This window comes from Alosa pseudoharengus, unplaced genomic scaffold (assembly GCF_046254945.1).
Source record: "Alosa pseudoharengus isolate Yale_2024_CS ecotype anadromous, Long Island Sound unplaced genomic scaffold, YU_APseudo_1.1 YU_APseudo_1.1_scf_22, whole genome shotgun sequence".
NCBI lineage: Eukaryota > Metazoa > Chordata > Actinopteri > Clupeiformes > Clupeidae > Alosa > Alosa pseudoharengus.
The window spans coordinates 29,592,555-29,664,418 of record NW_027468680.1 but is presented as its reverse complement, the minus strand read 5'-3'; the positions used below and the strand labels follow the sequence as shown (position 1 = coordinate 29,664,418).

The 71,864-nt window shown below is 42.5% G+C and overlaps 4 protein-coding genes across 9 annotated transcripts in view; 2 read left to right on the top strand and 2 right to left on the bottom strand.

Annotated features, from left to right (window-relative positions):
- pxdn (peroxidasin) overlaps nt 1-19,699 on the top strand; it is a 57,356-nt gene extending 37,657 nt beyond the window's left edge. For all 5 annotated transcript variants that reach the window (XM_076299651.1, XM_076299647.1, XM_076299649.1 and 2 more), the window contains 12 exons: nt 360-518; nt 1,661-1,773; nt 2,193-2,349; nt 2,627-2,735; nt 4,958-5,115; nt 6,287-7,790; nt 7,977-8,111; nt 8,331-8,539; nt 11,498-11,624; nt 11,943-12,075; nt 14,051-14,164; nt 16,513-19,699. In XM_076299651.1, the coding sequence (XP_076155766.1) occupies nt 360-518; nt 1,661-1,773; nt 2,193-2,349; nt 2,627-2,735; nt 4,958-5,115; nt 6,287-7,790; nt 7,977-8,111; nt 8,331-8,539; nt 11,498-11,624; nt 11,943-12,075; nt 14,051-14,164; nt 16,513-16,644 (3,050 nt within the window). In that variant the 3' untranslated portion in view covers nt 16,645-19,699. The remainder of the gene's footprint in view (nt 1-359; nt 519-1,660; nt 1,774-2,192; nt 2,350-2,626; nt 2,736-4,957; nt 5,116-6,286; nt 7,791-7,976; nt 8,112-8,330; nt 8,540-11,497; nt 11,625-11,942; nt 12,076-14,050; nt 14,165-16,512) is intronic.
- A 13,678-nt stretch (nt 19,700-33,377) lies between these two features.
- On the bottom strand, nt 33,378-35,718 carry ccr6b (chemokine (C-C motif) receptor 6b). The gene is made up of 2 exons (XM_076300031.1): nt 35,579-35,718; nt 33,378-35,156 (listed from the first exon to the last, which is right to left on the bottom strand). The coding sequence occupies exon 2, from the start codon at nt 35,154-35,156 to the stop codon at nt 34,038-34,040; it is 1,119 nt and encodes a 372-aa protein (XP_076156146.1). The 5' UTR covers nt 35,579-35,718; the 3' UTR covers nt 33,378-34,037.
- A 3,687-nt stretch (nt 35,719-39,405) lies between these two features.
- On the top strand, nt 39,406-46,712 carry LOC143139087 (protein disulfide-isomerase A6-like). Its single transcript, XM_076299646.1, has 13 exons — nt 39,406-39,505; nt 40,094-40,244; nt 40,455-40,512; nt 40,723-40,849; nt 40,963-41,069; nt 41,204-41,331; nt 41,852-41,966; nt 42,149-42,289; nt 42,972-43,056; nt 43,602-43,674; nt 44,736-44,894; nt 45,475-45,571; nt 45,925-46,712. The coding sequence occupies exons 1-13, from the start codon at nt 39,490-39,492 to the stop codon at nt 45,991-45,993; spliced, it is 1,326 nt and encodes a 441-aa protein (XP_076155761.1). The 5' UTR covers nt 39,406-39,489; the 3' UTR covers nt 45,994-46,712.
- Nucleotides 46,713-49,532: 2,820 nt separating this feature from the next.
- atp6v1c2 (ATPase H+ transporting V1 subunit C2) lies at nt 49,533-59,510 on the bottom strand. 2 transcript variants are annotated; one of them, XM_076300029.1, is made up of 13 exons: nt 59,376-59,510; nt 58,621-58,786; nt 57,720-57,787; nt 56,710-56,792; nt 54,441-54,535; nt 54,181-54,272; nt 53,925-54,023; nt 53,757-53,825; nt 52,293-52,385; nt 51,239-51,326; nt 50,932-51,029; nt 50,528-50,657; nt 49,533-50,406 (listed from the first exon to the last, which is right to left on the bottom strand). In XM_076300029.1, the coding sequence occupies exons 2-13, from the start codon at nt 58,747-58,749 to the stop codon at nt 50,311-50,313; spliced, it is 1,140 nt and encodes a 379-aa protein (XP_076156144.1). In that variant the 5' UTR covers nt 58,750-58,786; nt 59,376-59,510; the 3' UTR covers nt 49,533-50,310. The 2 variants fall into 2 exon arrangements, with proteins under 2 accessions (XP_076156144.1, XP_076156145.1); XM_076300030.1 differs by lacking the exons at nt 53,757-53,825; nt 59,376-59,510 and having other exon boundaries at nt 58,621-59,330.
- Nucleotides 59,511-71,864: the final 12,354 nt, after the last annotated feature.

Below are 71,864 nucleotides of genomic sequence, written 5' to 3'. Positions count from 1 at the left end.
CGTAGTATTGTAGTGTCACAGTAGTTCATTGTCCAAATGTAGTTAATGGTTTTAAGACTTAAGTTACATGTTGTTACTGTCTGTGCAATTAAGTTGCATGTTGTTAATCTCTGTGCTTGCTTCAATCCACTCATTTTTTACAAAGTGACAGTTCATTTAAACTTAACAAAAAACTTGTTACTTGTTGGTGAACTGGAACTACTTTATAGGTGTGCAAATAGAAAAGTGTAACTGCTGTTCCAAAGACCATGTCTGTATAATTCATTTATAATGTATCCATGGAATGATGGACTGGAGAACTTGGCTGACACATACTGTACATCTTGAAGAAAAACAACTCTGTTCCTTTCACCTGACAGGAAGTCCGCTGCCAAATGATAGACGGCATGTGGTACTCTCTACGGGCACCTTGCGTATTGCCCGCGTGGCACCTCATGACCAGGGTCAGTATGAGTGCCAGGCCATCAGTCCCGTGGGCACCGTCACCACAGGCGTCCAGCTCAACATCCAGCAGAGAGGTAACCCTCCTCCTCCTCCTCCTCCTCCTCCTCCTCCTCCTCCCCTGCCTCTGTCTCTCTCTTCCTGTGGCTGTGCACAGACAATGCAATCAGATCTCCACAGCCACAAATATCCTCTGGAACAACTTGCATACGTAGTACTGCATACATAACTATATGAAGACCTTTTGCACTTAAAACCATATGAAACATATATGAAGCATGTAAATGTCTCATGAAGAATATCCATGCCATTTATGGATGTCTCTGCATAGTACTGCATGCTGTATTATCCCACATCATGGGTGCTTTTATCTGCCATTTGTATATGTCCCACTCAAGTCATGTGGTAACATGTGTTAAATGAACTTGAATTTCTGATAAAACTGCCTTGTAAATGCTGCCTGTGTTGAATGGAAATGTTGTGGTATAGAGTGGGGTTGTGTCTGGTGTAGTGGGGTGTGGGGTTGTAAGTGGTAGGGAGGGGCTCAGCCAAACCTCCTGCAGCTAATTTGTCATTTACACACTCTGGCAAGCTGTCAATTACGACAACAATGCCCCCCGAAAGGCACCCGGTCACAGGCATGAAACGGAGCCCCCTCCCCCACCTAAACGTGGCCTCCGAAAAATTATAGGCTTGCACTGCAACCCAGGAAACAAGGAAGTCTGTAATTCTAAGATGACAAGATGTTTTCCATGTTGTAATGGCTGTTAACACAAACACTGCATGCCAAAAGTGCATGCCCTATAATGGACACCTTCACGAGAACTAGATTCTATATTGAGTTGCAGGAAAAGATGGATGACTAAGTGTTGCATGAGAGTGGGACAAAGAGAGAAAGATATAAAACATCAGAAAAGGAAGAGTCAGGATTGTTTACGGTGTGAAGACAAACATCAAACAACTACTCTTGGATGTTTAAAATCGTTATGAATTTGTGGCCTTGGTCTAGTATTTATCCAACTGGGCTGACAACTGGGCTGACAACCACTTTTACTTAAGTGGAAAATGTTCAAATAAATGTTTTGTGAGAGATCCACTTTAGCTGAGGATTATTGCCCTACAATGTACAATACAAATCACTATGTACAATACAATGTACAATACAAAGCACTTCTCCAAGCTCTTGCGTAATCATTAACACATGTTTTTAAATCATCAGTAACGCCTGTTTTCACAAATGCTCCAAGGGATGTGACATTGGAGTCTGGCACGGATGTCCAGATTCCATGCAGTGCTCAGGGAGAGCCCACGCCTGTCATCACCTGGAACAAGGTAAGAGCGTCCTGGCAGATGGTCGCCACAGCCATCATCACCCAGCCCTCGGACTTTATCAGTTATGGAATGGCTGTGTTGCCATGCAGAGGTGGAGGAGGGAGAGATGGTTGGAGGAAGAAAGTGAAAGGGAGTGAACGGAGTTGTTTACACATGGTGTTAACTGTAGCTTTTCTCTAGTAGTGCTAGTCTCTTATTTTAAAGACTGACAGACAAATTGGCCCTGCTCTTATCTTCTGATATATTGCTGTGGAAATTAACACGGTGTAGTGCCAGTTCTTAGGACTCAAATGGAATGACTAATGAGTAATGTGTTTAGGGTGATGCGGAAATAGTATCTTAAGTGTGTTTATGGGATTAGCCTGTATTTATGTTCTAAAAATGAGCCCCACCCTGTTGTCCTCTTTTTGACCCCTCAGGATGGCGTTCAGATAACAGAGAGTGGAAAATTCCACATTAACCCTGATGGATACCTGCAGGTCAATGATGTTGGGCCTGCAGATGGGGGGCGCTATGAGTGTGTCGCCCGAAACTCCATCGGCTACTCCTCTGCCAGCATGGTGCTAACTGTGGAGGGTGAGCCGACTCTAGCCATATGCTTGGAAGTCAAAGGGAACAGTACAAATAAAAAGAATGACATGACACCTTACTGTATCATAGTCATACTACTACACACATGGAGATGTTGTAGATACTCATCTCACTGATGTGGCATCGGTCGTAACCTACCAGTCGCCACAAAGTGGCAGAAAAAAAATGATATTGAACAGAAGACTGTCCCTGTGTGTTATTACACATGTATGGTACTTTGGTTCAAGTTCATCTCTATTCCTTTCTGTCCCTCCTCTTGAAGTGCCCCAAGTCAGCCGAGAGGGGGATCCATTTGTGGACAGGTCCATTGAGGAGGCCATCCGTAGCGTCAACAGTGCCATTGACTCGACCAGGAGACATCTGTTTGATGGGTGAGCAGCCAAGTCCCCCTTCTCCTCCCCAGAACCTCTTAAAGCCAGTCTCCCGTGGCGGCCCGGCTCCTGGCCAGGCTAGAATACCCCTGCTGTGAGTCACCGAAGAGATGTGCAGTGGTGTGGTGTGGTCGAGTCAATAGTTACACGTGTCCCGTAGATCAAGACACTAAGGCATGAAAGTGCAGTGTGGTATTTGTCAGTGTGGAGTGCTGTGTGAAGGTCACAATAAACCAGTGCTGGTCGACAAAGTGTTTATGTCTGGATGGAGGTGATTGTGGAGGGTTTTGCCTGTGTGATATGCTGTGATATGTTCATCCTCCAAAGTAATGAACAGCCGGTTAAAAGACATTTGCAGTCAAGCCTCTTTCCCTCTCTGCAGCACCTGTAGAAGTCGTGCTGCAGTACGAGTCGTAATCATGTGTCATTAAGCATGGTCTTGTCCACTAGCCATCCACAGGCTGGACTCAACTTACCAGGTTCCCAGGAAACCCCCATCTACACACACCATAATATTTTGTTCTCGCTCCTTGGACTGAAATGATTCGTTGAAAGAATAACTGACAAGAACGTATCCCACGCCACTTCATTTTGAAACTCACCAGCCTTGCAGAGTTTAGTAACAAACCTCTGGTGCACCTGTCAACATCTCCCATGTTCAAGCCTTTTTTTCGAAACAACGTTAAATGTGCTCCTATGATGGATGTTCCCCAGATGAGATCCTTGCCCCCAGAACAATCTCAGAAAGTGTAGACAAGCGTGTAGAGATGAAGCACGTCAGGTCGTGAGCGCTGGAGAACGCAGATGGGTTATCCAGGGGAATGTTTCCGGAGTGCTTAACACAGCCCACCGAGGCTCCGCGGCCCAGCTAATGACAATCACAGAGAACCTGTCTCATCGTGCAGATTGCTAATTCAGAAGCTTTGGCCTGTTTACACAGCATGAGAAGAGATTAAGGCCAGCAGAACGCCCCTCTCTTTTCCCCCTTTCTCCTCTCTGACCCCCTCCTCCAGCTCTGCCTGTCTCTCCTTGTCATCATCTTTGCCAGACATACATGTATCTGTCCACCAGTGTACAACATGCAGCAGTTTAATTTGCAAGTTGCCTAGTGAAGCTCTAGTGTTGTGTAAAAGAGGACAAATGTATCTCAGTATTGCCTCCCTGCCCACAACCTTGACACTAATGGCCTTACCACAGATATAATAGCCTGGAGATGGCCATTGGTGTTGTTTTGAGGCCAGAGTTTCCCTCTATATCCTAGACCACAATTCTAGGCAAAACATTTAAGACCACAGGGGATTCATAACGTCTTGGTATCATCTTGATAAATGAAACTAGCTTCATCTACTTTTTGATTGAGTGTCAAGGAGTTTGCAGTGGTATCATTTTGTTGGCGGTGTTTGTCTCACGGAAATTGAACACTTACTTTTGGGAAGACATGATGCTTATCAGGATGGAAAGTTGGCATGTGATCCTCACTGAAATGCGGAATGATGCCAAGTGAAAAGGAGCTGTTTCTTTTTCATTGTGGTCAAATAAGAATCCAAACAATCCCAAATTAGTTAGGATGTTGGAACATAATATTGTATATTTCTGAAGAATGCTCATTGTCTTATTTTGCAAACAGCTGTTGTTGACATCAGCTGCACGCTTGAATGCCTTAGCAGCTTTTGTTGTTTCTGGCTCCTATTGTTTTGTCCTATATTTTATATTTTATTAAATTAATAACATTGAAGCTTATCACTCTTGGCATTACAGGATAACCTTATTTGGTCAACAAAGACGGACCTGCTGGTAGCAAACATTTGGCTACTGGTCCAGCTTTGAGTGCATCTGTCCAAGATGGTGAAAATATTTTACCCATAAAAAGATATCTCTTCATACAGTAACTCTGTTGGGACAGATGATTTCAGTTGTCGGAAATGTATTCCTCCTCTATAACTTTATATGAGGGACTCGTATATGACTCATGGCTCCCATTGAGCCCATGCATTCCATTGCCACTCAGCCAGGGAAATGATATGGAATGTTTAATGTCAGAGGCTTTTTTACCCAAAAATATTATTTTGCTTGTGACTTCATATTTATATTTGAGACCACAGGCCAGTATATGGTGGAAATCAAATTGCATTGAGCTTAATGGACAATAAAGCCATGCTTCTCTGCAATTGGCAATTCTTATGACACTTCTGTCTGTGGTAAACATGCTTTGCTGTCCTTAGTTCGCCCCGGACCCCAGGTGAGCTGCTGGCCCTCTTCCGCTACCCAAGGGACCCCTACACGGTGGAGCAGGCGAGGGCAGGCGAGATCTTTGAGCAGACTCTACTCCTCATCCAGCGACATGTCAATCAAGGGCTGACGGTCGACACAAACGGAACAGGTGAGCGTCCTGCGGTGTGAGCCTAGGGATGCCCAAAGCATTGCACATTCCAAGCGAAGTTTACAGAAACACCTGGGAGTTGTAATGATGTCATGACTGCGTAGTGAATATTTCGCTGTGCCTGGCTGGCCAAGTTAGAATGTAAACCTCAGTAATGACATTTTAAATGGTCTTTGTGCAGGTGTGCTCCATTATTTTTTGTAGTTTTCTGTGGGCGTAATTCGTGACAAGCTAGACCTTCATCTGGAAAGAATTGGGAAAAATTAAGCTGGAAGCTGGAACACTTACAGTACCACAAATGCTGCTAGTCTGATTAGAGCTTTAATTAATAACCAGACAGCAAGTTAGCCGGTCAGCTGTTTTCGTGGGTTATCATTAAAACTTCATAGCTAATGAGTCATACGGATTAATCTTGGTAATGATGTCAGCTTGGTCTTGTGAAGGCACTTGTGATTTTGGCAGGATACTATGCTTTTCATCGACTATAACCAGGTGACTTGTCCTGAGTTGTCCATTCATACAGCACATATTTAACGGCCGCAAAAAGGATATTGGGTAGCCTTGAATACAAGGCCCAGTGGACACTGTGGCGCTTTCAGACACAGATGAGAGGGGCTGGCTGTTTGCACTGGCTGTGACAACAGCCAAACGCTCATTGTCACCCCAAGGCCTTGACAGCTCACCCTGGGGGTTTAGCCCGCCAGCATAAAACAACGTAGCCTGTTTGGATTATCATCCGACCACTTGGACCCTTTCCCCCGCTAGGTTATGTCAGGCTACATCCACATAAGCAGCACTGCCTGGAGCTGAGGCGGGGTGAGGTGGGGTGGGCTCAGGTTTCTGGACAGTGTCTGTTTCCTTAGCACAGATGACCCTTCACAGGAAGTTATACGTGCATGGGCCTGCACAGCTGTATTCCTCAAAGCTTGACGAGGTCTTTTGCTCCTTCTGAAAAGCTTTTCTGTCATCGCGGCTATTTAAGGGGGCTTTATAGTATCTCAGCTTTCCCTTTTTTTGGGTTAGGCTGGTAATGGTTGAGCTACTTGATATAAACGTGGGTAATGCTTAAAAGTAAGCTCTCTCCATGATATATAATTGCATGATTCATCCAAAGCACTAATAATTAAATGCATTACAACAGGCCAATAAATGTTTTCCTTTATCTTTCTAGCCTTCCGTTATAATGACCTGGTGTCTCCACGCTTCTTGGAAATGATTGCCAACCTTTCCGGCTGCACAGCACACCGGCGATTCAACAACTGCTCCGATATCTGCTTCCACCAGAAGTACCGCAGCCACGATGGCACGTGCAACAACCTACAGCATCCCATGTGGGGCGCCTCTCTGACTGCCTTCGAGCGTCTCCTCAAGCCTGCCTATGACAACGGCTTCAACCTCCCACGTGGCATCACCGAGAGGCGGCACAACAACTACCCGCTGCCCTTGCCACGCCTGGTCTCCACCACCATGATCGGCACCGAGACCATCACGCCAGATGACCGCTACACGCACATGCTGATGCAGTGGGGCCAGTTCCTGGACCACGACCTGGACTCGACGGTGGCGGCGCTCAGCCAGTCGCGCTTCTCCGACGGCCAGCTGTGCGCGCAGGCGTGCACCAACGACGCGCCCTGCTTCCCCATCATGTTCCCGCCCAACGACCCGCGCCAGCTGCGCAGCGGCGCGCGCTGCATGTTCTTCGTGCGCTCCAGCCCCGTGTGCGGCAGCGGCATGACCTCGCTGCTCATGAACTCCGTGTACCCGCGCGAGCAGATCAACCAGCTCACCTCCTACATCGACGCCTCCAACGTCTACGGCAGCTCGGACCACGAGGCCGAGGAGATCCGCGACTTGGCGAGCCACCGGGGACTACTGCGGCAGGGCATCGTGCAGCGCTCGGGCAAGCCACTGCTGCCCTTCGCCACGGGGCCGCCCACCGAGTGCATGCGCGACGAGAACGAGAGCCCCATCCCCTGCTTTCTGGCCGGCGACCACCGGGCCAACGAGCAGCTGGGGCTGACCGCCATGCACACGGTCTGGTTCCGCGAGCACAACCGCGTCGCCACGGAGCTCCTGCGCCTAAACCCGCACTGGGACGGCGACACCATCTACCACGAGGCGCGCAAGATCGTGGGCGCCCAGATGCAGCACATCACCTACAACCACTGGCTGCCCAAGATCCTGGGCGAAGTGGGCATGAAGATGATGGGCGACTACCGTGCCTACAACCCCAACATTAACTCGGGGATCCTCAACGCCTTCGCCACGGCGGCCTTCCGCTTCGGCCACACGCTCATCAACCCCATCCTGTACCGTCTGGACGAGCACTTTCAGCCAATCCCCCAGGGCCACATCTCCCTGCACAAAGCCTTCTTCTCACCTTTCCGCATAGTCAACGAGGGGGGCATCGATCCCCTGCTCCGGGGCCTGTTTGGAGTCGCAGGCAAGATGCGTGTGACCACCCAGCTGCTGAACACAGAGCTGACCGAGAGGCTTTTCTCCATGGCTCACGCGGTGGCACTGGATCTGGCCGCCATGAACATTCAGAGAGGTCGCGATCACGGAATCCCACCCTATAACGACTACCGGGTCTTCTGCAACCTCACCTCTGCACAAACTTTCGAGGACCTCAGGAACGAGATCAGAAACCCAAACGTGCGGGAGAAACTGCAAAGGTAAGAGCCTTTAACTTCTTTGTTTGTTTTTGTTTTCTGTGCAAGCCCACAATTGCCAGCTTGGCCTTGGAATCTCATATCTGTATGCTCCAGATTCTCACTCAAGTGCTTTATTGTGCTCGTATCATGCCTGCCAGTTTATTCGCGTTGCTGATTACTTCCGCTCTGGGGTGATTTCTGTCCTAGACTCTACGGCACTCCCCTCAACATTGACCTGTTTCCTGCTCTGATGGCCGAGGACCTGGTCCCTGGAAGCAGACTGGGCCCCACCCTCATGTGTTTGCTAGCCGCCCAGTTTAAACGCCTTAGAGATGGAGACCGGTGAGCCTCTCTGCTATTTCATGCATCACGTTCAAGTCAAGGACATTCTTGACAAGAGTAACCTTGTTCCCATAGATAATATTTGAAAGGGGTGCCAATGATCGCTTCTCATTCACAGTTAGTAAGACCGCCAAGCCATACACAATGTGATGATTTTTTTTCATTGCACTAAAGACAGCACATGAGATAAAAAAAAGTCCTGCTATCATGTCCAACTAGGTTCTGGTATGAGAACCCAGGAGTCTTCACGCCAGCACAGCTCACACAGCTGCGGCAAGCCTCCCTCACCCGGGTGCTGTGTGACAACGCCGATAACATCACACACATCCAGCCAGACGTCTTCACTGTGGCCGAGTTCCCCCACGGCTACGGCAGCTGTGATGACGTGCCCAAGATGGACCTGCGTATGTGGCAGGACTGCTGTGAAGGTGGGGCCTGTCTGTTTGTGTTTGTCTGACTGTCTGATTACCTGAAGACACTCCATTATTTCAAAGTGTCAAAGACTGAGACAAAGCTCCCTTTTAAGTTTGTGTGGTGCAAACACAAATGAATACAGACAGACACCGAATATCTCAGTCAGCCATTTTGTGTCTCATTGGAAAAACATTATTTATATGGTGAAATTCACAGTCACTAGATCTGACATGATGCAACTGGTTGTAATTATAGTAAATACTCACATATAATGATGATGTACCCACAAAATAAGCAGGATTTGCCCTCTTCATAAGTCTCTGTTACATGCATCATTCAACACGTTTAATCTCTGACCACATTTTAGTCTGATCTGCAAGGATCAAATGTCATTGTTTTCAGGTCAGGGCCTGATGTTATACATTCCGAGCCCTTCTTTCCCAAACCTAGAATCAGCCTGAATGACGCATTAGACCCCCCCCCCTTCTCCCCTCCCCTGTCTGGACCACAGATGTCTAACAGAGATGACGTTTATTTACTTACTGTGCATACCATATGCCACGCAACAGCAACTAATCAGCTATCAGTGAAGTATGAAACAAGTGACATTGACACCTAATTTGGTTGTCTCTGGCACTATAGTCAGATTTAGAATTTACTCTAATTTATGACATTTGTTTGTGTTTTACTTTCCAGTGCAGTATTACTGAGTGAGCATCATACTAAAACATCTCTCTGCCTCTATCAGATATGGAGAATTGGCCCAGGTTCTGCATTAGACTTGTTTGCGTGAAAAGGCTGTCCGCATGTCTTCTGCCTGAATAACCAGGGTAGTGGCGTGAGTGTGTCAGACCGATAAAGGGAGTCAATCACACATAATTAGCCTCTGACTCCCCCTCTCCCAGCCCCCCCACGCCCAATGAGCCACGCTAGGTCTGCCTCAGCGGCCCACTGCTCCCTCTCCGACGGCTTACCTGGCCGTGTTGGATGACACCACTTGGTGTCGCAGCAGGATGCGGGTGAGCTGGGATCCAAAGTTTGACCTCAGAGGCTTTTGATGTGGACTTTCTGCCTCTTTAAGCTTCACACCTCATGTACTTTTCACAGGGATTTTCATCCCAGTTAGAAACGAGGAAAATCCTGTCAGAATGGTAAATCCCTCTGTAATTGACTGTGCTTCCTGATAACTAAGGTGAACCCAAGCCAGAGATGATCTCACAAACCGACACAATTCCACAAAACAATAAACTTTCATCCCAATAGTGTGCCGTAGAGTCACAGAATAAACTGTGTCTTCCTCAAGGCCTTAGATACTCTAGCAGTCAGCAGGAGGCTTCATCCCAAGGCTGTTGCTGGGGGCAGTAAACACAGAAAGGCAGCTTCTTGGGTTTAATTAAACAGTGATTAGATGACAGACTGTTATTAGGGAATTGCATTTTCCCTTCCCTGTAGCTCTTAGCAATGAAGCTAAGAGCTACATAGTTCTTAACTGTTTGATTTGTCTACTAGTTTTGATTGCAGTTCATAAATAAGAACATCTGACAGGTTTCGCATAGTGGCCTCATCTCTCATCTTGTGAGACGTTATTTATCCTCTGTGTTAACTGTACTCTTGGGAACTGAAATAATGATTGCCATTGTGTTTTACCCTTTCAGAATGTTATAACTGGGCTTGGGAGATACCCAGAGCATGTTCATATTAAACTAGAACAGCTCTGAAAAGGAAAACACAGTGAAAGGGGTTGATTAGCCAGCAAGCTAGAGGGCAGCAGTTTTATCCCGATATTATAGGAGTATTTATTTTCATTCTTAGTCAGTGTAGTCAGTTCTTTCAGTAGTAGTGTAATCTAGTGTTGCTTCTTTACATCATAATTGTATTACAACAATGTCATGCACATGCTGTAGAACTTCTCTAGTGCAAAGTTGATGGCTGTTTTCTTTTCTTCACACCCTGACCTTGGGTCTGTGTGCACACTGTAAACGAATGTGGTTGAAGCCAAGTTAATAAACTTGGAATATCCTGCCTGTAGAGAGGCCGTCGAAAGGTCACCCTGACGAACTAGGTCACCACTGATTGAGTTCACAGTAATGTAGTCTTGGCTCCTCTAAATTGAAAAACTCTGTGAGTGTGTGGGGGTCTGTGTCTGTGTGTGGGGGTTTGTGTCTGTGTCTGTGTGTGGGGGTTTGTGTCTGTGTGAGTGTGTGGGGGTCTGTGTCTGTGTGTGGGTGCCTGCGTGCATGAAATAAAGGGATAGAGAGGGAACCCTTTTTACACTCTCTAAAAGACCAGAGGATTACAAAAATGCTGAGCTTATGCATTATTTCAAATTAGTTACAGCTGTTAGGCTTTTCATCCTTGGTGATTTTTCAGAAAAAAGCACAATTTTGTTCTTACCGTAGACGTTTATTTGATCTCCCTATAGGAGACAGCCCTCTTTCAGGTTATATAACCACTTTTATGGCTTAGCCCTGCCCAGACAAGCCTGTCTTATTTCCTGTGGAGCACATAATAGCCGCTGTGTTATCTTATCTGCTGTCGCCGGATCTGATCTGGGTGCAGTGGTAGTAATGATGGGCAGACCGGAGTCAGTCAGTCAGTGCAGCACTGATGTTAGGTCTACTCTTTTGAAGTGTGAGGAAAGCCTGATGCCTTAGGCATCTGATGTACGAAAACAAGCCCGAGAACCTAAGAACCCGAAGAAGTGTGTGTGTGTGTGTGCGTGGTTGTATGTGTGTGTGTGTGTGTGTGTGTGTGTGTGTGTGTGTGTGTGTGTGCGTGTGTGTGTGTGTGTGTGTGTGTGTGTGTGTGTGTGTGTGTGTCATTCTGTGTGTAGGCTTGTTTGTGGGTATGTGTGTGAAATAATGCAATACGTTCTAGGTGTACTTCTGATAATGGGTTATATTTCCCATCATCCTCCACTGTGGAAAAGGTGCACTTCAAATGACTGACTACAGCACTTTCTGGTTCCACAGACTGCAGGACCAAGGGTCAGTTCAATGCTCTGTCTTTCCACTTCCGTGGTCGGAGGTCACTAAAACACAGCTTTGCAGAGGACAAACCTGTTTCAGATAGTCCCAAGGACACCAGCCCCAATGAAAGGTAATCACAATCATCCTATAATCATTCTGAGCATTTGAACTGAGCAAGTTCAAGTTTACATTTACATGTATTCATTTAGCAGATGCTTTTAACCAGAGCGACTTGCATATCTCAGCCTTGCTCAAGGGCAACGGTGGATGCCGGGTATTGAACTCACAACTTTTCAGGCTACTGCATGCTAGCCCAGCTCCTTAAGTTATGTCATAAGCAGCCTTGACACACACTGGAAATAGATCTGGCTACTTTTACCCATCACAAAATGAGCCATCAGTGGGAAGTGGATCAGCATGTAAAGACTGTAATGTTTTGTGTGTGCAGCATCGCACAGGAAGCCCCCTCTGTGCCTGTGAACGTCTCCCTCCCCATTAAAGCCAGCACTGAACCCTCACTGAACGAGTTCCAAGACTTTGTCTTGGATATGCAGAAGACCATCACAAGTTTGCGAAAACAGGTGAAGATCATTGGATTAATCTCTTTTCTGTTCTGTTTTGTTGATATTCAATCTTGTCCCCCACCCATCTTCGCTGAGTAACTCTCCTTACACTCATGCAACTGCACTCATGCCTGCGATCCTGCTCAGTCTGTCAGGGGGCCTAGAACAGACTACAGCCAAACCAGATCTACATTATATCCTTCAGCACTTGGATAGACTTCCATACCATTCATATTCGATGAAGTCAGAATTTTGTATCCCTATATTGTTAAATGAATACCACATAGTATTTTTAATCCACGACATCTGTTTTGATAATTTTCCTCTGAATATTCTATATTCAACGTTTTCACAAGACACAGAAAGTTGTTTCTGTGTAGCCTATGAGGTTAGTTGTTTCAATTCAATTCTTGAAACAATTAACAAACATTCATATTGACATCGGCATATACAAAAAATGCAACCATGTCCCGATTTAGATGCATCCCAAAGCCTTGTCTTCCACCACTAGACCAGTAGGCTACCACTTTTAGACATGAACAGAGCCAAGCACTGAATGCAGTCACAGAACTCCCCACAGCTCTGTTTGACCCAAAGTCAAGTAGGATATCCAAACAAGGTATCAGATAGCACCGTGCACGTTCTGTGGGTTTAGACCGAGTCAAACATCACCGTAGGCGAGTCCCCATTAGGGAGGCATGGGTCTGATTAAGCCAGCAGGCTCAGAGATGATTTAGAGGGGAAAGGCTTTCGCATCAGAGTCAGAGCCCACAGCAATGTGGGACCCACCAATGCTTTGGGGATATTTACTGTAAGTGGGTAGTCAAATAAATCCGACATGGCTGAATACGCTTGCATGATTCCTGTCGTCAAGGAAAAAAGCATGTTCTACCAGAGGCATGTGAGCTATTCAGGAAAGCACTTACTTATGGTTTTAGTAGAGGAGGTCAGACATTTGTGTTGAATGCAATCTGAAAAGAATTCCTCCAAAATTGTTTGCGTTCGTCACAATATATGGAGTGTCACATTTTATTACATGAAACACAACAACCTGCATGCTTAACTAAGGTCTCCTGGAATATGCCAGGACATTTCTGTCCTCATTCCTCACTTCCTTGCTAGTTATTTATTTCAGGTACACTACCGTTCAAAAGTTTGGAGTCACTTAGAAATGTCCTTGTTTTCATCATTAAAGGTGCTCTAAGCGATGCTCAAACAAAACAGAGAGCTAGCTCGCTACTTCCTCCCCCTCCCTCCCGTGCTGCTCCCGTGCAATTGAAACTCTCCTAAACGCGCATCTCGTCTGTGATTTGTGGAGCAGTTTGTTATGTTTTCATGGGCTAGGTTTGCCCAGGTTGTTTTTGTTGCCGTTCTTGGAGCCTGGGCTGTCCACAGAGATTGTTTTTTTTTACAGTGTATTCAGGACACAGACAGCTAGCGGCTGGTTAGGTGATGTTTGCAATAAGTGACATAAAATGTTTTAGCCTAAAAAATGTGTGGCATCGCTTAGAGCACCTTTAATATTGTAAATGACTGTTGTAGAAAGAAATGGCTGATCTTTAATGCAATATCTACATAAGTATACAGATACCCATTATCAGCAACCATTCATCCTATGTCCTAAAGGCACATTCCGTTTACTAATCTGAAATCATTTTAAAAGGTTAACTGAGAAAACATTGGAGAACCCTTTTGCAATTATGTAAGCACATAATGTAACCTGAAACCTGCTGCCCTGATTAAAAAAAACAATGCAACTGATCTCAACTGGCATTCGGTCTAGAATGGAGTGGAATGGAAATTTCTAAGTGACCCCAAACCTTTGAACGGCAGTGTATGTGTATTCGATCAGCCAGCCAACTTTCATAGTTCATAGCAGCACAGGTAAATCTCTAGCAGACATCATGGGTCAATATACTGGCTTAAACATGTTCGTTTGTGTGTCCTCTCTCTCGGCTGTTCTCCTCTCCTCTCCTCTCCTCTCCCCTGACAGATTAAAAGACTTGAAGCGCGCCTGAGTAAGACAGACTGCACTGATTCGGAGGGCATGGAGCGGCGAGATGGAGCGCGCTGGAAGAGGGACCCCTGCACCACATGCGAATGCAAAGTACGTCCCTTCACAGTAATCAGACCAGTACAACTTAAGCTCATGATTTGGGCTATAAGTGTGGAAGCACGTTCAATAAATCATACATTACAGCAGTGTTTCCCAAAGTCTGGGTCGCAACCCACAGGTGGGTCGCAGGAGATTTTATTTGGGTCGCCAGCACAATTGATGTTGTGTTATAGGCCTAACTGATACCATTTGTCATTTGATACCAGGAAAGCTAACAGTTTTCTATTAGGATGTAGTTTGTTAACTACCACAGTCACGGTTTTGTCATAAAAGCTCATGAAACTGGCGCATTCACTGGGGGACGAACGCATCGCAGAGGGGGTGCCAGAGCATGGATATCTACTATATTGACATCCACAGTGTTATGGACCCATTTGTCTGCAACGCAAAGTAGCCTACAACATTTTTTTAGAAATACAGGAACAGCTTACTATGCTGATGAATGACGACTGCGCAACATCCGAGAATTTCCCCAATCTTTTCAGTAGTCATTTCCAACTTTTCACGCTGATGGTGCTCAAAATGCAACACAACCGTGTTCAAAGCAGGATCTATTTATCTAGATCCTAGGCTATAGCAATGTATGGTTGGGGAAGGCATAGAAAAGTTGGAGAAACAATATTGGTGGTGAAATGGGTCGCGATGGTCTGTCATTTTTAAAAAGTGGGTCCCCAGAAAAAAAGTTTGGGAAACACTGCATTACAGTATACATAAGGGAATGGTCAAGAGATTTTAAAAAAGGCCCTTGAACAGGGCAGGAGAACTACTAGCATACAATGTGCAGTTGTTTGTGTTTGACAGGTTAGGATGTGTTTGAGACTGCAGGCCTGCTCTGTAGAACAGCACAGGGGACAGTGGTGCATGTTTTCAGCAGGGGCTTATCTGATGGCGGCTCCAGCTTGGCCCATTGTTGTCCCTGCAGCCGGGCCGGATCCACAAAGCTGGCCTTCCCCTATGGCCGCGCTGATAAAGGCTCTCGGTGGAGCGATCGTGTTTCTGTGGGGCCGCACAGGGGCCCCGGTGGGCAGCGTGCCCGCTGCGTGTCAAGCCGTGACTGCTGCCCACCTGGCACACGCTCCGTGCTTTCCTGGCATGCCTGGTTGCCCCGTGTCACTGACCGCCTTTTGGCCTGAGAGAGCGGGGATATTCGGTCACCAGCTTCACCCTACACCAACACCAGTGCTGTGGGAATTCACCTGTAGTTAGCGTAGACATTAGCCCTATTTACAGCCTGTTCAAGGCAGGGATGTTGGAGCATTATTCTGCCTCACCATTCTGTATAATATCTGTTAGGTGTTGCCAGTGTCAAATTAAATGATAAAATAATATCAAATGTCAAATTAAATGCCAATTTTATAGGCGCTCTAAGCGATGTCACACGTTTTTTTTACACATTTTTTGTCACATACAGCAAACATCTCCTCACTATCCGCTAGCTGCCTGTCCCCTGAACACACCATAAAAAAAACGCAGTCTCGGTAGACAGCCCAGGCTCCGCAAACAGCAACAAAAACAAACTTGTGCAACCTGCGCCACGAAGCATAACAAACAGTGTTCCAGCCAATAACCAACAAGATGCGCGTTTAGGAGGGTTTCAATTGCATGGGAGGCAAGGGGAGGATGTAGCTAGCTAGCTCTCTGTTTTGTTTAAACATCAACAGAAGTGACGCTGCCCAAAATCACTTATAGCACCTTTAAGACGCATTATAATGCAGTGTTCTGATTTGGACATATCTGAGCTCCATTTGGAATATGCCATTATAGGTGATTGATGCTGTGTTAAACATCACACCTCTGCTACCAGGGCGTGCTGTGGCATGCTGTCTAAAAGCACAATGCAGCAGCATTATGCTGGCTTTACAAGGGTTTTCTCAATGGCAAGATACGGGACTCCCAGCTACAGTTTCATCATAGTGATTTCCTTTACGACAACTGCCCAACACAACTACAAAAATGTGTCCCAGTTTCTGTGAACTGCAACAGACTGAATTGATTCTGTTTTTTATTTTGTACCTTGGTCAGCTGATGGATCAGGCATGTAGTCAGACTTGTTATTCTAAGTGAAGGGGAGGCTCACAGACAGTGTTTGGGAAATGACATCATTTTGGCTGTTCTAGCTCTGTAGTCATGGTTTTGCTCACGGGCTTCAACTGAAAATGAAAGAGCTTTCTTTGGAAGTGTTGAACTGCTCGCGTCATATTCCATATAATACTACCGAGTCTAAGTGAGGAAATCTCTCTCTCTCTCTCTCTCTCTCTCTCTCTCTCTCCCTCTACTATCTCTCTCTCTCTCTCTCCCTCTCTCTCTCTCTCTCTCTCTCTCTCCCTCCCTCCCCTCAGGATGCCCAGGTGACGTGTTTTGTGGAGAGGTGCCCCCCAGTGGACTGCCAGAAGCCTGTGACACTGAAAGGAGCCTGCTGCCCCGTGTGCCTGAACCAGCCCTCGAGCCGTGGTGGCGAGCGCCACACATAACCTCAGGACCCCCGCGCCCCACACGCATCCCAGCGGAGAGAAAAAAGACATGGACTAAGAGTCTTGGCAGTACGTGCTGACCATCAGCATCCAGTTGCCTAGTTTTTGTTTTGTTTTTGTTTTATTTTTTAACTTCAGATGTTTTTTTTTTTATGTCGGATATTTACTTTTATTGTCAGTACCCCCAACCCCCCAAGGCCAATTGCCTTACTTGGGTATGGTCAAGTCCACTGGCTTTCTGAAGTGCCGTCATGGCAGAGACCTCTGCCTTGTCTAGGATGGATGTGGGACTCCACCCTTCCTCCCTCTTGGCCTTAAAAAGAAAACAGGGACCCCAAGGGCCTGTGGGCGTGACCCAGAGCACTGACCCCACCCACCAGGCCAGCGCACGAGGAAGGCAGCGCACCAGGGGTGTGCACGGAAAGGGAAGTAGATCGACCACCGTCGGCCATGTCGTCTCTTAAAACGCGTTCTCAGGTCAGAGATGCCGAACAAACTGGTGCTATTGTTTTTTTCTCCTCCTTCACAATCACCCTTTTTCTTGAAATGATTTAGTTATTTGCATCAGTCTGAAAAATATTGTTGTTTTTGTTTTTCTACAGTATGCAAATCATCATATACACTCTCATTATGTGCCTTTTACGTAATGTTTATGGTGCTTCATATCTTATAATGAACATACAAATATATATATAAATTTATACATATAAATGTATATTTCCCCTACGTATCATCTGCTTCCATATGAAGATAATGTGAATACCTGTTTTAAAAAAAATGTAATGCAAAAAAAGTCTACTGATTACCGAATGTGCATAATTTCCCAACTGATGGTTAACTAACATCTGGTGTTTCTTTCTCTCTCTCACACACACATACTCTTTTTTCTCCCCAAAAACTCACATAAACAGATTCTTTTTTTTTCTGAACTTGGAGAGGGGGGTTGGTAGATCATGTTGGAGGAGTTGTTATATGTCCCCTGTGAGTTGACTTACTATTTAACTTCCAACTTATTTTTTGCTATCCTCTGCTTGCAAGATGTGGCTTGTGCTCTAGGTATTTTCTATGGGTCATGCATACTAGAGAACAGATGGGCAGACACCCTGACTTAACTACAAAGTTAAAAAGTTTTTGCCTTTTTTTTGTTTGGTTTTGTTTTGTTTTTATGCTTACTTTTCTCCCTAGCGAGGCTGTCTCACCCTTATCTACCAATGCAGTATTTTAAGTGTTCAGTATTTTCCACTTGGTCAAAAAATGGCTGCTCTCTGCACACAAACACACTGACACCCAATGTTGAAGGACCCAACTGTTCGGTACCTCACCTGACCACATCACAAGTCTGACCTCTCCACTTCTCAGGTTCCCCTCTGTTTCCCCGCTGTGAGTCAAACAAGAGACACACATTGACACCTCATGAGTAAAGTCCCCTCAAATCCCTCATCAAAAGCTGGGCTACTTTGTTGTGGTTTCCATGATCATATGTCCACACCCTGCCTCTGTTACCACCCCAACCCCCAACTGTAAACCACCACCATCACTCCCACCAACACCACCCCAACGATTTTTGTCTTCAGCCACTTTGTGACTGCAGAGGCAGATTATGCAGGGTGTGGTGGGTTTTAAAAAGGGTTTTATTAGGACTTAATCACTCTCCATCTCCTTCTCGCTACCTCTGTCCAGCTGTCTCTCTCTCTCTCTCTCTTCTCTCTTATGTTCTTTCCCCAGTTGTCACACTCGTACAGTCACTGGCCACTCGTCCGAAACGTGGAGACGCCTGGCTCTCGTCTGCAGCCTTAGCGCGGGATGTGCAAGAGCTGACGTAACTCTGCTGAGTGCTGTGCTCACTCTGTACCTCCTTGACCCCCCCCCCTTATTCCAGTGTAATGAAAGCCATATGGAGGAGAGACAGAGAGAGAGAGAGGCGAAAAGAGGGACTTGGGAGAGAGGTAGATTAAGACAAGATGTCCGCCGTCCCCTCCTTGGCTCACATTTGTTTTAGGCGCTCGCAGTGGTGAGTCACCCCAAACAATGCTAGGGTGAAGTCACAGGGGCTTTTTATGATCAAGGCACATATACAAGCTGTTAGCACCACTTCAAACACATATTACAAAAAGTGCAACTTTGAGCAGTTGGCTGGTTGGATATTGTTTGTGATAATCACAACATGGGACATGGGAAACGATGAAGGCCCAGAAATTGAAGTGTGTCAAAAATGTCCCCTTCTTTTAGATGATGCAAAATTGCTGCCCCATGCCCCCAGTCTGAAAACCAACCTCCTCTACAGGTTCCATCAGTCGTTTGTCCTTTTTCTGCCTCTAGGCTTCAAATGTGATTCTTGTTACTGTGAGAATGTGTAGTGACGGAGTCCGTTTTGGTCCTTTTTTCCTTACTCTGTGGGATGTCGGTGGGTCTGTTCTCATGGACGTCTCTCAGAGGATGCTGTGGGAGGGCAGATCGGTGGCTTCCTCACGTGGGAGCATCTGTGTTTGCTTGCTATGGCCAGACAATGGTCTGACTGCATAACATCCTGTAGACCTGCTGTGGCAACAAGAACAACAAAATCAACCCAAGGGTCCATGGCTGACTGGTCTATGGAGCCGTTAGGCGCATCATTGTTCCACCATAGACGGCTCCCTCTCAGTCCACTTTGCTGTCATGTTTACCATCTCCTCATGTTGCAGCCGTGACATTCCGGGCCAACTTGCCTTTGAACATCTTCCGTTTCAGAGGAGTTCTCTCTTCACCTCATATCAGAGGAGCTCACTCTCTGTCTGCTCTTCTCCATACCCCTTTTGCCACTGTTCATTCACACACATCGTTTTATTTCTATTATTTCTTTTGTATTATTATTATTTGTTGTCTACCCTTTGACCAGACCTCTCTGCCCACTTCAAATGGAATGCACTGCTCTGTAAGTCTGATCATGCCTTTACCCAGTAAGTGGTCAAAGTGGATACCTATCTGACATTTTGTATTGTATGTTTGCCAAAGAATCATTTGCACTGTAATGTATGCCTCTCAACAATAATAAAAAATAGGCCACATTTGAAATAAAGACCCAGTGTCTGTGCCTTCCTCAACTGAATCACATTCAGTAGATACACTCACAATATTTCATTTCAATTTTTATATGCCATTACATTTGAACCAAAGCCCCTCAAGACAGACACTGACTCATTGTCAGCTGAGTCATTTGCAGATGTTCCACACTTCAGTCCAATCCAGTAGCACATGACTAAATCTCTGAAATGTCTGAAGTCAATGCCTTATCACTGTCAATCCCTAAAATGTTTGGCTTCAAGGGCACCAACAAAGAGCCCTCAGTGAAGAAATGAGGCCTTGGCATGACGGCGAGGGTTTAGGGAGACATTTTCATTCCACGTGTAGTGCGCACCGCATAGTTCATACCACACATTTCTCTCTCTCCCAACTTTAAAGAGAAACCAACGGAGGTCAATTTCCTCTCTGGGATCATAGTGACTGTTTGCTTAGACTGCGTCAAGACAGGAAACGATCCCAAAACCAGCACCACAAGGCCACTTGTAAAAGCACACGCTTCTCTCAAATGACATGAAGTATTCTAATGGAATTAATGATCATCAAACTTCTATTTTATCATCATGTGTTTACTGTGAAAGATTCTGTAATGATATGAATGTTTATTGCAAAAATGGTATCTTCCATCATCTGAAAACCTCACCTCAAGGTGAAAGTTGACACATGGTTGAAAGTTCCATTTCAATCTGGTAAATGGCTTTTGATTCAGAGACTGAAAACATACTAACCTACTTTTATTGCCATGCAGAAAATTCACATATCAGCATAGTTGCATGGTTGCAACGCTCAGTCGACAGACTAGGAGGCACCTGTTGCTGAGTTGTGTTCTTGTAAAGGAAGCCTCCCTTCCTGGGTGAGGACTAAACAACGTCTTTTGATCTTTTGTGCAGGTGCTGTGATATTTGTGCTTGCAAACATGAACAATAGACAGAAGTGCGGATTCCGTCGTACTCACAAAAGAACAGATATTCCCCACTGCCCTATCTCCCTCCCTCAAGCATTTGACCTTTTGATAGTTCCTCTTCACTAAGCTAGTTTACATGTGGAGCAGTGTATAGCACAGACAAAAGTTTGACAATCAGTGCTGCCATAGCCATAATGACAAAGTCAAAGCTCTCTTGCTGCACAGTCCCTCATTCCATCTAGAAGTCCTTTTTCATTTGGTTGTGGAGCTCTGTTGCTAGATTCCCACCCTCCCAGTGGTGGAATTGAGCCGTCCGTGTCTCACAGCCAAACAGGCTGGGGTGGAAATTGGATGCGGAAACGAGTTTTCCAGCGGCGCGCCAGATGAAAAGGCCTCCAGTCAGGAAAAAGCATTACTGGGGACAACGTGGGAGCTCCGCACTCCCGCACCATCAGACGGCTCCCCCAGCACACTGTCACGGGCGAGGGAGCCAGAGCAAGCCTCCCACCACCACCACGCCTTCAGGGAACAGATCTCTGGGCCCCCATATCCCCCATCTGATCTCGTATCTCCACTGGAGAGTGGTGATTTCCTCTAACTGCCTGACAACAGGGCACCTCACCAAGCCCGGGTGCTGTCCCAGACAGCAGAGCAGCCATGGCTGTCACACCGGGCCGTGACTCACACATTCTTCCCCTCTGCTGCTGGAAGGCTGTAGACCTCGTCTCCTGACGGGGATCCTGTGTTGACTCTGGAGGCGGCGTTACGTAAGAGAGGAAGTGGAGTGTTTGCGGTTGGCCGCGGCCGAGCGCAGACGGCGGCGCAAGACGGCTCAGGTCGTCCCGGCCGCCGCCACACAGCAGTGCCTGGCTCCTTCAGCTCACTGCTCAACACCTCCTGGAATTCCATCTGGATAATAAGCACACCATGTTTTTTCCATTTTCCTCTTTCAGCTTGCCTTCCTGAGGAGTGTCTTATCTTGGAGCAGGGGCATGCAAAACTTAGAAAGCACTTTTCATCAAGCACACGCCTGTGAATTAACATCCAAGCAAGGATGAAGGAGTCTCATTGAGTAGTCCCTTCAATAGTCTACAGCCCACCCCCCCCCCCTCCCCCAAATGCTGGCCATTGTGATACATGTAGTTCAATGTAGTTCATGTAGTTCATTGGACCAGCCAGATAAATATCCACTAAGAGAGAATATCTACACCCTACCCAAATACCAGGACAGCCTGGCACACATCTTAGCTGTTCTGGGGTCAGTTGCATCCTGGTGAAAGAGGGACTGATTCAGCAACGGTTGGTTTAGGGCAGAAACAGACTGCAATGTCCTGCAATGTGCCTCCATTTTACTGCTGAAATTACTCACGACTTGAGATCTCATTTTGGTGCAGCACATGGCAAGAGCTCTCCACCCAGACATGCTGAATTCCAACTTTATTGCACCCAGACCAGCTATGTCCGAACACCTGCGCTGTTCTCAAAGGCTGGGCCAATCACAAGCAGTTATCCTAACGAGGCCGCGGGTCAGGATTTGAGCCTACAAGCTCAGTGGTTCCTTTGAAAGTATTTATTTTACTGCCTTGATTCAGTCAAGCCCCATGTAAGAATATATATGGAAGGGATTTAAAGTTGGCGGCTTTTGTAGACATGTAGTTTGAGGCTGCTGTTTATTTTGGCAATGTTTGAAGGTTTTAGCTCAGCTTTAAGGAAGAATAGCAGTTGTTAAAAACCTGGTTAAAGACTAAGAAATATATGGTGATATAAATTGCTTAAATTGATTCCGGTTTATACCAGTACACCGTCATTGCATATATTTTTTGAACTTCTTTCATTAAATGTTTCACTAACTTAATGGCTGAACCCCCCCCCCCCTCTAACAGAACATATCCTCAAATGTTTGACAGCTAATAAATAGGCCCAGGAAATCAAGAGAGATTTTCTCTTTCTCAAAAAGCTGTTGGACGGGTGTAGTCCTCCAAAAAGAGGAGAGAGGAATGGGAGCAGAGCAGATAGAGCGTGCCGTGCATGTTCTGGGAAGAGGAAGGGGGGGGGGGTTGTGCACACAACCCATGAAGTAATTGTTGCCCTTTGAAAAAAAGAAACTAATCTTGTTGGAGTAATGACAGACAGCTCTGCATTCCTTGGACACCTCCGACAGGGCATAGGCTGAGCCAGTAATAATCTCCTCATTGCCAAGGCCCTTAATAAATGTTAAGAGTTCTGAAAATGGCCTCCACGGCCAAGGCAGCACATTAAACAAATAAGCACTGCTCCTCAGCACAACACTAGGAGGCGCTAGTCCTGCTGCAGTTTCCTCACACGGATTCTTAGCACTGGGGAGAATCTTCCTTTCGAGGTTTGTGTTCTTTTGCAAACATGCCTTCTGGCTCGGGCTGCCTCGGTTGCTCAGGGGGGCTTGTTTTCGATTGGCCACACTCGGTCTGCCTTCCAGCACAAGCCCGTTCTCAGAGCCTGGCAGAGGAGGCCGCAGGTCTGGCTCCACGCCCCACATGGGAGGAATGCTTTCGTTTAAAGACACCACACCTGTCTCCATCCACGGCCCTCTTAAAACCATCTGAGTTACTCTTTACTCCGCAGACCTCTGTAAGATTATGTGTGACTCATGCTGCTGCTGCAGACCTCTAAACTCTCACACAGCATGTTTTTGGTTCCCTTCCTCTCGCTGCTAAACGACTCTAATTTAATAAAGAGGTGGGGGTCAAGTTCACTCACAAAGGAGCCATTTGTGTGGTTGTTTCGTCTAAAATGATAATGACCATTAACAGAGAACCTGCCATCTGAAAAGCCTCCCCCCTATTCTTTATGGCTTTACGTGTTGGGATGGGTTCTGCAGGCTTGGAAAAACAACCATAGCAGATGACATCATACTGCTGGGCTGGCCAGCTGATTTATAGTGGCCAGGGGGAGCTCTGGAATGGCCTGACATTTCCCCCGGAGGTCAAACTGCATTTCCCCTCTGGACTCTCAGGTGACTGGACTCTCCCCTGCTTCCCTTGCATATAAGGAAGCATTACATTGGACTCCCCAGCCTCATCAAAGTCTTATTTGACCACATAGATTTATGTTTGCTTGAGTAGCAGCGGTTGTGGTGGCTAATATTTACAGCAGAGCTGGCAACAGGACGTGCAAAGCTGAGGAGTGATGTTTTAAAGAGTTAGTGAAAGCCTGGCTGAGAGCTTCAGGAAGAATCTGGCTGAGATTCCAGGAAGATTCGTCTGTGTGAAGCCTTGGAGTGTTTTGACTATGTTGACCGGCGCTGCCAGTGTCTCGTCCAGTTGGGTGTGCTCTGTGGAGGAGGGCACAGGAGGCTTGGCAGGAGTCTATCTGTCGAGCAGCCTCAGCGCCTCTGTTTGTGTGCACAGTGCATGGTCCTGCAGCAACATCTGGGAGCCAGCCACCAGCTCCAGCATAGAGTTCCTCATGGGACACCTGGAAGAGAGTGCGCGCACACACACACACACACACACACACACACACACACAAATTCCTCACACCTCTGAGAGGACAATCTTGCTTTGTGAGCAAGAGAGCAGAGAGCGGACAGTGGACAGATGACACAGCTCACTATACTGCCCCTCTAACAACACACACACACACACACACACACACACACACACACACACACACACACACACTCACACAAATATACACATGAGCAAATTGTGCAAATGTCACATAAGCTCAGGAGGAAAAACTCTCTTTCCCTTGAAATAAAAACTCTTTTTCCCTCTTCTAGGATTGGAACCCTGGGAGCCTAGCCAAGTCTCACAATTAGGCCACACAGCGCAAGGATCTGGCCCATCTGGTGGGCCTATTGTAGTGTGGGCAACAAGCCCCCCCACCCCTGCCTCCACCTCGTGGCCCCACACTCCAGAGCCTGTGTGCACAGCAGGGTGTTAGGACTCCCTCCTACAGACAAATGCCTTAGTGGTCATACCAGCGACCGCTTCAACCCATCCATGAAGGCCCCACGGGGGGAAGGAGCAGGGGGAATGCACATGTCCAGCTCCAGAGGCTAGCGGGAGTCCACGCTAATATAAATCTGGCATGAGAAAGCTGGGGCAGTGGGGCACAAAGTACACAGTGTCCTGCATCCCAGCCAGGCTGGGGCTTGTCCTACATTCAGAGTTTTGGAAATTCTCTGTCATATGAATGGTAATGCCTGCATCAACACAGACATGCACATACAGTAAGTGCACCATAACAATATGTGGGAAGGTAAACAAATTATTTAAAAAAAGATTTACCATTTTTGTTGGCTATTCTTTTCTCGTGACAACAGCAAAAAGTAATCATGTTCCTTATTGAGACTGTATGCTACTTACTGATGCAGTAGAATTACAGTAGAACCACATAGTGTAAAGCACCTTGCAGTGTGCAAAAGAACGAGATGAGGCGGTATGATTATACACATGGCCTGAATAACCCGAGTGCTTCATATGAATGCAACTGTGGTTGCATGACTAGTGCATGCTTGAAGTCTTTACAGCATATGATTTTAGTGAAAGCAAAAGATTCCGTACATCATCATCAAGCAGCTACCCCCGGGACTTGAAAGTTGCAATATGACTAAACACAATGTTCAAGAGCGGGTGTGTCCTCAAGAGGTGTAATCTACCTGTCCAGCAAGCCAGCTGATTGGGCGGCCCACCGTGGCGCATTATGTCATTACGACCAAGCGATCGCCCCAGCCGATAAAGGGAATGGAAAACAGATGTTCTGTACCTACTTCAACACCATGACCCGTACATGGAGGGGGAGGGGCAGGAGGGGAAAAGGGGGGGGGGGGGGGTGGAAAGTTGACAGGGGAAATGAAGTGTTAAAACCTCAGGAAAGCTATGTGCAACAGCTGTGTGACTGAGAAATAATTGATTTTGCTTAACAGGTTGTTGGTCACAGGAATCTATCTGTCTGTCATGTCACAGCTGTCACTGGTCTAACAGGCCTGGACTGGTTGTCTGCAAAGCACACCATGGCCTGCCTGCCTGCACCATGGCCTGCCGGCCTGCTGTGGTCAACTGCAAAATCAGTCTCCATGTGCACACCTGTTGTTCTATTCTCAAATGCTCACATCTAATAATCTAAGGCGTTGCCAAGAAGAGACAGCTGCATAGTCTTTTCTGTTATGTGGGGGATACAGTAATGCTTTAACTCTATTTTAATCCAATTTAATTTATTTTAACTCACATAATTAATTTCAATCCCAATTCCTGAAAAGTTGGGAAGCTGTATTAAAGATAAATAAAAACAGAAAGCTTAGACGATTTGCAAATCATGTAAACCCTACATTTAAAAGAAGATGGTGCAAAAGACAACATGTCAATTACTGAAACAGAAACAAATAATTATTATTTACAAATAGGAAAATATATGTTCATTTTGAATTTGATGATTGCAACACTTCTCAGAACAGTTGGGACAAGGGCAAGTTTACCACTGTGTAGCTTCACATCTCCTTTTAACAACAAGTTGGATAGTCTCTCTCCTCTCTTGCTTGGAGGATGCAGAGTCCATCATTTCCAAAAAGAATTACACATTTTGAATGGTCTAACCACAGGACATTTCTGGATTGAATCTAAACATGGTGTCTTCTTTGCGTTTGTGGATGAAGTATCAAACTGTGTTCATAGACAATGGTTATCAGAAGCTTTCCTGATCGTCAGGTCTGTTTTTTTCCTGATGGTCAGGTCATTTTTTAATGCATTGCCATCTGCCATTCCCGAAGTTTATGGTCATTCCAATATTGTTGTTCAGCCCCATCCCTTGTTTATAAGTATTTATTTGTTATTTTGATATTACAAAATAGATGATGAAATTCTGAAATTCTCCACAATTTTACATTGAGGAGCATTATTATTCTTTATAACATTATTATTCTTAATGAGTACCTCTATTACCTATATTTGCTTCTGAGAGACTCTGCCTCTCTAGGATACTCTTTTCATATTCAATCATGGTGCCAGTTAACCTAATTAGTTGTGAAATGTTCCTCCTGTTTTCTTTAGCATTAGGCTACAAGTTTCCCGCCTCCAGCATCAAATTCCAAATGAGCAAATATTTTTCATGAAATAGTCAATTGGTCAGTTTCAATATTTGATATGTTGTCTTTATCCTTTTCTGAAACTCAATATAGGTTTACAATATTTGATATTTGCATTTTATACAACATACCAACTTTTTTGAAAATGGGGTTGAAAATAGAATAACCATGGCTGATGTTTAGTGACATGGAGTGGGGTAAGAGGTGCATTTATTTTAGGTCTGAGGTCAGTCTGAAAGATATCAGAATGAGATGACAAGTAATGACTGGACATTGTGATTTATGGAGGGATATGGCTGAAAGGCATGTCTTCCAAATGAAAGAGCTCTGGACCAGGGTTGAGCATTGTGTAAAGTATTGCTGAATGGGGCCATCTAGTGGTAGGGAATGGTATGATTTATTGGACTTGGGGTCAGATGTTACACTCAAGGACATTGTTGAATATGCCATTACCAAAATGTCAGACTACCACATAATGAATTAGAAGAGGCATATGTGAAGTAGCACTTTATCAAAGGTCTGGTATTTAATCTAAACTGGAAAATTGAGCCAATGGTATCCAAACCATTTTTAGATGAGAGAAGTGAATATAGGCCAATCCTGCTAGAGACCAGACAGATAATAATCTGTCTGAAAAATTAAGCTTTGCTGTTTTCTCAAGGCCCACTTGAGGTTTTACAGAGAGGTGTGTGGGACTGAACTTTCAAAACAGTCTCCACATCTAAAGATTTCTTCTTGTGCTAGATCTGCAGGATAAAATAGTGGCCTACCCAGTGGCTAACCAAGCAGTTCTTACCATCATAACTTCTGCCTCTTGGAAGATATGCGGTTCTATATCTCAGAAAACAGATACTGTTAGAGAACACGAAAATGTGGATGCAGGTTGAATGGAATAGTTCTGCATATAGCGCTGGAGCAGGAACCCGGACTGGAATAGACCCAGGGACTGGAGCCGGAACAGAAGAACCTGGTGCGGTAGCTGTGACATCTGTATGCAGTTTTGTTTTTGCTGTACAACACAGTAGCCAACTGTAACTATATTCATGCCATCTACAGTTAGGCTACAGCTCAGTATAGTAATTATGTCTGCTAAGTATCCAAGTAAAGAAAATCCCATTACTTTCCATTTGTGTTCCTGGTCTATATTTGCAACATAGAACTGAAAATCCCCAAAACATTAAATAATGGTGTTTTATGGTGCATCTTTTCACAGTTGGCTTTTGAACAAGTGTTTCTTGTTGTTTGTGAAGTTATGTCCAAAAAAAAATCTTTGATCATGTTTTTTTTTTGCTTTGGTAATGGTGTGACAGAGGCAGCAGCAAAGCATGATCTTTCAAACAAGATGTTTGTTTATAGAGCATGTCCTACTTTTTTTACCATCTGTAGATTTTATCTACCACACCTACGGCCTACTCTTTTTTCAGTTTGCTTTGTTTATTTTTACCCACAGACTGCCTATCTGTACACAACAGACATTTGCCTTACTGTTTATCAGGCCAAACAACACAAATGATTTGAGTTGCTGATGAGATGATGTTTGTGTATCATCGCAATATGTTGTGTTTGTACCAGATCAATTTGATAATTATTTGGGCTTATCTGAAACTTCACCCGACATCACCTTGGGTATGCCCAAACTGACAGCAAATTATATATTGTCAGCCTAGTTGCAAATCAGTTTAAAACTACACGTACATGACATGGTACAGCATAAGTTGTAAATGGTTTATGTAATTCTTATGCAAGTTGTTGCAAAATTGCAAAGAATTGGCAAGTCATTCATCAATTGTTTCTTTTTACTTTCACCTTAAAATGTGTTTTAATCTCAAAGCCCAAACCTATGCTTATTGTGGACTGTGAGAAAGGATTGAAGAAAAAGTCAAGTTTCACTTCCAGAAGCTATCATCAGTTATGGTTATCTATAGCTTAACTTTTAGCTTGCAGAAGAGTAGGCCTACTTTCTATAGATGAGTTCAGAATGAGTTCAAATTCCATTGTATGTGTCATTCTGTCATTCTCCATAAGCTGCTGGTTTGGTTACCTTGCAATCAAAGAGAATAACACAAAAGAAAGATTGTGAATGTGGTTAGTAAGATAGTGAGGGTGAAGTTCAGTAGTACTCAACTTGGTGGCCATTTGGCAGTCTCTTAAGTGCATCTTACACAGACATAAAAACATCCTTCATCCCTCTCTTCATTCAAAACCTGGCACCACACACAGGCAGCAAAGGGAGGTTACTGGTGTGATTACCTTAGTCCATCACCCTGTAGTTTTATTACTGCAGTGAAAGCGCCACATTGATTGTTCTCATTCATTTGTCAATGCTTTATATCTGTTCTACCCTATCTCCTCCTATAGGGATTTGGTCATCTGGACAATTTGATTACGGCAACATGTTCGCCATGATCCTATGCAGTGGTCTTGTATTCAGATTTGCAAATAAATACAGTTTTTTAAAATGTCTTATGATATCAGCTCCTCCTGTAGCATGCATTGTGATTATAGTCAATCAATGAATCTCAAAATGTATGTTATATACATACATACCTATACATATGTGTATATGTGTGTATGTATGTACAGTATGTATGTATGTATGTATATGCAGTAAACAGTATACTGTATATAGCATGTGCTGCACAGTTTTACATAAATTAAAAAATTGTATAATTGATAAACAGGGAAAATCTTCTCGCTCAAGGTGTTTCACTCTCAGTCAGGATTTTTGTTTATTTGTCACAATAGTGTAATAGAATGTTTCACTTAAAAATTAAAAAAATTGTTCATCTAGGCTAAATTAGCAATAGTAACCTTGTTAAAGGAAAACGATCGGTTTTACCTAGCTTGAGTTGCTACAGCCATCAGCTAATGCAGCAAGGCAGCTACATCGCTACACTCCGGGGGCATGTCCGTGAGCTCCCATGTACATGCCCCCAGAGTGTAGCGCTGTATGATTTATGTGAAAACTCCCCGGATTTCTTCTTTAAGGTCATAGATATACAATGCATCATGGGTAAATTGTGTCTGGTGAGTACACTGTTTACAGATTATTCTTGAAACCCTCTTCATTAGTTTGACAGGCTGTTAAAATGTATTATTTTCCATTTCAGTTTGTCCTTTTTGTCAGTGCTGTGGGAAGTTGCAGGTGGTTATTCTTCTCTTTTATGATCAGATGAGAACTCTGACATCTGAAGTCTTAACACAAGCCAACCGCAACATACCACTAGCCTACCCTATCAAACATTGCTCATCAATTGACAATTGTAAATGATTACATCACATAGTGGTTGGCTTGTGTGAAGGCTCCAGACATCAAAACTGTTGTTCATGCCACTATGAGCCTTTTCCATAAACTTATTTATTCACTGTGGATGCAGGGCTATGCCAGGCCTATGCCTGTTTGGTCCTGTGTTTATCTGATGCAAAATGTTGTGTTGTCAACAAGCTTGAATCCAATCTACCAACCCCACCAGGAACAAGGAACAGACATACAAAAGTGGACTTATTTTTTTTTAGGTTAACTTCCTCCAACAGAAATAATGATGTAATTTGCACACAGAGTGTAGTTTCCAAAATATGTGGATGTTGGTGGAGCTGTGCTCCGCAGTAGATATCATACAGACCATGAAACGTTCATGTTTTTAGCATATAAACATCAAAGCAACATTTGGTGACACCAGACAGTTGAGAAATAGCACTTGGATACAAAGTAGAATCTTCCAATTGCAGTTTTTGATCTGTTTGTCAGTTGAATTGTTTCATCAACTGTGTCAGTTGAATTGTTTCATCTGTCTGTCAGTGGAATTATGTGTCATCTGCTGTTATAACACAGTTGAATTGTGATTTTAGGATCCCAACCATAAAAATTTTTCATTTTAGCAGATTTCTACTCTATTCGATTTTTAACAACATAGAAATTAATAAGAAGAAGATTAACAAGACTTTGACTTGTTGTGCTCTAAATGTAATTCCTTCCTCTTTTGCTTTTAGATCACAACGTAGGGAACTTTACCTGTCACATTTCAGCACAACTATTCTAATAAACATAGTAAATATTAAAAATGGAACTATAGTTACTGTTTAGTCTGGCTTGGTGAAATTGATTGATAACAAATTGACACTGTAAGATTTCATCCTGCCCGATGAAATTCCTCAGCGTGATATGATGCACAATGGCGTACAAATGGTGTGTTCTTTGTTCCTGCTCTGGCATTCAGACAACCTGGGGCCAGGAAGAAATTGAGGTGTGAGAAACACTAGAATGGGTATGGGGGCAGGCCTCTGATAACCATCTCAGTTAAGGTGTTATCTAATTATTCAGAACCTTTAGGGGGTAGGATGGAATTTGAAACAGAATAGGTATACGGGTTGAGAACAGGGGCGGAGCTACGTGGTGGCCAGGGGGGGCCACCACTGGTCAAAGCTTGGCCACCCTGCTGCCCCCCCGCTCCGTTCTGTGAAAAGTCAAAAAAAAAAAAAAAAAGAATTGCTGCCGTTTTCGACGGCACTTTGACAACACTTTGCAAAGCAGGGACTGAACCAATTACTGCACTTTATCTACGACCATTGGCCCAGTCAGGAAGTGTAGTCTACGGTTCTGATCACATTGTGAGTAGGCCTAGTGCAGCAGCAGCGGGACAATTCAAGTCATCTGTTAAAAACACTTGACAGTAGACTACTTAACCTCAATAACAACAGGTGAGTTGATGATGAGTTGTAACATTAATGCTAATAAGATGTTAGAATGTGTCACGAATCATACCAGTGAGCTGCGTTGGGCTGTCCTTGTTAGGTAGCCTACCCTAGGCTCTGAAATTGACGTGGGGCTGATCAAAAATAATCGGATGCCCGCGGTAACGCTGTTACAAAAATATTTCGATAAAATTCGGGTGAAATGCAAGCATAATAGGCACATATCTCCGGATGGCTCCAATAAAAGTAGGCTAATAGGGCCTAGCCAATGCTACTATAAAAACATAATTTGCTGACTAGTCCACTAGTGTGGTTCTTCCCATAGCTGGTCAGGCAGAGGCAGGCTGCTTTGCCTGAGTTCTTTGTTACATTGCTCTGGAACTGTTCATCGCAGCGAGATGAAACCTTAATTGCGTGACAGAGCAGAAGTGGGGCTTTCCAACGAGACTAAACACTTGTCTGTGCGATTAAGTATGACAAAAAAAATCATGAAATTAAATTAAATTGATTCATATTTACAGTTCACCTGCGCACCCATTACTCTCGTAAGGCACACACCACATGTCTGTAAATTGCTCAGCCCCAAAGCCCCCCTCCACCATGGTTCTTATATTGCCAGATTCTGCCCTACACATACTGTACATGAAAGTCATGTCCAGCTGACAGAGATACATTTAAAAATAAGAATGGTATAATATGCTTTTTGTCTTTGTATTATTTAAAAACAAAATCAAATCAATGCAAGTATTAATATAAATTGGTGGCAGATCTGGGTAGCCTAGACTGTTCTGAAAAAATATAGCATGTGTAAATGGCACTTACAATGACCAGGATTAATGCTTATAACTAAAGGTAGTGAGAATGGACAAAAATAGAGTAGCCATAGGGCTAAATAAAAAAAATGGCATTTATTTCCGTAAGGCACACACCACATATTTTTCACATTTGCTCAGCCCCAGAGAATCCCTCCACCATGGCAATGATATTGCCAGATTCAGAACAGTCTGCCCTCACACATGTGCCGGCTGACAGCTTGCAGTGGTGAGATACATGTCAAAATATAAGAATTTTTATAATACACTTTAAAAAAAAATTAAATCAATGCAAATATTAATACATGAAAATGTGGCAGATCTGGGTAGACTCTGAACTCCCTAGACTCCCTAGACTCTGAAAAAAACTATGTATAGCATGTGTGTATGGCACTTACATTGACCAGGATAAATGCTTCTAACTAGTGAAAAAGCCCTTAAAACAGTCTAGGGTTCTAAGGGTTAATTTCTTAATTCAGAGCCATGTTACTTACAGCCAAGTACTTGGAGTGGATATCAGAAAGAAACATAGTTTGGCCATCAGTATAAGATTAAATATCTGCATACAATATTTGTAGTATTTATCATTGTTCTTTGAGTTAACATCAATTGAATAAGACTGATTAAGTAAGGTGCATTATCATATTGTACTTTTTTATTGGCATTGACCTATTTATGGAAAATGTGTTGGAGTGGCCAACAAACTGACCTGTGTATCAGTGTTGGCTTTACACAATGTATTGCCATTATTAAAATAGGCTATCCTAATCTTCAAAACTTTTTGAGTAGTTTTCCAATAGTAGTTTTGATTCCCAAATGCCACCCCAATAAAAAGTCTGGACCCAGCTGGCCCCCCCTATAAAATAATCCTGGCTACGCCCCTGGTTGAGAAGCACTAGGCTCACTCTTCAAGACTCATCAAGGTTCTTTCATCAAGGTTCATTCTACAAGATCGGTGACCAGGAGTATGTCACATGTACTTCTGTGATTGCTTTTTATTGGAATAAAGATTGAAGCTGCATTAACCAAAGAAACATCATTTTTTCCGATGTCATTGCAGACACTTAGAGAACCTGAAGCTGTCGAAGGGAAATGTGTTGTGGTATGCGACTGTGCCACAGAATGTGTGCAGGCTGTGTATTATAATGCAATTAAAATGAAACAGAATGACTGATAAAAGAGTGACAAACCTTTAGCTCATATAAACCTTTAGCTATTTATTTAGAAAGTGCACTTTCAAGTAATAGTTTTTTACAGAACCAGCCATATGTCTCTGGAACAGATAGGCCTACTTAAACAGAATACAAAATTTAAACAAAATAAGAATTACATAGTGAGATGTCAACAGTGGTCCCATTGATAATCAGGTTGATAATTTATACATGCAAATCTGGGATGTTCTTTCCTGAATAGAAATTTATGAAACCAGCTATACATGTTTATTAGACAGTGGTTTTATGTAAATGATCAGGTCGCAGGTATGTTTAGGGTTATTCGCAAAAATCCTTTCCATTTTTGGATAATATAAAATATATTCTCACAATATGTAATATTTTACTTTTATTTATAGACATTTTTGACAGAGCAGAAAACATATTAGAGACATCCAAAATATAAAACAGGGCATCAAAAAATGAAAGTTTCACTTGAACACTCTTCACATTAAAGGATGTGATGGACAACAACCCACACTATTTTGTGTCTAACATGTTTACACGACAACAAACAAACATCCGGTATTGAAGCTGCTTGCACACAACTTTGTCACATTTCCGAACTCTTTTAGCCACACATCTGGGTGATACACAGTCGCCAACATGCCAACATGCAATTGCAAAGAATACAGACACTGTAAGGTTGTGTCTCACATAGTAAATGATGATTGGTGTTCATTGTTGGACACCTCGCGTGACTTGTATGGGGCTGATACATAGAGCTCAGATGTATGTTTTGAAGAACGGCTTGTGTAAAGGTACTTCTTTCCATGGCACCATAAGTCGACCAGAATCTTCTGAAAATGGTTCCTGAACTTCACCCCAATGAAGGCATACAGGATAGGATTGAGGCAGCAGTGGAGGTAGGCCAAGCTTCTGGTCACCGAGATGGTCATCAATATCATTTTTTCTCTCGCACACTCGCGGCCCACCTTGAACAGGCGGGTCGTGTGGTAGAGCAGAACCACGTTGTAGGGCAGATGGCAGGCAACAAACACGAAGACCACAGCCAGCACCACACGCACGGCCTTGTGTCTCTGGAAGCTCTGAGCCCGGAGGAGAATGGCCAGGATGCAGGAGTAGCAGAATCCCATGACCAGCAGCGGGAAGAAGAACCCCACAGACACCTGCATGCTGGGAAGCAGCACTTTCATCAGCTGCGCTGTGCTTGTGTCATTGTCAGTGAATTTAAAGTCACATTCAAAAGTGACTTCCTCCTGTCCAGGGCTACGTTCCTCATAGCGCTGGTTGTACATGATGGTGGGAATGGACAGGATTACAGCGAGGAACCAGATGCTGACGCAGATGACCCGACTGTACACCAGAGTGCGAGAGCGGATACCGAAAGACCTCCTGGCCTGGACGATGGCCACGTAGCGATCACCACTGATGCAGGCCAGGAGGAGCATGCTGCTGTAGAGGTTGATGCTGTAGGCCCCCCTCAGGAGCTTGCATGCCACAGTGCCCATGTGCCAGTTTTTATGCTCATTGTAGATGATCAGAGGAAGGGCTATCACAAAGATGAGGTCAGCGATAGCCACATTCAGAAGGTAGACATCGGTCATGGACTTGGCTTTCTTGTAAAACGCATATGTTACAATTACCATGATGTTGCCCAGAAGACCCAAGACACAGATAAGCACATAAATATATGTCTGAATGATCATCTCCATGCTGTGGTTGCTGTTGAAATCACATGGCCCATTATCATCATCCTCACCATAATAATCATCATATTCCTCCGTTCCATTTTCTAGATAGGAATACATCTGCAAGTCAATTATATAAGTTGGATGTTATATTTTGCACATATGTAGGCTACTGACATTTTCATGGGTAATGGTGCATTCGCAGCATTAACATCACATTTTCAAAGGATGTGAATCAGGTCTGTCTTTGTTTCCTGTCTTTAGTTTTTTTCAAGAGTGCCTGAAGTTTCAAAAGATCAAACAGTTTACAAATAACTGTGACACCTACTATATTTTCACATTTTGGTTAATTTTTTTCATTGACGTTTCACAAAACAGACACTGTCACTAGACACAAATATGCAGTGCAGTGTGTATACATTGCAATGTATATTTACAGGAATATTTATCATTGCAATGAAGTGCTACCTGATATCACATAATATACAGTCAATATTCATCTCAGTTGTAAAATGGACAAATACAAAAGACAAAAAACGTACCTGTGCACCAAGTCACTGGTAGGCTAATATCCACAAATGATAGAAATATGTTTGAAGGATCTCCTCTGGTAAGAGTGTATGTGTCTACTTTCAGTAGTTCCGTTGTGCTGATCTTTTTATATGCTGGTGCCTGCCCCTGTGTGTGTGTGTGGCTCACAGATTACACTGACAAACTTCACTTTACTCCACCTCACTTTCCAAACTTCACCAAACTCCACCTCACTTTCTATTCAGGGGCCACCCACTGAGTCAAGACAAACAAACATTAGTGTAGCCTATGCAATAAGTAATGATTGTTCAAATGTGTTATAGTTTGTATACTGTAAAAAAATAGTATTTATTTTAATATCATATATATATATATATATATATATAGTTTATAACTCATTTTTCATTCTATTTACATTTTTTGACATTGATTCACTCAATCATTTGCCATTGGTGGGGTGGGATATCAGAATGGACTGTGTCAGTTGAATTTAGGCCATGGGCCGGAAGAGGCTACAATGCACATCCTCTTCATATTCATATATGTCACATTATATTTATCCAAAGGGAATGTGCTTTACGAAAATATATAGTTTAAGCTGTTTAATCAGTTTACCCTTAATGGAAGAGAGAAAAAAGAATCGATGTACACTTGGTTCACAAATATACAATACAGGCCTAGGCTATATGGATCATGGTCCACCAAAGTAATTAAACAGCCTAACATTTTCTGAATGCATACTGTATACCCTCCAGTGTTATGACATTAATTGAGACATGCCTAAACTATATTCCTAAAAGCCTATAGGCCTACCCTCAGATGTGAACATGCACTGACTGAGGCATGCCCCGCACCTTCCTCCACACCATGCACAATATAATCCTGTATATTTCCAATATGTCTTGAAATGAAAGGGGTAGAAATAGGTTGTGGAGGGGGGTGCAATCTCATCGCACGTTGTTCACAGCTACGTCACGCACTGCTCTTAAAGAGGCAGAAATTATTGTAGAGCTGACCAAAGAACTTATTAGGCTACTCATAGGTTAAAGGTGCCATGTGTAATGTCCGCCAAAAAATCAATTCATACTCCACATTCCATAAAAGATGGGGGCAGTATACCTCCAGAAAGTGAGTTGGTCTACCCTAGAGTAACAACTGAGACACGTATATTGCAGTTTTGCTGGTGGTTATGTTGCCCGCATACCGCCTCCCATCGCCGAAACTGATATTATGACACCTGTCGGGCTGTGGCTAGTAATTTAGCATGCTAATTCAGGTTGATATCTCTGCAGCACTATACCTTGTCATTTTTTTAATGACATCATCACCCTTATTTCTTCTTATTCTTTTGATGCGTGTAGCTCATTTTTGGGGATTTTTTTACCTCAATTCTTACACATGGCACCTTTAATATATGAATTGCACTGAGTTGGTTAGTCTATGCTAAGATAGGAGCCAATTATATAGGCTCAAAAACGGAATATCACTAAGGAATATGTTGTGTGTGAATATGTACAGGCATAGGCCTAAGGCATGTGTCAAATTCTTAGATTCTTATCAAATACCCTTCTACCAGAAACTAGCCTACTTCAACCGTAGACTGGCCCTATAGTCCAGTCATTTTAAGGCAAAATAGGGGTCAAGGTTGAACAAATTGCAACACAAGCAAACTTAACTGATTTTGAATCCTCAATATGTCCTGAGTAAGGGGAAAAAAGCCCCGAAGAATCCCAATAGGGGAAAGTTTCGAAAAAGACCCAAATATACCCTATTCGTGCGCCTACAGTATTTTTTCTCACGTGAATAGGGGGAAAAAATTAACCTTCACATATCACCATGAAAATTACTGAGTTGATTACTTACATCAAGACAAACAAAAAATTTATTATAACTTTTTTGAAATTGTTTGTTAACAAGGGCAAACAGGGCATAATGTAATTACATATTTGTATAAATATCACAACGGAGCTAATAGTCCAGGCAAAGGTCTGACCCAAAACTAATTGCAACAGAATTTATTTTCACATTTTTATATTTCAATTGGTGATCTTTACACCATAGTAAAAGACCATGAAAATCCAGTTGGTGGAAATATGTTAAAATTAGGGTTGTTTTATGCATTATTCTTCAGCAAATACTGACACAACTGTAATTAGAATGTTGTAGAATACACATTCTAAAGAATATCTGACCCCATCTAACTTAACATGGAATTTTAGAATCTTGCATTGTTGAGGAACATTCTTTTATTTTCAAAGAGTGAATTCCTTTGGCTTATTTCAGACTGGTTTGTTGCAAAATTGGTGTCTATTTTTACATTGTGGCCCTTTGAATCAATGGAAATGGTTGTTGAATCTTTAAATAGAGCCAAGTGGGTTTTTTGCATGTAAGTGTTCCACAATGTGTAATCTGTACAAACACGCATTATTCAGCCTAGGAAAGTGGTTTGGTGTTTACGTAATCTGATTTAGAGGTCACTGAAACATACAGTATATCACACTAAAGTATCAGTCCATCATTTTGCAAGTCTTATAGTAATTGACCTCTTGCCCAGGGGTGACTGATATAATGTCTGTCCAATCAGAGGGGGCTGTATGATGCCCCTTTACTTTGCACAATTTTTGTCTAAAACAATAATCGGACAGCACAGTATGTTTATGTTAGTGAATGGAAAATTGTGAAGGCAAAGTTGAAGATGGACATGATCATGTCCTAATTCGACAGAAGGGTGCAGATGGGATAACTGCAGTTAGCCTCCAAGTGACTCTATTGTTGTGACATCTGGCAAAAATGCTATACTAATAAATATAGTTTAAGATTAATAATTAACAATGCATGCCTATGCATGGGTCATGGTTTTACCAAAGTCATAAAACAGTCAAAACTATACATATTCTAAAAGTATATGCACTGTACATGAAATATAGCATCAATCAACTTATGTCCCATCTTCCTCCATACCATGCATAACACATACTCCTCTATTCTGTATAGGCAAATCAAGTGGACAGCTGATACATTTTGGCCTGCACTATTAAGGGAAACAAATTAAACACCCTAAACTATATATTTTCTATAAGCATATACCCTCTGGAGGAGATATAAAACCATTTAAGACATTTCCCATCTTCCTCTATGCCATGCACAATACATTGCCCTCTATTCAGTAAAGGTGAATCTAGTGTAAAGTGGATTGGCCTATACTGTCCAGGGAAAACAAATTAAACACCATAAACCATATATTTTCTATAAGCATATACCCTCTAGATGAGCTATAATACCAGTTGAGACATGTATTATCTTCCTCCATGCCTTGGACAATTTGTTTGTCAAATGTTGCAATTCGTTTTGGGTCACTATACATTAGCTATACATAATTACATTATGCCCTGTTTGCCCATGTTAACAAACAATTTCAAAAAACGTATAATACATTTTTTGTTTGTCTTGATGTAAGTAATCAACTCAGTAATTTTCATGGTGATATGTGAAGGTTAATTTTTTTCCCCCTATTTGCGTGAGAAAAATACTGTAGGCGCATGAATAGGGTATATTTAGGTCTTTTTCTAAACTTTCCCCTATTGGGATTCTTCGGGGCTTTTTTCCCTTACTCGGGACATATTGAGGATACAAAATCAGTTAAGTTTGCTTGTGTTGCAATTTGTTCAACCCTTTCTCTTAAAATGACTGGACTACTAGCCTACGATAGACATCTCATAATAACGATGTCCTGGTTGATGAAGAAGGCAACTACTCGTCCACTCCTGATTGGCTGACGACAAGAAAGTCGAAAGACAACCAATCAGCGCAAGACACGGTAAGTTCAATACTCCTTAGCACCCGTGCACTCAGCGGCAAACATTTCAATGCAGTTTGGGATGCCAGAATTCTAACATTATCTTTGGAAACGTGACCATTAGCTATGAAGACTTTACACGGTACGATCTTGAATTCTGCCTTGCATGCATGGCCACATATACGTAAACGTTACAGATCTCCGGCTAACGTTAAGTTAACTGTTAACATTTAACACTCCGGCTAACATTCACCTTAACATTTAAAGTACGATTACGTTTAACGTTAACGTCAATGTTTACTCTAACGTTAACTGCTTTCGTTAAAATGTGGTGGTCTTGTTTATCTTAACGTTAGCTACCTGTAAAGTGATCTTTGCTATCTATATTTTCTGCATGCTAATCTCCACACTCAAAGATAGATTTTCCTAAAGTGTGTTCATTTAACAAACGTTACGAGAGGTCAGGTTAAGTTGAAATGTATCAGCCCCAAACGTTATGTGACGACGACTAGCCTACACTAACGTTAAGTTAACGTTAAGTTTATAACGTTATGGTTAATGTTGATAGGCGAACTCCAGATGGATGGACGGACTCTAGCATATTAGCCAATGCTAAACTTTGGGTAACCAGTTATGTTCATATCAGCTCATTTACTAACAGTAAGTTAGCAGGAATCAAGAAGTAACGTTAAGGTAAGAGTTGACATCTCTCAACATCTCTTATCCTTAGGTGTGTTGGCATCATGGTTGGCATGCACTCTGTTCCTGACGGTTCATGCCTTCTATTCGTCCAGTGACGACGTGGTGGAGTTAAACCCGTCTAACTTCAATAAAGTTCTTCAGAGTGACAGCCTCTGGCTTATTGAGTTTTATGCCCCCTGGTGAGTGTCTAGTTGTGTTGTCCAATGACCTGCCAGCACTTGCTTTGCCTACCTACTCTTTGTAGAGTTTGAAACCTGCATTTGTAGCCTATTCACATTAGGATATTCCACACTGATAGGTTTTAATAATGTATTATCTATTTGTTTAATATGCCCTCCTCATATGATTCATAGCTTTTAAGTCACAGCTTCACATGTTTGCCTCTACAGGTGTGGTCACTGCCAAAGCCTCACTCCTGAATGGAAGAAAGCTGCCACAGCCCTAAAGGTACTATCAAGACTTCCCAGCTGTTCATTTCATTTTCATTATGTTGATTTATCCTGTTGCCTTAATACAGCCTTGATAAGTGAGCAACTTGTGTTTTATATGTTGCTTAAAAGATGCTTTCAATCCATTGGGTTGTTGTAGTGCAGATATGTAATGTACAATTGAATGCTGCTGGTATGAAGTGTATTAACACAGTAATGCACTATGTAGGGTGTTGTGAAGGTGGGCGCTGTTGATGCTGATCAGCATCAGTCATTGGGCAGCCAATATGGCATTCAGGGTTTCCCCACTATCAAGATCTTTGGAGCCAATAAGAACAAGCCAGAAGATTATCAAGGTAATTAAAGCACTGTCATGCTATTGCCTGTAACACACTTCAAAGCACACACATGCCAAATGCAAAGCCTTATATTGACACTCTCCCGTCCCTCCGCACCCATGTGGTCTAAGGTGGACGCACTGGTCAGGCTATAGTGGAAGGAGCCCTCACAGCCCTGCGGTCCCTGGTTAAGGAGCGTCTGAGTGGGAAATCAGGAAGCTCGGGTCAAAGCAGGCAGGCACGTTCAGCTCTTTGGAATCTTAACAACTTCATACTGATTCTTCTTTTTGTCCTTAACGTGTCTCTTTAACCTGCTGTGTGAAATAATTGTCAATATTATATGAGTTTGTCTAAATGTTATTGTACTTTTAGGGTGGAGGTGGTGGAGGCAAAAAAGATGTTGTGGACCTTACTGAGGACAACTTTGACCGGCTGGTGCTAAATGGAGAAGAGTCTTGGCTGGTGGAGTTCTTTGCTCCTTGGTGTGGCCACTGCAAGAGGTGAGTCCTTAACATCATGTACTATTCAGTTGGGAAGGGCCATATCATGTTAACAATATATACCGGTAGAATCATTCGCCGTTATACGAATTTGTCATATCCTGATAGAAAAGATATAGGTGATGACATGTTTAAATGTGGTGCAAGGTGGGCAGTTCACATGTAGAATGAGAACAAAGGTGACTGAATGTGGCGTTGAAACTGTAGACAAGGACGATTCTCAAGACCAAGTTGTTGTGTAACTTGTAGCTGAGAAAACTGTGGTGAATAGTACTATTTTCATATCATCATTTATATTGTTATCAACAAAAATATCCCGACATATCGTAACATAGTTTTATATAGTCTATAATGCCCATCCCTACTACTCAGTATGAGCAAGTGTCCTGGGAGAACCACCATTGCCTCAACATTAGTTACTATATCATTTACCAGATTACGATTGTATGGATACTTCATGTATCAGTGGAGGGGAAATTTGATTTACTTGTCTCTAACATTAAGCACTCAACTCCTGCAGACTTGAGCCGGAATGGGCAGCAGCTGCTTCAGAGGTCACAGAGCAGACAAAGGGACAAGTGAAGCTGGGAGCCGTGGACGCCACCATACATCAAGGCCTAGCCAGTCGTTATGGGGTGAGCTGCATCAGCTAAACTCTTCATCTGAGCAGTTGCAGATGAAAGTGCGACTTCTTTCAGAAACACAACAGACCCAAGAGCACAAAATGTGTCTTGTGTTTGTTTTGAGATGGCCTTTTCATTAATCATCTCTTTGTTTCTCTCTTGTGTTTCTCTCTTGTGTTCTCTGATGTCATCAGGTTCGTGGGTACCCAACCATAAAAGTCTTTGTCAAAGGAGAGCAGCCTGTTGATTATGAAGGAGGACGCACCCGGTCAGACATCGTCGCCAGAGCCCTGGACCTATACTCGGCCAATGCTCCCCCCCCAGAACTGCTAGAGGTACACACAGGACTAGCAAGTGTTTGTGCATCAGAGTGTGGATGTGTGTATGTCAGTATACTTCTGTGGAGACATACTGTGTATGTGCACAGAACAGTATGGATAGTCCAATGCTGTTTCTCCACGGCCTTGTGCATTGACTGCACATGTGTCTTCCAGCACTGGCTCAGGGACAAGAGAAAACACAATCTATTTATTTACACTATGTATTCTGTTAGGCTCGTTCATGCAAAGAGACTTTAGCTACAGTACAGATGCATATTTGCATGAGTATGTCTCCATTGAAATAAAACTAGAAGAGGCCAGCTGACTAAATAAAATTGTTGTGCATTTCATGTTTCAGCTAATTATCTCAATAGATTACCAGCAACAGTATTTTAAAGTAGGCATCGATTGCTGTTTAGAAAGTTATGAAGGTGCAGAGAAAACTAGACATACACAAAATAAGTTCTACTTGTTACAGTCTTACAGTATACAATACAGTATACGACACCATTGCACACATCGTGTGTCCACAGAAGTATACTTCAGCTTTTAGCCCTGTTTACACAGATCCATCTCTACTGTTTAATTCATTTCAGTTCAGGCTTTGCCTGAAGAACCACTACTCAGTACCCGCTGACTTGTACACTATCAGTAGTACACGATCATTTCTGAAATTCTACTCTGATGTGCACTTTAGATTCTTAACCAGGATGTCCTGAAGAAAACCTGTGAGGACAATCAGCTGTGCATCATTGCTGTGCTTCCTCACATCCTGGATACAGGTAAAATCCCCTTCCAGGGTTGAATAGATGTCTTGTTTGAGGAAGCAGGAGAACTTGATATCACTTTTCCAAAAAAAATGGGAATGCATATTAAAAGTGAAAATGAATGGAAATGTCTTTTCTTCATCTTACCAAGTGTGAAATCGTAGTATTTTATCATGTCATTGTCATATGGAGTTGCACCCCCACACCCCGCCCACACACGCACATACATACACACACACACACACCACCACCATGACCATATTTTAGATTTTAGATTATTACCTTGTATATATTCTTATTGTTATCCTTATTGCTTTGATCTGGTATTTACTTTGTATTATTATTATTATTATTATTATTATTATTATTATTATACTATTATTTTACTTTTATTTTATTTTTCCAGCACTTCGGTCAACTGTTGTTGTTTTTTAAATATGCTATAGAAATAAATTGACATTGACATACTGTCAGCTGATGGTATCTTATGATCTCATACAGAGGAGCTATGAGTGGGCTCAGACCTGAGTTAAACTGTCTGAATGTCCTTCATCCTTCAGGTGCTGCAGGAAGAAATGGCTACCTGGAGGTGATGATGAAAATGGCTGACAAGTACAAGCAGAAGGCATGGGGGTCAGTATCTTCATTCGGTTTTATGGCTTCACACTCTCTGGTCCCTAATTTAAATGATGGGTAAAGTTCAAGTCTAAATAAAGCTAATTTAATAACTAGACAAAATGAGTTTCTAATTTAACACCGTGGGCAAGACCTGAAGCACAAACATCGATAAGTCAGCTCAGTGCTCCCACATGCTAGCCTGACGAGCCAGACCCACATCAAGATGTAGAGTCTGGGAACTTACCATTGGCTCTGCACAATCCACGGGGCCGGATAAACGGTTGTCTTTCAAATTTCCTCTGCACGCAATAGGATAGCGTTATAACTCATGACTCATGAGTCCCATGCATTTTCCCACCATCGGAGCTAGTTGGCTTGTTGATCAAACTTTTGCCAATTTAAAAAAAGCTTAACTCGAGTCGCGATTCAAAGACCGCTGTTCGCCAGCAGCAGCATCCATCTTCTTTGTTTTCAAGTAGCAGGTAATTCACGCGGAACCGTCGCCGACTCTATACACGATGTGATTGGCCTGATAGAAGTTTCATTTTTCCAGCTCGCAAGCCAACGGAGAGTTGCTAGACTGCCCTGGCTGCAAATTACATTTGTGCAAAACAAAAGTTAATGAGACATAAATGGGAGAATGATATGAAGTTGTCCCCTAAAAACGGCAGAAATTAGCTGTTTTAAATGCTAGTCAACGTCTGCAGTGTAATGCTAGTTTACTAGTTTTGTTTACTCATAGTAACAGTTGATATGGACGGAAAACCAACTATTTTCTGGTTCAAGCTCCGAACCAAAGTGCCACGTTCCAAACCGTGTTTTGTTTGGTCAAAATGCTCCGACCGGTTCAAATGTTGGTTCTCGAACGGGAACGGGGCCGGTTTTCTGTCGGTGGAAAAGATTTTGCCAAAGAATGACTTTACACTTCACCAGGCTGCCATTTAAATTAGGACTTCATGTTTTGGTGATTGTGCCCTTTTTATATTATCATCTTTATCCTTTTTCTATGATCTCTTATAGTACTTTTAGACCATTTGTAATGTTGTCTCCTTTTTTCATGTTTTCTTGCTCCCTAGGTGGTTGTGGACTGAAGCAGGAGCTCAAATGGATCTGGAGTCTTCACTTGGCATCGGTGGCTTTGGCTACCCGGCTATGGCTGCCATAAACGCCCGCAAAATGAAGTTTGCCCTTCTGAAGGGCTCGTTCAGCGAGACGGGCATCCACGAGTTCCTCAGGTGAGTCAAAGACCCTGTTTAGATTTGTTTTTAAAATGCATCTTGGGTGATCCTATCACCCAAACCAAACAGTAGCAATGAATATGTAGCTCATTGGCATGAACTGGATTGCCGTAGCTAAATGTAGCCAATCTTCAGTTGAGTTTTGTTATTGTTGGTGGTGGTGTATTGTATCAATTATGTAAGGGATAATGTATTGTCCGCCGCTAATTATCAGAAAATAAGTCCTGGCAGGGAGAACAGAACCCTGATGCGCAGCGGACAATAGATTATCCCGCTTATTACACGGCTACTTGCCAGAACGAGAAAAGAAACCTAACACAATGGGTCTTTAAATTATATAATAATAATAAGCAAACGGACGTCTTGTGGAGGGATATGAAAGACGTTAATCAACCCGTTGCCATTGACAGCGGTGATTATATACTTTGCCGGTGATTATATAGTTTTAACATAGCTCCAAACGTTGGGAAGGCCCATTCATGTGAATGGAACCTTCTGCAGCACTCTGAAGAGCCGTGTAATAAATACAGTATACTCTCTCTGCTAATCGTATTGTTTTTATTGGTGCCATTTGTAGAGACCTGTCTGTGGGACGGGGCTCCACATCATCAGTGGGTGGAGCAGCTCTGCCAAAGATCCACACAGTAGAGGCCTGGGATGGCAAAGATGGAGTGGTGAGTCGGACGTGTGCTCGCCTCACTATGCTTCACATCTGCATATCACAACCAGTGTATGTTGCATAAGGTTAACCATTAGCCAGAGTAGTACAAGGAAGTGTGAAGTGTTCATTTGTGTATTCAAACACGGTGATAACCCTGCCATGATTTGACACTGAAAGTTTTCACCTCAAACAGAAAAAAGGTCACACAGTTCATCTGAGAAATTGCACATTCATGACCAAGAGAAAACTTTTTTTAGTCATAGCTTTTACCTTTTTGTATAGTTATAGCTTTTAACCATTATTACAAAATGTGAGTATGAGTGTATTCAATATGTTTGAGCTAAAAAGACATTCCATCTCTTACAGCTCCCAGAGGAGGATGACATTGACCTCAGTGATGTGGACCTTGATGACCTTGGGAGGGTTGAGCTCTGAGTCCCAGATGTGGTGTCCCACAGCACACTTCTGCTCCGCCCATACCTCTCTCCTATGGAAGAGGGGCACGATGACTTTCCACAACCAGCAGATGAGCGATATATCATACACTATTAAGACAGTGTGAGTGCATGGGGGTCTCCTCTATACATGGTGTGAGGCCTGGGGGCCTCAGGGGATTATCTAGGAACCTTAGGGGAGAGAGGGGACTGCCATTTGGGTACCTACTTAAAGAAACACAAATGCCTTAATTCCATTCCAGACCAAATTGCCCATATTTATTGGTAGTCTGCATGTAGCAGACACAAAAAGAAAGCATTTGATACAGAATATGTACTGACACGCTGTATCTTATTGTGGAAATTGATAATGCGGTGAAGAGTTCGTTTTTTTTAGCTTTTTAAAGGTGTTTTTGTTTTAATATGTTGTTGGATATTTCATCACAATCAAGGAAGTTAATAAATCTGGCCAGCGGGTCGAAACGGTTGAAACTTTGTTTTCTGTTTTCCCTGGTACACTGAAACCATTATTTGAATGTTGCTTATTTGCATGCCTGAGTAACCTGCACTTGCCCTACCACCCATTTGCGTACATCTTCATCACTGGAGGTAAGGCATTGCTGCAAATGTAATGTAATTGCTATTGGTGAATGCCAGCAACAGATAAATTAATAACTAACCCCTACCTGTAAATATGCCATTAAAATGGTTATACTTTCAGTATTTAGCAGATACTTTCCTTCAGTCAGTCAGTCGAACCGATGGTCTGATTGATTTCAAACGTGGCAGGTGTCTTGCTACGGGCAGGAGTAAGTGCAGTGCCAAGTTTGACGATGTTTGGATAAGAAAAAGATCAAATAAAAGATATCGTGAAATATATCGGTGAAAGAAGTACACATTGGCTCTGGTCTACTGTAGCCACTCCCCCTCTCACACAGCACAGTGCAGGACCAGAGACAGTGGGTAAGCGGAGTTTTAGCAGCACTGAATCAGGGCACAGCACGGGTCAAGATGCAAGACGTTGGTAGATTATCATGTTTGACATCAACAATAAAGACTCCCTGTATGCAGTTTTCTTTTTTAAAATGATTCCGCGGCTTTTACAACAACATGCCAACAAACACGGGTATGCAGTGGCTATTCAAAATTACATTAAAAAAAAAGCATCTCAAGGACCATTGACAGAAGTAGGATGCACCAGAGCTCAATTTCAAACGTCATAACAAAGGGTCTTTTATTTTTTATAAATTCATAAAACACTCCAAACACCTGTTTTTTGTGGAGTGTTGTATTGATAGATAGATACTTTATTGATCCCCAGGGGAAATTCAAGAAAATTGTGTGTAGATTGATGAAAAAAAAACTTAAAGGGTCTGAAAACTTTCCGTTAGGGCTGCACGATATATCTAAAATCTATCGTTATCGCGATATCAACGCTTGCGATGGACATACCGCAAAGATTACGTAATTTTCGATAAATTTCGATACATTTTCTGTGCCGTGCGCATTCCATACAGTCTGGTGTATTCACATTCTGAATGTCAACATATTTTACCAAACCGATGCTGTCATGCTGCCCAAGAAGCCCGTCCCCTACCAGTTTAGGTGTGTGGTGTTTTAGGTGTTGGAAGCGGGAGCTAAGTCGTGATGGCTGAAGATAGTGAGTCGAGCGAGGTAGGCTACACTTGGGTGAAGAGGAATTAGTGACTAAAAGGAAAAGCACGTCTGTTATATGGGAATATTTTGGTTTTATGAAGGATGCCGTGTTACAAACACAGCGCAAATGCGTCCTTCTCCACCGTGTTAAAATAAACAATTTCTTTCGTTATCGTTATATCAGAAGATATCTGTCTTACACTGTCTGTAAGGCTTGTATTTCATGATTTGCATTTAGCAAAAGCCTCAGACAGCAGCACAGAGGTAATCAGGATTCGTTATTTGTAAAAGTTGTTTAACCTACTTCTTAGCCTGGACTGTGCGGTTACTTTCACTTTCCGCTGCCCTCGTAGTCGGCATGCCGGTAGCCTAATAACGTGGGATGCACAGCCTATGAGGTTACAGACTGAGATGACTGCCGCGATATAGCAAGTAGCTTCTTTGCTAGGCCCATCGAAGGCTGGCAATGTGGAATATTCCGCTGGTTGGTGCACAAGTGTTCAGATTGGCTGTCCATCCGTCTTTTATGAGGATTAGGAGCAGATCTTCCACACAACTTCGATAGCCTATCAGGTCTCTTAGCTTGTCCATCAGGCCATATATAGCCTAGGCTACATGATATTTTATATTGTTTATGTAGAAAATTATACATTTATTTCTGTAATTATACATTTACCCCCCCCCCCCCCCCCCAAGCAGAATGGGGGGAAAAAACATTAAATATACTGCTCAAAAAAATTAAGGGAACACTTCAATTATACACTGGATCAGTACTCTGACACTGTTTGGTTCTGAGCACAAGTAAAACTTTTGAGGCGAGAACTGTCAGACATTCTGTGAATGTAGTTTGAGAATGGGGGAAAGGGTGGAAGGTTTCAAAAATGTGTGGAAAACCTTTTTTGAGCAGTATATTTAAATATCGCAAATTATATCGTTATCGCAGTACTCAATAATGTTATCGCATATCACATGTTTTCCTAATATCGTGCAGCCCTACTTTCCGTATGCACTGTAATTGAGCTACAGGTTTTCTACAGGAATGGCACGTTTGAAGGGGCACTGCACAAGTCCTATCAAATATAAGCCATAAGGACTAAGAGAGTGTAACCACTGTAAGAGCTTAAACCTCACACACATCCTGTTGAGTTTGCATGCCAGAAACGGTTGTAGTATGCAAACACATTAAGTGAAAGCATGTAAAACATTTTCGGGACTAGTTGATGAGGTCAGCGATACTGGAGAAAGATTGTTGATATTTGAATTTGACAGACATACAAACAGACCACTCCCCTCCTGTCAGTGCTCGATGGGTTTGTGGAAGTGAACTAATGCCACCTGTTTCTAATTGGCTACAATATAATAGTGTTGTGTGAGTAGGTGCCTTCTCTGTGTTTGTTTTCAGTTTACAGTGACGGGGATGTGAAGACCAAAGATGTGTGCTGAATGTGACAGTCAGTGTGCATTGCCTTAGAATTACCAACTACTCCTTTAACACAGAACTCCTAATCTGAAGTAACTTTAATCAGGTTTGACACATTTCTGCCCACCTTATTCAGATGAGACTCTGAAACTTTACAAATTGCATATACTGATCTAAAAGACACACAGGGTGAGCAATGTTATTAACCGAACAAGCATTTGCATGTACAAACATGGGTGATGTTTTATCCAAAGCTTCTTGCACAACAGTGCATTTAATTTCATTTAAGAAATTAATATTTTATCACTGTGCTTCTCTGGAAAAGTACTGGCCCATAGTTATGCTGTACCTTACCATAGTAAAGATGCCTCTGTGTGTACCAGTACATGAAACAAAAGTACAAAGGACACTTGCAAAAAGATAATGTTTATTTTTATTTCATGTTAATCTATTTTGATTTTTTTTTTTTACAAAATATGATTTACTAATAATGCTTGAGTGTGGATTTTATTACTGTGAACATGTTTAACTCATATTATTGCACGTGTGGTCACATTTTTAAAAATGCCAACTTGATAATCCTATATACAGTCATATAGAACCATTTGAGATTCTGGTTGGAATGAAGCAAAAGCAATACCATGCCAAAGCAATGTACAGGAACAGTTATACAAGTCATGCACATATGCACAGACTATACTGTCTGGTAGTTGGAATTAATGTGCAGCTGCTTTCTGAGTGAAACTCAGATTGCTGCATTTCAGGGCAGTCATAGTGTATACATGTTTGGTAGTATTCATATACTATGTGACAGGTCTGTGTCTGGGAAATCCCATTAAAATGTGCCAGATGGGCAATTTGTGTCCCCACCTATACATATTACTGAAGCTGATCCTGTATTGAAATAGAAGCATTCCATAAAGTTGGGATTTATCAAACACAGACGTTCACCAGTGAAATCCTTTCTACTAGATTCCATATTTGTGTACATCATTGTCAGTACTTATCAAAAAACTAATTTACAAACTACAGTGACCAGTCACTGTCTTTGTACTTTGGACACTCTTTATTAGAGTTCATGAATATCCAATGTACCTACCCACTGAGACTTTTAGTGCATGGTGACATCATGCCAACACTGAGTAACATTCGTTTTGAAAAACAGCACACAATGTGCGTATGATAAAAATATGTTTCTTTTTCATGGATGAATTGTCCTGAGGTGTTTTCCACACACTGCTGCTAGCTTGGGTCTACTAAGTTGATGTTGATTGAATAGCAGATGTAGGAATAGTATTCCTGCTGAGCTGTACTCATTCCGGGGATGTCAAGCCCAAGCTAACCAGTAGGGGGAGACAAACAGCAACGTTAGATTTCAGAGAACATCGTCTTACTTTACCAATGTATTAACGACCAGCTTGAGTGGTGTCTCTATCCGTGAATACATCAGGCCACTTACGTCAGGCTTGCTGGCAGCAGCTGCAGGATCTAAGTGGGTGAACAGAGAGCTGAGCAGCTCTCTGAGCTTCTTCACACACTTCCTGTCTGGCTGGAGTAGAATCACCTGGAAGCTGACTGGCAGACCATACCTGTCCAGCGACAAACCAATACATTTCCGCTCATACCCATTTTCTGTATTCCAGCACTTTTTTTCAACATACTGGATATGAAGTATTTTCCTTTCAAACCATACAAGAATTTAACAGAATTTTGGTTTACAACTAGCTAATAGACATTATCATTATCAGCAGTCTACAACTGGAACTTATAAAAGCTAGCTAGCTAACTGATGTATTTCTGAGATGCTTGAGGGTATGAGTGTAATTTGTTGTTGACTTACCAAAGGAAAGTAAATCAATTTACCTGAGAACAGATTCAACAAACACCCTGAGAGCCTTCAGGTGTATCCAGGCCACAAAGACCTCACTGAAGTTCACTTTGAGCCAGCGCACAAAGGTACCCTATAGGACAATTTTTTTCACACACTTCCTTGTTTTACATCATTATAATAGGAACAGCTAAATTGTCTCAATATATTTCTTGCGAACCACTGATTCTATACACCAATACAATTTCTTTATTGGTTCCTTTATTTGTGGTGAGTTATACTGGAAATATACTATTTTGTTTATGTACATACACTTATTTCAAGCCTATTTATCTGACTTACATATTGCTCTTTCTTGTCCACGATGAGGCGCCCCATTTCCTGTTTCTGTCGCTCTGCCTCCTCCAAGCTGAACTCTCTCACTGCAAACCTGTCAGGACCACGGCAACACTGTGAGTTATTAATCCCTAATGATATCAAGCATCTGATTGGACGGTTGGAGAGAGACAGTACTGTATGGCTGCAGTCAGGTATGGATTACTAAATGGACCTACCGGGCCCATGCTCTCAGGGGGCCCTGAAGCCCAAGCCTCTCTGTCACTACTATATGTTCTCTACCCCTGATATCTGAATTGGGCCCCTCAGTCAATGCTGTGTTTTGGTGATATGTCCTAATAGGGCCCCTCAATCATATACCATGGGTTGTGTTATTCATCCCTGATATCTGAATGGGGCCCCTCAGTCAAATAACACAAATTATGCTGTGTGATAATCATGCTTTGTATGAATCTTTTTCACAGCAAGATGCCTTGAATCTGTTGATGGTTATGGCATATTTGTAAGTCTATCCATTTCTTTCCACAAAACTTGCCAGAACTCATCATTTAAGGGATTATTTTTTCAAAATGTTCTTCCGGGGTGACATGCTTTTCATGTGTGCGCCCAGGGGCCCAGAGGCTCATAATCCATCCATGGCTGTGGTGGAATAGTCTTTTGCTTGAGAAGGTTCCTCACTGAGTGAAATGACAAAGTATCTAGGTGGTAGTCATGATGAGAGCTAACTGAATTCTAAAAATGCTTAGGAAATGTGCTTCAGTATTTTCTCTCTTATGTTGTTTTGTATATCTGATGAAAGGTAAGGAGAAAATAGCATCTCACAATTCCTTGTGGAAGCAACATTTACAGACCCAAGTCAATAACATTTCCCGTTGCATCATTAACTAGCCTATAAGTGCAATTTGATTCACTACAGTTCTCTGTTCCTACATCCTTATGAATTCTCCATCCCATCTTTCCTAGACCTCATGTTTTCCATTGAGGTGGAAACAAGGGAAAGTGGTTGGGAAAGGACAGGAAATAATCTTTTGGACTATTTGACCACCTATAAATGACTCACTTGTTCTTTATGGCATTAGCTTTAAATTCACCCACAGCTTTCTTGAACAGGGTGACAGTGAATATAGCCCCTTCTTGTTCTTCCAGTATTTTTCTGCAACATAAATGAAAGTGGAAATGTCATTGTTTCATTGCTCATAGCATCACAGCCTTTACATCTTAACACTTCTACTAATTGAAACTAATACAACTTATGAATACTAGGGCTGTCAATCGATTACAATTTTTTATCTAATTAATTACATACTCTTTGATTAATTAATCTAAATTAATCGCATATATAATTTTTGCTGTGAAAGTATTTTAAATATTTAAATTCAAATGAATCATTGAATAATCAGCATTAGTGACATTAAAGTTCAAAAACTCTTTTATTATTATTTTCACTGTAATATTATTTTCACTGTAATAATTGCCATAATAATCTATGATATGACCTAATATGCTGAGGAAATAAATTCAAAGTGCTTCAAATTAAAATAAATTCAAAATAAAGTGCTTCGGGAAGAAGTTTTTTTTACATACAAGGCATTTCAGGCCACAGATATAACCTAGGGGACACAATGAAAATAAATTAATACTCCCCTCAATGTCAACACTTATTTTTTTGCATTGATATGCGACTATAGAGTTGATGAACTCCGGTGATATGCAAATTCCTTGCTGCAGACATTGCAGAGGACTTTATTTTCAACACTTTATTTTTTATCAACACCATCAGGCCGTTTTTTAAAAGTAAATGTTCCAATCAATGAGCAGCACGTTTTCTTCTCTCTCCTTCATTTTACAGTCTAATTTTTACTGACTAGAATGGCTCGGGGTCAAAGGTCATACGGAATTAATCTGCACTAATTTTTTTAATCAGTTATTTTTTCTCAAATTAATTGATCGAAATTAATCAGTTATTTTGACAGCCCTAATGAATACATATGAATCATGGGGAAAACTGAAGTAGTTCACTTTTACTGTAAAAAGCATACTTCTACAAAACAAACAATATTGTTTTGAGAGGCATTAGAATGCAGTGTTGAAACACTCATATCTAGTAGTAGTAATACATATCCACAATCTAAATGAACAATAATGGAATCTTATATTCCTTTTCCTCATGTAGGCCAATTGTAATGTAGACCACAGAGTATGGTCCTTGGTCCTTGATAGCCCAGGTTTGTGGTCAGGAGAGGAATTAAGACTCGCAACTGAGACAGCCACCGGCAGCAGACTGCGGTCAGACACACTCTTCCTTTCCGCCAGTAACTTTACACTGGCTCCTGGCTCAGCTTTTGGACTACAACATGCAAGGTGCCCTTCTCTGTGTGACAACAGTGCCACCAACATGATCACTCGGTACTGCTTGCTGATGGTCATGAATACAAGACTATTTTACATATTGAGATCGGCCAGTGCATTAGATTAGTGTTCAATAGACTAAAACTATATGGACACAAATGCAACATAAACTCACCGACTCGAGCGAGGAACAACAAACTGAGACAAGGACTCGTAGGTGTGTTCCCACTGGTTATAGCTAGCTCTGAAATAATTCAGAGACATAAACAAAGAGTACATCTTCAGACAAATGAAGAAAGAAATGAGGACATACCACATCCACATGTGTGAGTGTTTCACTGACCTGGCCACAACTATAACCAAAGTAGTGAGGTATTCAGAACCCAAAACCAGGTCCTCTTTCTTCACAATATCAGTTAAGTTGCGAGTCTGTAAGCTCCCTCTATGTGAAAGGAAAAATTCACCAATACATCACCATCTTTTCTCAAGCATCTGTCAATGTGACAGTAATTCATCTGTTATTATTAGTAGTATATTTTATCAACCTAAAAAAAGCTTCAGCCAGTCCACAAAAAAGTGAAACAGGTTTAAAAACTTACTCTGTGTTACGTTCAAGGCCTTGCAGACTGGCTTTCACATTACAATAGGTGGCATTTCGAGTCTTAAGCTCTGCTTCTACCTGAGACACTTGCTGACACACACAAAAGAGCAACACATACACCACCCATTCATACAAACACTGTACAGCAAAATGTAGATACAAACACTGACAAACTGTATACATCTTTAAAATCTGCTGTAGATGCATTGTCTTTAGCTTCCATTGATTGCACCAGTAAAATACTTTAAGACGTTTTACCCTGGAGATGATTTCTGTGAGACTTTTGAGAGGTACAGCAGTGGGATACTTGGCCCTGTCCCACTGGAAACGTGTCACATAACTGGCCAGGTCCACTGATGGACAAGACAGAGATAGGGGTCAGTCAGTCCCCAAAGTCCAATATGGCACACAACACAAACAATAACGTAATGTCAAATCGCATGCACAGAAGGACATACTGTAGCATGAGCACACCACATTCCACTTTGTGTTAACATGCAGTGATGCATTTTAGGAAGCACACACACTTCACACTCCAAAATACCCAGTAAGTTCTGGAAGTAGACTTGTAACCGTGACACTTTGGGTGGGCCCCTGTATTCTAGTGGGTGAGCATGAGTTTTGGGTTAGTGTGAGAAAACAGCTAGGAAGGTAAAGATTTATCAGAACAGACAAAAGAAACGGTTAATGTAATGTTCAGTACAACAGTTAATGTAATGTTCAGCTACATGGCACACCAAAGCTCTTATTAATTTCTACAACAGAAACGGATACAAAGAATTGCAAAAGAAATGGCGGATACAACATACAGCAATGGCGGATACAACATACAGCATAGGTTTAGGTAGCACTGTGCTAAATGGTTTTCTAATTACCTGAGTGATAGATCAGAGTGTGTGGCATTAGATAACTGTACCTCATCCTTGCTAGAAGTAAAAATGGGTGTCCCCCAAGGATCAGTTTTGGGTCCTATATTATTTTCTATTTATATAAATAATTTAGGTATGAATTTGAACCAAACTAAGGCTCATCTTTATGCAGATGACACTATCTTGTACACCTCTGCTAAGTCATTGAAAGAAACTATTTATAATTTACAGTCTGCCTTTAGTCAGGTACAAACATCTCTGGTAGGATTAAAATTGGTATGAAATGCTAAAAAAACTAAATCAATGGTTTTTACACATTCTCATTCTCCTATAGATTTGTCTATTTCAACACAAGATGGTACCCCAATAGAGAGAGTAACTTCCTACAAATACCTAGGTATTTGGTTGGATTAAAAACTGTCTTTTGGGGTACATATTGAGAGCCTTTTAAAAAAAAACTCAGACCCAAGTTAGGTTTTTATTTTAGATTAAAGAAGTGTTTTCCTTATTCAGCAAGGAAAAGGTTGGTGCAGAGCACATTCTTATCAGTGTTGGACTACGGTGACCTCATTTATATGCACTCCTCTTCATCTTTATTAAAAAAATTAGATGTAGTATACCACTCAGCCTTTCGTTTCATTACAGGTGCAGCAGCCAGGACTCACCACTGCATTCTGTATGAAACTGTACAATGGTCCTCCCTCTCCCTCAGAAGGAAGTTCCATTTATTGATTTTCATTGCTAAAGCTCCTTTACCCCTCTACATTTCAAATTTGCTTTCTTACCATAATAGTGTTTACCGGACAAGGTCATCATAAAAAATATTATTAGTTATTCCATCAACAAGAACAGAATTTGGTAAAACAGCTTTCTCATCAAATGCACCTAAAGTTTGGAATGAACAGCCTAAATCTAGAATCACTTCCATCTTTCAATACTTTTAAAAATCTTTTAAAGTCAACAGTGTAATTGTTTTTAACTGGTGCCCTTTAATGTTGTATGTCTGTATTAGCTTAAGTTAAGTGCAATGTCTTGATTGTGTTTGTATAGTGTATGTACAGAGATTTGTGGTGTAGTATGTAACTGTGTCCTGACTTTTATGTATATATATTTTTTTTTTTACTTTTTGCCGCCAGTCTTGGTCAGGACTCCCTGGGAGAAGAGTTACTGTAACTCAATGGGACTTTCCTGGTTAAATAAAGGTTAAATAACTCCTTGGTGCAGCTATTATGCAACTATCACAGGAAAGTGTTCAGTGATATACTTAAAAAACGAGGGATAGCGCAAGTACAAGTAATAATGAGTCATTGAGGGTCTGTCATATGGCAAAATGCATGTGGATTGAAAAGGGCAAAACAGATAGTAATATTTTGATTCTGCAAACATCAAAATGTCATTACAACCTCCTGTTTTTGACGTCATTGCAGAACACAAAGAAGAGCGATGTCTGTCCCAGCACAAAAGGGTAGAGCCTTGATCAAGATCAATTTGACCTAACCTTGTAAAACAGCGATGTAAATGTAATAGGATCTGCTGCCTTGACTAGGGTGCTTCCAAACGGGGCAGAGCCAGCTCGATGCTGTGCCTCTCTGCTCTTAGCTAATGACTTTCCTCTGCGCCCCACTTCAGGTGGATCCCTCTGGGCTCCTGTCACTCACCTCCATTGGCCAGGGCATTCTCCAGGAGCTTGTCCGTCTGCTCCATGACCTCGGCCATGCACTGAGATGTTCTCCGCATCACACTGGGGTGGGATAAGGGCATAGAATGAGTTGGTCCATTACATATGGCAGCTTTGCCTAGTCCTGTTGAGATGTGCCCTGGTTGGGTTACATTCTATATGTGTACTTATAATGGTGATCGTAGATATGGGTTTATTCTTTCATATAATATAATGGGAAAAGACACAAAAGGAAATTGTCAACAATAGTCCAAGAGTAAAAACAATCAAGAGATTAGCTTTTTTGTCAGCTAACTAGGCCAATGTGATGTAAGCATGAGGCCATCTTGTTGTTCTTAAGTGACACATGCGGAAAAACAAGAGGAAGAAACATTTCTGTTTTCCATCAGAGGAAAAAAAGAGGTGTCCAGTGCAAATGCCCCAGGTTTGCCGCCATGGTGGAAGATGGAACATTGTGCCGCCACACTTGAAACTGGAGACCAGTAGATTGAGTGTCCCTGTTGCCGATAACTGCGGTACAGTAGCTGGGGGAATTTACCTAGGGAACTCCACATTTACACGATGGGACAAGCAGCTATTGAGAGACCTCACACTAGCTGGCTTGGATTCCTGTCTAGGCCATGAGACGAGCCTAACCGTTAGACATGGCAGACCTACAGTACCTCACACTTAATCAATAGGCTGTTACCAAGCATGTATGTTTCCAAATCCAATGTCATGAGTATGGATGGGAGGAAATTTTACAGTAGTGGAAAGGAGGGATTCATGTCTTCACCTACAGTATTCACTTCACCCAGAAGCCTTATGATTATTATGATGTGCAGCTTTGTAAAAGACTGTGAACAATGGTGTATTTTAGTTAGATACTATTTATCTTTCTACCCTTTCAAATCTAGAGCAGAAATTGTAAAAAGCATCAATGATGCCTTGTCAAAATAGAACTACAACATGATGAATTTGGTCCATCTAATTTTTCAGGAGTGTATTTACCTTTCTGCATGTGTGTCAAGCCTGGAAAGGTCATCCGACAGAGCCAACAGGGTGTCCAGTGTGCCCACCTTACAGAGTAACATTTCAATCTTCAGCACCACATTACATTACATTCTGAAACATCCCCAGAAAAAAACTCTCCCCTGATCAGAAGCTGGCAGTTCTCTGTAGGTACTAGTTTACACTCAGTAAATATTTATTTGAGATCACACAGAACCTATAGCAGTCAGGTGATAGTGGAGCTTAGGCCATCGTTCAAGCACATGATACTGGGGGGTAGCCTAAGACGCAAACAAGATAGATTAAGAATGAGTTTTACATAGTCCATACACCTGACTGTGAGGACTCGCTCTTTCACATCCAAAAAAGTTAAATAATAACCATTTGTGAAGTGTAATGAGGACATCATAGCATAGGCGTAACCCCAACATAGCTTAATTGTAGGCTGGGAGAAACAGAACAGAGAAAATAAATTAGCCTACTGTATTATTGGTCCCACAACTCAGTCCAAAGCGCATTTCTACTCACTGCTCTGCTTTCAGGACTCAAAAGAGAGGTTACAGGCACTAAGTGAGGAGATTTAGACAAACTTGGATCTTTTGTAAAACTGCTCAGTAGTGCTTTAGAGAGCAATATGAGACAGCTGATTCATTAGCAAAGAGAACTTGACACTCTTGACCTCAAGAAATATACTGCTGAGCCTTGTATTCCTTGTGTACTTAGGATTACACTATTGTGTATTCAGGATTTACCTGTGTTGTACATATTGCTTTCTCTCAAAGCATGTTTCTATAAAATAAGATAATCTCACATTATATCTGATCTAATTTATTACAATAGCCACCCGCATTGTTAAGTTGCACATTTTAGGATATATGGCATGATTTTAACGCATTCTTACCTTCAGATCTGGTATTGGGAACCTGAAGCTTGAGGCTAGACTGGCTTTGGATGCAGCACGTTTCAATTTCTCCGTTGACTGCAAACTGTTCTTGTCCAGCGGGACAGAAACCAGCCAGAACTCCGTCATAACTTCGCCGAAACTGCTGCTTTTGCAGCCTTCCCTCCTTTTTTTAGAAATGGGAAATGTCACCACTGATAAAGGCTACTTGTCGCGCTTTGTACATCCAACAGACTGACACAGGTGAGACACAACAGGTGTCCGGCGTTGCCTTTTAAATTTTAAGACTTGGCATTTGACAGTTGAGTTTCTTAGGTTTCTGACTGTCTTCAACGGTCTTTCTGTTAATGTCCTAGTAAACCATAGATTCAAACTTAGTTTCCCGAGATTTAAGAAACATGCTTAATAAGCAGTTACCCACTGGTGTTTTTGTCACATCGCAATGTGCGCGTGTATACGCGCAAAAAAAAACGCTGAGGTCCTGACTCGGTTCATCAAGGAACAATTACGAAGTAATGAGAGGAACAATACACCGGCAACTTGCGGTCAGTTCGTCTCACTTGACCAAACGTTTTCCATGAAACAGTTTGACCAATGGAAGTCGTTGTTACTTAACGATCTTTTAAAACTATTTCGCAGTAGGTCTTTGTCTAATTGTTGTACATGAAGTGATGGTTTTCCATGTATCACAAGCGTTCATTCACATCTGTGCCTCAAAATCATGTAATAGAAGTAGGCTAGGTGGCGGCTCTTACCTTTAAGGAAAGTATTCCATGTTGAAAAAAGTAATTCTAGAAAAACTAGAATTACCCGTTAGAGGGCTCTGGTGAATTAAACAAGACTGAGTCCACACAAAAGCGATGGTCGGCTGGTAAGCATTGTTGCATCACAGTGTAGATTAGAAAGCTGCTGTGTGCTGCTATCATCCGTCACGTTACCCCTCCTCTCAGGTTGACTCTCAAGTTCCTTGTCCTAAGGATGAGCTTGAACTAGGCTATAGGCTACCAGTTAACTATAACTGAACCTTTAGTTTATTGTTTTTACATTGTTTGGCCAGGTTTAGGGCAGCAGATGCTCTTTCATTGCCATTGCAAATATAGCCATAACTATAGGCACTCCTGATATTTCTATAACACCTCAAGCTGAATGCGTATGCTGTTGAATGTTTTATATTGATAAAGTGCAAGCGCAAATGCTTCAGATATGCTTCAAAAAACCTTAAGTCTACAGTGGTCAATGTTTGCACTGGAATAGCCAATACAATGTTATTTTCCTTTCGAATATCTAGTAGAGGACTGAGCTCACAAAATTATTTTGTGAGTGAGATGATCATTCATATGTTGAGCATTATTTCAGCTCTACAGTTATTTCCAGTTAATTGGAATTCAGTTTCCATGACTTTGTGAGTTACCTTGAAACTGGTTGCACAAAGTTGCATTTGGACCATTTCCACTGCAGGAACTCGGGGGTAGTTTTCAGGGGCCTCACACCTTTTTTTGTGCCTCCTCTGCAGCAACCACCTGACATTATTCGTCCGGCGGCCATATAAGCCAGAACAAGGCTACTGGGTACCCTTTGGTATCACACCTCAGTCTAGCAGATGGCGGTATGCACTCCGCTTGCAAACTGCCACAAAAAACTCACAGAAGAAGGTTACTCTGGCAAACCAGCGAATCCTTCTTCTTCTTCTGTTAGTTGTTTTTTACCTGATGTAAGGTGAGTGATCTGCACGAACACAAATACCCTTATCTCGCTGAAATCTTGACGGATTTACAAAGTTTGGTTTCTTACAAACGTTATTAATGTGGCTATAATTCTGAATGCTTGAACATGTTGAAGGTTATTCATAAGTATGCAGTGCCATACCCACATCTCTGACGTTTATAACAAACCAAACCGTTTGAAAATTGGTAGAAAATTGAGCAAGTTATGGTTTAAAAAGTATGCACCATTGAAACACATGGTATGAGTGAGCAAGCTGACTGTGACAAGATGGCCGCCAGGTACGGACGTCGACCTCCATTGGCCAGCAGAGCGGACGAGAGATCTAGCCTTTATTATGTAGCCTATTTATGGGCGGGGGTGTCTTGGTGAGGCTACCTATGCAACCCACCAGTTGATCAGCGGATCAGAAGGAGCAACAACAACAAAGGAGAAATAAGACTGGGAGACCAAGAAATTCGAGTGCTCCTTGCCCTCAGGGCAGAAGATGAGGTGAGGTGTCACATGAACGGGACAGTAAAGGATGGTCCTATATGTGGTGTTATGTATGTTAATGAGAGATGCATGATGACATCATCGGTAGGGTCAGAGGTTAGGAGAGTTACCGCCAGAGTTGGAGAAGGTTCACAATAAAGAGACACGTTAACTTACACTCGGACTCACAGGTTATTTCATAACACGACACTATATTGGAAAGACAGGCCGGAAAACTCCTCGGGTATGCACCAGTGGTGCGCGGGTCCAGTCACAAGCGCCTGCGCTCGCATGATATTTAAACCAACCCGACCACAACTTGAACCGCGAATATTATTTAAGACATAATGATACCAGTGATCCGACCCGCTTACTGTAAAAATTCAAATAAATAGACGCCTGCGGCCTGTCTCCTTTAGCCTACACGCATGGTGTGGCTACAGGTTTGGATAAATAAAGGCCTGTCTCAAATAGAGGTCCGGTCTGTTTTTTATTTTTGGTTTGTAGGCCTATAATCTCCTAAAACCTGTTAGTTTGTTGTTTAAACCAATTCTATGGTGCAGATTATGCACACTAGACTAAACTTCTGATTAGAGTTCCAAATTGTTTAACCTTGTCCAATTCATCCCATTTTGTTTCAAATTTTTGCATTAGAGAAAATATTTTATCAAGGCTATAGGCCGACGGCAAGGGTTCACGAACGTCTAAATGCGTTTTTTATTCAATACCACCATGGGGACAAAGAAAAAGAAGTAGGGTATTATTCTAAATGTAAGCTGACTGTTTTCAAATTTGCCAAACAAAATTTGGGAGAAAGTGTAGGACCTATATTTCATTCATCCCTCATGCTGTTTCATTTGTCTTGACCAGGAGGAAGAACGAAACATGTCACACGTCCCACTTTTACTGTCAGGTTTCTCAAGATAGGACCCAAGCGCAAGACTCAATGGAGGCTGAATCCTCAGACAAACATGGGGGTAGAAATACACAGACCAATTAACAGAGAGACAGAGGACTGGCAAGACCAACAAGACAATAACGTGGGAACAGGTGAGAGCAGAAACGGAGGGAAACTGACGAGACAGGAAGTAGATAGATAGAAAGATACTTTATTGATCCCCAAGGGGAAATTCAGTGATTAAGTGCAGACCATATAAGGGAATGGGTGGAGAGACAAAGACACATGACCAGACAGGTAAATACAAAGCACGACAGAAAGTCATCAGTCCAGGCCGGATACTGACAGGGCCTAGACGGAGCAGGACAGACAGGCAGAGGCGTGGCGTAGGGCGACTGGGCTGCAGGTGTGGCGTCGGGCGACTAGGCTGGGGCACATGAGCAGGCGTCTCTGGGCTGGGCACAGGAGCAGGCGCCTCTGGGCTAGGCACAGGAGGCATGGTGTCGGGTGACTGGGTTGGCCGACGATTGGTACCACGTCTCCTTCTGGAGGGAGGCTTGAAGGAAAGCATAGTTCCCCAAAATGGCGATTCCTCTGGGGCCAGCTGGTTGGAGATGGAGTTGGCCCAGTCTGACCACCTGAGGGGTTGACTGGGGACTGGTTGACTCCGAAGTGGACTCACAAACCGGACCTGGGAAGGAATGAACATGGCCCTGGGGGTCGCTGGGAGAAAGGAGGTTCCGCAAGCTGCTGTCCAGACTGGAGAGCTGACCGGCTAACGTAGCCATTCTCGGAACCTCCATCATCCAGGGCTCTGATGAAATGGCCCGTTTCATCAGGGAACAAATGACATGCCGGCGCTCCAAATCTGTGGATCTTACCAGTTCTGCATTAAGCCTGCAAAGAGTGCACTCCACCTTTCTAACTTCCTCCATGCGGGAGTCTGCTGGGTCCATGCTTGGTCGGATCGTACTGTCAAGTTTCTCAAGATAGGACCCAAGCGCAAGACTCAATGGAGGCAGAATCCTCAGACAAACACGTTAACTACGAACTTACAATGACGGAATGACTGACGGACGGACGGACGGACGGACGGGCTAAACAGAGAGACGATCCGACAACGGACAGAGGAACAGGGGGGTAGAAATACACAGACCAATTAACAGAGAGACAGAGGACTGGACAAGACCAACAAGACAATAACAGGTGTGCACAGGTGTGAGCAGAAACGGAGGGAAACTGACGAGACAGGAAGTGCAGACCATATAAGGGAATGGGTGGAGACAAAGACACATGACCAGACATGTAAATACAAAGCACGACAGAAAACAATAGACAAAATGGCCACCAGGGTGGCACAAAGTCATCAGTCCAGGCCAGATTCTGACATTTACTTAAATAATTCCTGAATGGTTTTGGTCAGGGCTGAAAATGCAACTGTACAGAGGATAGATGTGGGTTATTGTGACAAAATATTAGCTTTCAGTGTGGTACGATCTCTTTGCAAATTATGTTTGATTAAAATGTGTTTCATCCATCCCGGCTCTCCCCGCTATTTGGATCGTTCTCTAACTCAATGAATAACATCTCGACGCTAAATGAATGATCCACAATTGAAGCCTGTCATTGGATAGCCTCCATATGGGTGCTCCACATCCGTCTTTTAGATCCCAAAGCAAATTGACCTAGAAGAGCCAAACGTCTTCGTCTATGGCGTTTAAGATCATTGAGTCTTTCAACTTCAAACTGCTCCCTGCTTCTCTTCAATTTCCCTTCCAAATTACTTGTTATTGTCCGAAGACATTGATCGCAAGAATCCAACATTCTAAGCATCGACACATAGTACTGCACTATGATGTAAAGCAACTTCACTTGCATTTGTAGGGTAGTAAAAATGTGCACATCAACTGTGCAGTCGGTTCTCCCACCATGGTCACACACCTGCCACCATGGTCACACACCTGCTGCATCTGAAGGCCCACGCATAAGAAGGCCTACGTCTATTACTCTATTACACGCCCCCTGTTGCACGTCACGTTGGCTATCTGGTCCAGCCTCCTCCAACATGCCAGATCATGTGAACAGTCACAGCAGGCCGGCAAATTTTCACCTTGTTTTAGACACGATGCGGCAAAAATACATCTCCTCTTCCCACGAATTTTGAGTGATCTCAGTGTAAAAGGGGCTAATGTGGTGCACCGACAACAATCTGGTTCTCAACACCAAGAAGACCAATGAGCTCATTGTGGACTACAGGAAGTCAAAAGCTGGCACACAGCCCGCCATCCTCATCAACGGGACTGAGGTGGAGCGTGTCACCAGCTTCAAGTTTCTGGGTGTCCACATCTCTGAGGACCTCAACAACTCTACTGCAATCAAAAGAAAGCTCACCAGCATCTCTTCTCGCCAGTCCTGTTTACCCTGTACACATCTGACATCTGTTACCACACTCATGCCACATGCAGAAGTTTTCTGATGATACTGCAATTGTGGGGTGTATCAGGGAGGAACAACCCCTCCCTCCCTCCTGGACTGTGGCCGTACTTGATGCTTAAAGCAACACCAAAGAACTTTTCCTGTCACACGCACCATTTGTTTATCCAGCACCGGCTTTGCAAATAACAATGTCCACAGACAAGGTAGAACATGTTGCATGATTTTATGAAAGTATGATGTATTGCGACATCAAATGGAAGTCAAATTTTAGTTTCTTATGTCTCATTCCATCGAACTACAGATCCGCTACCCGATCCGGCAAACTTACATAGTGCGGTTATAGCCGATAGAGGGCTGCGAAGCGAATGCAGAAAGTGCCGTTCACCCTGTTATGAGTTGATGAACCACTGAAACGATTTTGGAAACATTATTTTAAGGTACAAAAAACTCTTTGGTGTTGCTTTAATACTTTATACTCAATACTTGACCAATGGCTGTAACCCTATTACCTCAACCTATTCTTGCACTGATATAGTTTTTTTTATATGACCTTGTCTACATTATACATTATTCTCTTATATGTCCATATTTATTTTATGCTGGTCTCTAGACGTTATCCTTACACTGCTGCACTGTTGGACTTACTTATTTGCACCATCACCGTGATACTCACTCTCATAGAGCACCTTACAATGCTATAATGCACACTGAATTACAGGCTCAGTCCCTACCCTGTCATGCTTGATCATCCTTAAGCACACTATGTCTATCTATCTATCTATCTATCTATCTATCTTCCTAAGTAGACTAAAGAAGGTCCACCTGTCTCCTCAGATCCTGGTGAACTTGTACCGCTGCACCATCGTGAGCATCCTCACCAACTGTGTCACAGTATGGTATGGCAACTGCTCTGCCTCTGACCGGAAAGCACTGCATAGGGTGGTGAAAACTGCCCAATGCATCACCGGTTCCTCACTCCCCTCCATCGAGGCCATCTAGGGCAAGCGATGCTTGCGTAAAGTGCGCAGCATCATCAAAGACTGTTCTCACTCCAACCACCTACTGTGCCATGAGGCGAGTTTCACATCTCATTCTGTCAGTGCCTGAGTTGTATGGGGTGGGGTGCTCAACACAGTTTTGCCTTTTAACTTTGTGTGTGTATGTACTTCCAATACAGCGCAAGAGGCAGAGGAGCATTATGGGCAAGAAGAAATGAATGTACATGTTGGAAATTAACATTGTTACTTTGTTTTCATCATGTTTGGGTTTGGCTTTTATCCATAGCAGTTTCATTAAAATAAGACTAGGATTAGACACACCAATTGAAATGTAAATTTTAAGAGTTGAAAACCAATCATCATCCAAATACGTATATCAATTACAAATGAAGGTGTGTGGTTTTAAAGTGAATATTAGGGTTGCAAAGTTGGGGTCATGGGCAGAATGGACAACCCTAAGTAGATAGGTACTAATCTAGTTAAATAATATACTTACGTTTTTCATTAGAATCAATTGTCTCATCTATGGTTATTTAGAGATGTAGCTCTCAAAACACTTAACAACAAAAACAATGACATAACACACCTTTTAGTATGCAATAGCAACATGTTTAGTAATGCTCAAACACACTCATAGAACTGGTGCTAAGTAAACATAAGCTGAGCTTTGTTTGTTTGCATTAAGGTTAGTAACGATTGTGATGAAAGTGAACGAGATCCCAGCAAGCCTGCATGAGAAAGTAGGTTAGGTCTCGGCCTAAGGGTCTTCCTGGCCATGCCAGGGGTAGTGTCAGAGGGAAGAGGATCCCTCTCGCTCTCTCAGTCATGGTGTCAAGTGCGCTCAGTCACACGCTGGTGGCCCTGAATTCCGAGCCCCATAATGAAAGCCCAGCTGGGCGGATGACTAGTGCTGCGCTCAATATTTAAGCAGCGTGCCCACACTCAAGCACTTCCCACACTCGCCCCCTTCATGTCAGTGCCGGTACTGGGAGGAGAATAGAACACATCTCTCTCATCACATTTCTCCTAAAAGATCTTTAATATGTTTTTCTATACATACATTTGGATGGATGTTGTGAAGATATGAACATTAAGATTATTGAAAAAGGTTATTTCGAAATAAGTCTCTGCACTCTTAAAATTAGCACATAAATGGAAACTAAGCTTTTTTATGGTATAACTTTCAAACTATCATACACCTATGCAGAGATTATTGAATTCATCATTTATTATTTGAACATTTGTTAAACAGACAGATGCTCACTCATCTTAATCTATCTGCTGAAAAGCTGTATTGAACCAACAAATTAACTGGCAAGATTTTAATAATATTTATTTTGTGTTTAAGCTTTTAATTAAATGGCATTTATGACTATACTCAATTATGAACTGATCTTGATGAAATACACATCCCTTTCTTGCTACAGTGTTGTAGTCCCCCTTTCCCAGGGATCTAAAAATGGTCCACTAAAAAGAATAGAATAGAACCTGCTGTACACTTACCACTGAGTACTTGTTCATATTCTGCACATGACCATGTTTGTTTTCATGAGGAGAAATAGGCCAATTGTTTTACACTGCAAAAATGTAATCTAACCATGTGTTATTAATCTTTTTAAGATCAAAAAAATGTATTTGGTATTGTTTTTAGTATGATAATTTTGACATGTTGAAGAAGATTTAGAAAATTTAGAATAAGAAGACTTATTTTAAGAGTCTTATCAAGACAAATTTGCTCAACGCACTGGCAGCCAAATTTGCTTGTTTTTAGGACAAGTTTACTTAACGCACTGGCAGACAAATTTACTTGTTTTCAGGATGAGAAAATAAGTCAAACTCTTCTTAAATTAAGTCAAATGATTTTACAAGAAAGTGCTAGGTAAGTTTCTTTATACTGAAAACAATACCAACTAGAAATTTTGATCTTGATATAAGATTAATAACACTTGGTTAGATTTTATTAGATAACCAGGTTTTGCAGTGTAGAATAGGTATAGTTATGAGTATTGTACATGCCAATTATGGGCAGCCGAGGCCTTCTGGTTAGGGCTTCGCTTGTAACCGAAGGGTTCCCGGTTCGATCCCCCACCCAGTAAGAAAAATGTGGGTGGTGGAAGTGGTTGAGCACCGCTCTCCCATGCCCACATCCACAGCTGAAGTGCCCTTGAGCAAGGCACTGCTCCGGGTTAGTCATAGGTATAGTGTAGGTTAGCTTCACCTCACTGTGTGTACACTGTGTGCTGTGTGTGTTTTACTAATACACGGATTGGGATTGACAAATTTCCCTCACGGGATCAAAAGAGTATATATACTTATACTTACTTATTCCTCTGTGGATTCATCTCCTGTTTCTCCCATATGGGGGCACTGTTCAGCAGATTGAGTACTGTAGTTCAGCAGATTAGGGGGTACTGTAGTTCAGCAGATCAGGGGGTACTGTAGTTCAGCAGATCAGAGGGTACTGTAGTTCAGCAGATCAGAGGGGACTGTATTTCAGCAGATCATTGTAGAGACACTGTGACTTGGCCCTCACTCCCTTTTCCCATGTCTCCCAGCTACAGGTACTTTGTGAGCTGATCAGCAGAACATTACTGTAAATGACAAGGACAAAAAAGACAATGTAGTTATGAATTTTATAACGTTTTGAATTTTACAGCACAAGACATTGAAAAGACATAGACAGTCTGTGACATGGCAAGTAGGCCTACTGTGTTGAAGATTAAAAAAACAATATATTTATCTATAATCATTTATTGAAGTATTGGTCTTATTTCATGGGAATAAAACAGTTTGCCAGTTTCACTTACAGTCAATTTACATGAATTGCATAGAGTAGTTGTAACCATATAGGGATTTTAGCAATTACTTCTGTGTATTCACCAAAACTCCAACCAGAGCCTATGCACCATGTTGCGGAATCCTGTAAGGTCACATATGATCTGATCAACAACATGTGCAAAATTGCACTACATCATAGTCTAGGCTTCCAAATGACAAGAACCAACTGTTACAAAGATGCCTGGTGACAGTGTTGCGACTTTTGAGTGCTTCTACTGCAGATAACTTGCATACAGACAGTTGAAACCTTCCTGATTTTTAGCAAGACAGGATGACATGTGTGGCTCTGCATACGTTTCCATCCCATTGAGGCAAAACACATGGTAATGAAAAACCACAAACAATCCATGCAATGGGAATCATTATGACCGCCGCGCAGCAAAGCGGCGGTCATATAGGTTTAGTCAGATTATTATTATTTTTTTTTTTTTTTCGCATGTCCAAATTTCCGTCAATGATTCCCAGGACACTGAAAGACCGGGGTAGACGAAACTTGGTGGGCATGTAACCCCATATGGATAGCATGGAACCATCGTTTTTCGTTTTGATCTGTAGCCCTCCCGCTGGACTGCACTCCCCGAAAGGAGGGTAGGGCAGACACAGTTTTCTGTGAATATCTCGAGAACCGTAGGGTTTAGGAGGACCATGTTTTTTTTTGTATGTTGATCTCAAGGGGCCATGTCAACCCATTCCATAACCACTCATTTCATGTATAGCGCCACCTAGTTAAACACAAAAAAGTAAAAATGAGGTGTTGTAATCGCAGGTATCTGTGACCTAACATAGTCAAAACTGCACGAAATTGGAAGTGTAGGATCATTATGACACCCTCTGAATGCACGCCAAGTTTCGTGGAATTCCGTTCATGGGGGGCCACACAATAAATTAATTTATGTTACTATACACCAACTGGCCTGTAGGTGGCCGGAGACAGTTTTCTGTGAATATCTCGAGAACCGTATTTGTATGTTGGTCTTAAGGGGGCATGTCAACCCATCCCATTACCACTTATTTCATGTATAGCGCCACCTAGTTAAAAATTAAAAAGCAAAAAATTAAGTGTTTTCATCACAATATCTCTGGCTGACATGGTCAAAACTGCACGAAATTGAAAGTGTAGGATCATTATGACACCCTCCGAATGCATGCCAAGTTTTGTGAACTTTCGTTTATGGGGGGCCTTACAATAAAATAATTTATGTGTACATTTAGTGACCGTGCACCAACAAGGATTCCCGGGACACTGAAAGACCGGGGTACACGAAACTTGGTGGGCATGTAACCCCACATGGATAGCATGGAACCATCGTTTTTCGTTTTGATCTGTAGCACCCCCGCTGGACTGGACCCCCCGAAAGGAGGGTAGGGCAGACACAGTTTTCTGTGAATATCTTGAGAACCGTAGGGCCTAGGATGACCAATTTTTTCTGTATGTTTGCCTCCTGGGGTCATGTTAACCCATTCCATGTGCACACATGTGCATAAACAGATACACACGCACACACATACATTCACAGTAATCATACGTATGACACATACTCACACAGTAGACATATGTACGCATGCATGCACATGCACAAACACACATACGCAGACAAACACACAAGCACGCACACACACACACACACCCACACACATAAACATAAACGTGTGCACGCACACATGCACACAATTCAAGAATTTCTCAGAATTATGAAGATGGGGGTGGGGTTGTATAAAATGAATTTTACATGTGAAATCTATGAACTAATCATGTTTTGGTACTTGTTGTCTAGCAGATACCAGTGAGAATTGAGTGTGGATAATGCAATTTAGTGAGACAGTTAGAATCATATAGGCCTTTCAGCGTGATTTATTTTTGTGGAAAAAATGTGCTGGACTGGGCGGCGGTCATATTTTGTACCGCTCTGCGGTACATCTAGTTAATACTAATGATTGTCAATTTGTCTAAAATACTGGATTTGTTTGCATTCGCTCAACCAGACAAAGCATCTTTGCTTTAAGACTAACTGAATTTGCCTTGCCTTTGCATGCTCTCAATGGTACTGAAGGTGATACATTCAGTAACCGAAACCCAGTGATACATTCAGTAATACAGAAACCCTTGCTCCAAAACATGACATGGCTGGATGCTTCATCAGGGCCTCCTCCCGACCGAGGCATTCATCCTTCAGCCAGTTGTCTTCCTTATAGGAATTCCTGATAGCAGTTGGCACAACCTAAACTAGATGTTAAGAAGAATAAAATAATCAAGTTGCATGACCACTTGACAACAAACAAAAATGTTAATAAAGCTAGTAGCCAAGCTACTAAATGGCATGAGTAAACATCAATTCTAATAAATGTCATGAGTAAACATCAAATCTTGCACCAAATCAAATCTTGCACCATGCTTGTGGTTGTCGTGGGCATTTCATTTCATCATCAAAACATATCAAATACTGTAGGCTATAGATTATCTTTTATTATTGGGAATATTCTCTGCCTATCCATCACAGTTGCCCACTCAACTGACACTTTTTTGTCTTTACTTTTTACTTTTTGTCTTTACTCTGTACACTCAAAATAAAGGAAACCCAACTATTTTGAGGAAAATATTTTTGACTGGAAAAATGAATAGGATGGTATTCTACACATCATCGTTTCATGTAGGAAAAACATCTAAAGTTCTTTGATCAACAAAATAAACTTCTCTGGTCACTGGACTTCCAAGAGTTTCTACAGCTACTCATTTTCCTCTCACACACACACACTCTCTGTTGCACTCAGAGCAGAGACTTTCAGAGAATAGCATTTTTTTCTACTCTACCTCAGTTGCCATGAAACCCTGTAAGCAAAAAAGATCTATTCTACCCATGTAGTCTCTCTAAAGGGGCTGTGCAAATCAACTCTGCGGGGTCTTTCAACCTTAGCCTCAGGCTGGAGAAAGTCCCAATGCTCTGGAAGACCTCCTGTGTGGTTCCTGTCCCCAAGACAGCTCACCCTAGGGGCCTAACCATTTCAGGCTGGTAGCCCTGACAGGATTGTTCTAAACCACCTTCGGTGCCTGATGAGCAGTAAGATGGACCCACTCCAGTCCACGTACCAACCAGGTGTTGGTGTGGAGGACACGATCATCTTCCTGCTCTACCGGTCCCTCCCTCACCTGGAGAACACTGGGAGTCATTTTTTTTTTTCACTTTTACTTTTACTTTCAACACGATTCAGCCAGCACTGTTGAGAGTGAAGCTGGAAAGAGCTGGGGTAGACTGCCACCTCACTGCATGGATCACTGACTACCTCACTAATAGACTGCAGTATGTGAGACTATGTGGCTGTGAGTCGGATGTTGTATCTACAGAACAGGGGCCCCATAAGATACAGTACTCTCCCCCTTTCTCTTCACACTGTAGACATCAGACTTCGGATACAACACTGACAGCTGTCACCTCCAGAAGTTCTCCAATGACACAGCCATTGTTGGCTGTGTGACAAAGGGGAATGATCTGGAATATAGGGAGGTCATCGCCAACTTTGTCGAATAGTGTGGAGGAATCTACCTTCGGATGAATACCAGTAAGACTAAAAAGATCATTTGCACCACTGAGCATACTGGGAGTGGATATTGAGGTGGTATCAGTCTACAAATACCTGGGTGTTCACCTTAACAATAGACTGGACTGGACACACAACACAGATGCCCTGTACAAGAAGGGCCAAAGTGGTCTGAGAAGACTGAAGTCCCTCGGTGTCTGCAGGTCACTGTTAAGGACGTTTTATGACACAGTTGTAGCGTCTGCAATTCTTTACGCAGTGGTCTGTTGGGGAAGTGGGAGCTCTGAGAGGGACAGAAAGAGGTTAAATAAGCTGGCTAGGAGCGCTGTCGTTGGCTGCTGACA

Excerpts from the sequence above, each read along its gene's own strand:
- ccr6b (XM_076300031.1), bottom strand. The coding sequence starts at position 35,156 with ATGTATTCCTATCTAGAAAATGGAACGGAGGAATATGATGATTATTAT.
- LOC143139087 (XM_076299646.1), top strand. Across the intron at positions 41,070-41,203 it reads GCTCGGGTCAAAGCAGGCAG|GGTGGAGGTGGTGGAGGCAA; the intron begins GCACGTTCAGCT and ends TTGTACTTTTAG. Across the intron at positions 41,967-42,148 it reads GCCTAGCCAGTCGTTATGGG|GTTCGTGGGTACCCAACCAT; the intron begins GTGAGCTGCATC and ends TGATGTCATCAG.
- atp6v1c2 (XM_076300029.1), bottom strand. The coding sequence starts at position 58,749 with ATGACGGAGTTCTGGCTGGTTTCTGTCCCGCTGGACAAGAACAGTTTG. Across the intron at positions 57,788-58,620 it reads TCCCAATACCAGATCTGAAG|GTGGGCACACTGGACACCCT; the intron begins GTAAGAATGCGT and ends TTACTCTGTAAG. Across the intron at positions 50,658-50,931 it reads TTTGTTGAATCTGTTCTCAG|GTATGGTCTGCCAGTCAGCT; the intron begins GTAAATTGATTT and ends GTCGCTGGACAG.